Genomic DNA, 61,555 nt, shown 5'->3' with positions numbered 1-61,555 from the left:
AGTGATGTCATGATGGTGCGTCCCGTCTCACTGGAGCCTACTGTTCTTCATGTTTTGGAGAAAATCTGGAGAACGACATGGTACACGTTGTGTTAGTTATGTAGGTATCGTGCATGGTGATACTTATTTAAACCATCTTCTTTCTTCTTTAATAAGTTACTTTAATAAGTAATTTTTGTTCCAAACAATAACCAAACTGTGATCCATTTGTAACGTTAACAATGTGTAAATGTTGCAAAGTCCAAAAGTCATAAAATATATTTATCAATGAGCTTTATTTTGAAAAACCAACTGGATGTAAAACATGTAGAGACTCGTGTACATGCAGCGTCACGTGCTGAAGCACTGACCAAGCTGTGACAGGTCAGAAGACTAACAAAGATAATCTGCTGAACATCCTCTGCCTGTACGTGTCATACAGTGAATGTCAAGATTTGAGTATTTAAAAATATAAACTGTAACCTGATGAGGATCATCGGGGTTCATCTTCTGGGAGCTTTGAATGTCTGCACCATCTGCATGATATGGAGCAAAACAAGCTACATGCTAATAGCTTTGGGCTCCCTTGGCTGCCCATTTTGCATATTTGGTAATCCAACCATGTGAGGGACAGCAGCGTTGCTCAGACATGTTACAGAAACAGTTTGAATCACATGTAAACACTTTAATCATGTTGTCATGCAGCAGTTTTCCTTCCTCTGCGCAGATCATTTGCAGTAACTCGTCTTTGACTTCATCCTACAATCTGTCACTCAGAGACCTTTTCACTTATCACCACTCTGTCGGGTCACAGACGGTTTAAACTGCACATTTAAAATGGATTAAATCCTAACAGGGAATATAAATGGGAAGCCTTTTCAGTCCAGCAACAGACATTTGATTCTCCCGGCTGGAAACAAACACCTCATTTACATCTGTGTTCATACCTTAGATGCTGTTTCATAAAGCAGCTGTTACCAACACGTTAAACATGGGCTGATATTAAGAAAACTTCTCACTCCAGGATCAAAGTTTTTAAAGGCTTTGGGGAAACTTTGTCTGCACAGCTCTGATTGGTGAGAGCATCCATTATTTATAGTTACCGAGTCGCCTTTGAGTCACAGCCCTGAATAAACCATCAACTTCTCACATTCATCTGATGCTGAGTGAAAAGTTTAACATCTCTGCAGTTTTTATCAGGAACATCATGTCGTTTTGGAGCCGAACATTTGGCTGCGACTGAGCTGGCAGAGGAGACGTAAACAGGAAGGGAGCCATAACTCAATCATTCCTCTCGTCAGGGTTTCATATCGCTCCGTGGGAGGACGAATCCTCATTGATCCGTGTGATTTATCCTGCATGATGCACTCTGTGCTAATATTGATTGCATTTCTGTATCTCCCTTTATATCTCTATATGTTGGACAAACAGGGCAGAGCTGCTGCTTCCTCCTCAGCTGTCAGTGAGTCATGTAACTGCGTGTGGGCGTTTTCTCTACAGGTGTCAGTCCTCACCATCTTCAGCAGATCTCTCCATCAGACCCACGGAAGCTTTTTCTCTTAATTGAGATGCAGCCTGAAAGGACGGAGTCACTTCCTGTGGGGCACTCAGCCAATCAGGTGAAGACACATGCGAGGGTCGGTTATATTTAACTGTATCTGGGTCTGAATCCAGGCCTGCACAGGTGAAGTACAGGGTAAGATCAATACGGTTTGTATTTATTTGTTGTGTTTTGTGTTCTTCCTGCTGCCCCAACGGCCAGATTGTTTATTAATGTAGCGCTAAGTAAAATAAATGTGCAGCGCAGAGTACTGTTAGCAAAGTTTCATCCAAATTCAGGCACAATTTCACCAAATTTCTAGAAAACAGGCTCAAGAAGATTGTGTTGTTTACCTGAAGACATGGTCCATTAAGAGCAGGTGGAGCTAATTCAGGGCCGTTAAACATCCATCCATTATCTATACAGCGTAGCCTGTTCATGGTCGCGGGGGGGCTGGAGTCTATCCCAGCTGTCATTGGGCAAGAGGCGGGGTTACACCTGGACAGGTCACCCGTCAATCACAGAGCTGACAAATAAGCTGTGTCCCAATTTAAGGGCTGCATCCTTCGAAGGACGTATCTGAAGGTCGATCGCGCATCGAAGGCTGTCCCAGTTCGAAGGCTCCTTCAGATGCAGCCTCCGTTTCCCGGGCCACGAAGGATCCATCAGGTGCATCCTTCGCAGCCTAACGTATCCCGAGATTCACTGCACGCCAATTCAGACAAGACGACCGACTCTCAAGCGGCCGAGGAATTTCAACTCAATGGAATAGCTGCGACACAAATGTTACAAACAACGAAAGAGCCCTTGAAATAAATTATCTTTAAATAACAGGTTAATCTACCCAACGTTAGTTATAATAGCTAGTTAGCCCGCTAGCTCTTGTTGCGATAGAAGCGACGTTTGGTGATGCCAGGGTAATGGTGGGAACAGCTGGTGATGCAAACAGGAAATCCTCCGTAGACCAGACCGTCTCATTTCAGTTCGGTCTTAGCGTCTACGTGGGCGACAAATGAATGATGCATCCTCTGTAGACCGCTTCCTTCGAGGGATGAAGCACCTGAATTGAGACATAGAGACAGACAACCTTTCACGCTCACACTCACGGCTTCGAGCATTTTAGAGTCACCAGTGAACCTGACGAGCATGTCTTTGGACTGTGGGAGGAAGCTGATGCATGCATGGACGCTTTTGTCCAAAGCGACGTACATCTGAGAGTTAATACAACACAATTATCATCATCATGAAAATCCTAGTCAGCATAAACTACATTCTCGATGTCATCATCATCAATAGCATCAGCATCATTAAGGTCAGAGGTCATAAAGAGCTGGGTCTGTAGCTTCTTCTTGAAGGTCAAAGGGACTCTGCGGACCAAGTGGAGTTTGGTAGCTCATTCCACCACCGGGGGACGACTGAGGAGAAGAGTCTAGTTAGAGACTTGGGGCCCTGTTGTGATTGGAGCACCAGGCGCCTTTCATTGGCAGAGCGTAGTGGGCGGGACGGAGTGTAGACCTGGATGAGGGCGTTCAGGTCGGCAGGAGACGTTTGTGTTGCTGTTTATAAGCGAGTGACAGGGTTTGAATTTGATGCGAGCGTCGACTACTACTAGGCCCGTCCCTACTAGCTGTGAGGCGAGAATGCTAACCACTGCACTGTGCAGCCCCCATTACACTACAGAAGAGGAGAACATGTATTGTTTAAGCAATATCACATGAGACGGAGTGATGTTGTACTGAATACCATCACAGCTGTGATTCGCTCGTAGACACAAGGCCGCGGGCCGAGCGCTGCAGGTAATCACGATGTTGCTTTTATACAACAGTTATACAAGCGGCAAATAGTCGTTAACAGTAACAATCAACAACAGAGTATTTTTTGTTGCAACAACTCAACTAGTTCCAGCACTTAACTGAAACTGGACGTTTGTTGCCTAGCAACACAAACATTCTCCTACACTATGCGTCTCCAGGTGACCACAGATCAGCTGTTTTTTATCATGTACATGTATCTGTGTGTTTTCATTTATCATCAACCAGTGAAATCAGAGTGTGTGTGTGATTCAGAGGCACCAGCCTGATCAGTGTAGACATACACGGTCTGCTGTGAAGTTATTAACAGTATTCAGAACAGGCTGAGGCGGAGTGATACACAACGTGAAAAGTTCCAGTGATGTTGTTCTCTATATCGCCACTGATGGAATGCCTCTTTTCCAATCAGATCCCTTGGTCGGACCTAACTGTTGTATAAATGTGTTTATGTCCTCATAATTCATATATTCATGTATAAGCAACATGCTTCATGTATGATGCATCAGGATTAATCATAAGGTTTGGTTTTATTGCACTTTTTGTATTTTTGTATTTTTCACACATTTTGATTGCAGATATTTCCCGATGATGGACATTAGCTCGCCACTCTTCAGCTAGCTCATGTCCTGCAGAGCTTCATTCATTGGTCGTCTTTGAATCTGTTGCACTCTAAGCGAGGGCGGCAGTGCTGTTATTAGCTGCAGGATCTTCTGTCTGAAAATGATTCTCTGCTCTGTGACGTGACTTTAAACACATCTGTTGTTATTTATATATTTATATAGTCACAGGTTATTGGTGTTGTGTATTTGCAATATTTGTTTTCAATTTAAGTTTTTATCTAATTTTAGAGCACGAGCAACTTGTAACTGAGTAAAGAAAGGTGCTGCACAGAGGGTCACACCTGCTGACACTGATGGTACAGAAGACAAACTATGAGACTGATTAACAGATGCAGTGAAGCCTGAGTCATGTTTGTACTTGTAGCAAATAAAATTATTTCTCAACCACAGTTTTAAAAAGAGTGAAAGTAAAATCAAACAAACAGAGCCAGAGCACAGAAAGAGGTTCATCCTGACACACGCACACACACACACACACACACACACACACACACAAACATCAACACACCATCACAAACACAACTTCCTCTCTTCCTATGACAAATGTCCAGCTCGCTTTCCATCTGTTGTGTGACTGAATACGGAAGAGAGCCAGTAAACACACACACACACACACACACACACACACACACACACACAGACACACAGGCTACATGTAGTTAGGGGGAAGGACGAGTGAACACTTGACTGCACAAACACAGAGCCGCTACAGTTGGTCTCCTCAGCAGCACTCAGTCTTATCTTCATCAGCATCTCGGTTGGTCGACAGTTCACATCCGAACATGTCACACACATGTGTGTCCGTGCTGTGTGTGTGTAAGAACAACGACACAGTAACAAACATAAGTACAGACAGAAGTGTTGTTTTGTGTGTTTTTGCTTATTTAAACGAGCGGACGTTTCTCGTTGTGATTTATCTGTCTGTTTGTGCTGACTGTTTGGTCTCATTTTTCAGGCTCCTCATTTTACATTCAAATCAGCCTGAGCTCAGCTGCTCACCTCGGGCCGTCTCACTTTGACAATGACACTTCAATCTACGAGAGGTGATGAATACAGAGAGTCACTTCCTGTGTCTGTGTCACCACGGTTTCACCACCGCCCCGCCCCTTATTAGGTAAGTATTAAATGGAGCTTTTAACAGAGTCTGGATTCGGGGAATGTTTAATTTGAGATCGATGACATAACGCACTCTGAATGCATCATGAAATTGTAAATGTGATGCTAAAATTAAAACATCAAACTGTGGAACTACTGGAAAAAAATTAGGCCTGGGAGTCATTACTGTATGAAACAAAAATATTCTCCTTTTAAATTAGTTAAAATCGATCAAATCTACAAACACATTATTTTTCATTCACTAAAAACCTTCAAAGCCGTGCTGTTAGCATGTGATGCAGTCCTTACTGTAGGCACTGCTCACGCTCAAAAAATGGACGTTATGACAGCTCCCTAAAAGTGGAGCCAAACCCTCTCTATCGCCCCCTGCTGACTGGCTGCAGTATAGCTCATAAAGCCCGCCTCCTCCATGTTAACAGATGGGACATGAGTCAAACTATGAAATCAAAATACACGAAAAATACATTTTTCTCAAACATGGTTTCTGTCATTATAGTTAGTTCTTATCATGCTGGTTTATGCCCCAGGGTTCATTTTTCTGACAAGTTTACTTTTAATTAGTTATTTGATGCTATAAAAAGGAGGTATGGCCTCATGATTGACAGCTCTGTGGACAAATGGACAAAAGTCGTTTTACAATACCTGTCAACTTTTGTCCTCCCGTCATGTCCGGTTTCATTCACATCTCCTGTCCTCTCACTCAGCTGGTTAACCTCCCTCCTCCTCCTGAGCTGTGTCTGATGAACTCTCCTGCTGCTTCCAGCTCCTCGAGGCCGACCAGGGCCCAGTGTGATGAGCTGTTAGCTCGGATCAGTACCAGGATTTCTCTGATGGACGCCAACTACCGGCGTCTGTCCATCTGTCTCCGCTGACAGTTTCACTGTATCTAGTCTCACATGGGCTGAGATCTGGAAGGACGCTGATATAACCCTAAATTCAAGTCTGATGAAACAACTAAACAACTTGTGTTCTACATGGAGGTACGATCGATACAACCCCGTGGCTCACAGACTTCACATCTTTCGCTCAGGTTGAATTCTTGAATGATTTGAATTATCAGATGTTGTTTCTTTGTGGTGACTTTGCTCGCTTTCTGTCTGAGCTCACATTAAGTTAGCATGTACGCTAACAATTGCTAATTACAACCGAAACTGTGCATCTGAGGCCGACCAACCAGAGACCCACAGAGCTCTGCCTACAGTATTCCTAATGCTCTTTGTTGATATCCATCCATCCACTATCTATACCGCCTGTCCTGTTCAGTCACAGTGTTTTATATCAGGGATATAAAAAACAAAGGCTTAGTGGTTATGAATCCAGGGAAATCTAAATCCAGAAAGGACTAGGTCCAAAATAAAGTCCAACTAAACAGGTGAGAAAAGACAGGAAGCCACGAGGACACGAGGGTCAGGGCTGACGAAGGTTTCATGAAGATAGACGAAGACGAACTGGCACTGCACACTGGAGAGGTGAAGGTAATCAAGCACAGGTGAGACAATCAAGGAGCAGGTGAAAACTGTAATAATCAAACACGCAGGAAACACACAAAGGCAGGAAGTGGATCAACACGAGAGGCAAGGTGACAAAGTAAAACAAAAATAACTCATGACAAGATCTTGGCTTTGCTTAAAAAAAGCATCGCAGGGATCTCTGAGGACGCCTGAGGGTCCTGAATATTTCAATGTATCTTAAAATATTCTTATTAAATAATTAAAATGAAAGAGATTGGCTCTTGGGAATGTTTCAACAGCTCCCTCAGCAAGTCACACAAAACTTCCAAACTGACTTACCTGTCTGAAAGGTGTAAATTAAGTATAATCTTACTTGGATCATGCAAGCCGCCTTCCTAACATGAAGACTGATTTAACAACAACACACAGAAGACGAACAGACAGGGAGGGAAACTGGAGCATGGAGAAGAGGCGTCCAGTGAATGTGAAGAACTCGGAGCCACATGGATGAAAGTGAAGCAGCCAACATGGCCGACGAGCAGCAGCAAGACATTCCCCATCCAACTGATTTACACACGTGAGCAAAGTTAATTATTTTCACTGCATTGTTCTTTGATTTGAAGTTCACATGATTTCTGTTTAATAGTCTCTAAATATGAGGTTAGCATCAGTTAGCTTAGCACAGAAACAGCTGCTAGAAATGTCTTTACTATACACTGTGAGCACATTTCACAGCCTGGACGCTGCCCTCTTAAAGTAACCCAAGTACATCAACTTCATCTTGAGTGAACAGCATGTGTACTTCTGCCCACTCTAAAGACACTCAGCTGTGACAAAGCCCCGTGATGAGTAACATGAAGAAGGACTCTCCTCGAGCTGCTGGATGACCCACTGGGCCTGCTGAAGTACTTTTTCTCTGTGTGACAGCAGCCGCCCCCCGTAGACCTCGCCCCGATAGAAGTCGAGCTCCACCGTCAACTGTGCCAAGACGTGTTCCAGCCGAGCCAGCAGAAGCAGTTTCTGGGTCTTTCTTTGGACCTGTCCGCTCTGATTTCACATCATGCAGTGAGTGCTTGAAGACATTGCTCCACTTTCTCAAGTATAGAGGCACGACTGTGTCAGCGCAGAGCCACGAGTACCTCTGCAAGGTCAGATGCATGAACCAGTGGTGCCCGGGCTGGCAGTGTTACGGCTGCACTGTTGGTCCCTTTCCCCTTCTGTTGTGTTTTCCAGCTCTTTCCAGGTGTTTGCTTAACAAGGTTCACCTGATCGCAGGTGCTTAAAAACCCAGACATGTCATCTGAACAGAGAGGGGCTTCTGGAGCGGGACCTGCTGTTGTTCTGCCTCTCAGCAGGGATTTCGTGTTGTTGTGTTTTGGTTGATTTTTGTTGACCTCAGGTAAATGTTTGGTTGTTTAATTGTCCTTTCATAAATCCATGTGTTTGAGTGTTTAAGGTGTTTCACTTGGTTATTTCTGGGTCAGACTGTGGACAGCTGTTAGCCCCGAAGGGCCGCCCATAAAGTTACATTGTAGGCGTAATGCAGCGTCTGTCTTCATGTCACATCAACTTTAGAGACTCTCCTTCCAAGAAGAATGACTGAATCATCTTGTCAACAAGAACAAGTGATCATGCAGGTTAACCCCTCGATCCCACAGGATCCGTGTCCGGCGCGTTCCGTCTGCGCCGCGGTTCTGGTCCAAGCAGCTGGATTCGCGAGATCACAAGATCGCGGGATTATCGCGTGAGAATTGTGAAATCACGCGATAACATCAACGTTAAGCAACACACAACCAACAGTTCAGTTTGCACCTCCGAGGTTGATTATCTGCTCATTTGGAGATCATTCAGATTTTTGTGCTTCTACCATGGCTGAGGACACTGCTTCATTAAGTGTTCTTTTTTCTAGATCTCAGTGAGTCTGTACATGGTGTTTTATTTTGAAATGACCGGATGCTGTATGCTGCTTTCGTGTGTGACTTCCTGTTTGGAACGATCTGTTCTGTTCAGCTTGACGCGTGCTTGAGTCGGCCGAAAATAGACTCGGCGCGTATCTTTAGTGGAGCAGAGCAGAGAGACGGGCCGCGGCGCGTGCTGTGGAATCACGAGCATTGACTTGAATGGGTGCAAGCAACTCTGGAGGCCACGGTGCACATGGAACGCGCCGGAGACGGATCCTGTGGAATTTGAGGTTAACTCTCACTGAATCACTATTTACAGATTCCACAAAGAAATGTAGAAACTGTTGCCCCAGAGGCTGTATCGTTGTCAGACTGTAGCCGATGGGATCCGAGATCGACCCTCACTTGACTCCTCATGTCTGACACGTCATGTTCAAAGCTCACTCTGCACTGTTCTAAAAAACTATTTATTGCAATAAGACATTTTTGGGTTTGCTTTAATGCGCCATCATCTGGCAACACATTGTTTGGAAAGATGCAGATCCAGTAGAACCTGCACCAGCGGATGTTTTTCAGCTTCTCATGGCAGAAACAAATTGTGAAAAGCACTGACATCACATCTGACTTCATCCTAAGCTTGTGGGAGGCTGCCTGTCAGCAAACAGTTCCTGATGATGGGAGGTCAAATATCACTTTCTCTGAACTCTTTCCATCTAGTTTTAGGATCTCCAGCTTCTGAATGCTCCGTCATGTGAAACCATCTTGTAGCTCACTCTGTCTGTCTGCTGATTGGTGCTGGTGAAGTCATTTAAAGACGGTTGAACTGGATCTTTTCATTTGTGTAGTTTGTAAAAAAGCAATCAAACTGATGGATCTCTGAGTCAAACTGGACCTCCTGGATCTTTTCATCGTCTCAGCAGTACCTGAAGCAACACGCTGAAACTAACTCAAGTTTTAAAAGATTCAAATCTCATTGTTTACCCCAGAAGTGTCTTCGAACTGTCTTCTTACTGCAGAAAAGCAAATCTATTTTTTGTTCTTTAAAAAAAGAGAAAATTCTTGATAGAAAATCAGTAAAAAGCAAAAACCTGTTACCAAGAAGGTTTTTACTGACAATGAAACTGCAATCGAGTGTTTTATTATCGTTAGTCATCAGTCGTGTTCTGCCTGAGATTTGTGGAGCATTGTTCTGCAGCTCTGAGGGTTTTTGAAAGCTGTCTGAACAATCAATGTCACTCCACCGGGCTTCTGTTCGGTACGAATCAATCCGAGCGCAGAGCCCAACCTCAGCTCCTCGCACAGCTCTCTCATCTGTTCAAATAATCATTGCTGTCCCTGAATACCTCGTTCAGACGGGAACGCTGCCCTCGCTGTGACAGCTGCCTTTTTGTAGTGCCGCCACTTGTTCAGCCTGTGACTGACGACGATGAATAAAAGAGCGAATTACAGGAATATAGTGTTCGGCTCCACGGGAGCATTGATCACTCTGAGCTCAGAGCCATTAATTCAGACTGTTAACAGATTTATGGAGTAATGATAACATTCAAGATACATGATGGCAGGTATGATGGTATTTACATCTACAGAGGAATCAGCAGAAGTCAAAGGGGTGCTGAGGAACATCGGACCTTGAAAAAGTGTTCCCTCAATGTTCCAGGGACCGTTTAGGTCGTTCCAGGATGTACAGGAAAAGATCTTACCATGAGAAAAGTCCAGTTTCCAGTAAAACGATCTTTAAGATGGTTCCAGGGATCTTCAAAGTTCTTTGAATTTCCCAGGGGTCTCCTAAGGTTCTTGAAGATCTTCCCTCCTTCCAAGAGTCCTTCCAAGATGTCAAATGGGTCCTCATAGTTCCAAGGATCTTGTAAAGGGTTGCGAATGTCCCGGACTTGCTCGGATTCTTGAGGAAGTTCCAAGATATCTGAGGAGAATCAGTTTGTCTTTAATAAAGGGCATGGATCTTTAATAAAGATCTTGGCTCTAGGTTTTAGACAGGTGCCAGGGAAGTTTGAAAGCGTTCTTGGAGACATTATAAAAACTTGTGTGAAAGATGCAAAAAGAATTTCCTCGCTACAGAGACTCTCGAGGAGATCTTTCCAAGGATTCTTGAAGAGGTTGTGATGATACTTGGGAAAGAACCGAGTACCTTTGGGGAGTCCACGTTACACAATATTTAAAAGATTTAATTCCAAGGACATTAGAATGAACCATCAGTTTTAAAGAATGTGCAGTAACATGGCACCCCAGGCAAGCTCTGGAAATATTTTGTGAGGTTCACTGGATTCTTGAAGAAACTTGAGGGAACGCCCCGGGTCCAAAGGTTCTTGAAGAAGTGTCAGAAATATCCCTGAGAAAGCACCGGGGATAATTGAGGAGCTAATCCTTGAATTAATGGCAGGGATTGTTCAGAGGACACAGTCTGTGAATAATGTGCATGGATCCAGAGGCCTTTGGTTTCTCAATGCTGCCCCAACAGTTAACACCAGCTCTGTGATAAAACAAACACTGTGTCTAATCAATGCTAGTTTTTTCCCGGACAAAGCTCCATAATAAACTGTAACACAGTCAGGACTGTATAGACTGCTGTCCCATCTAAACCTCTCAAAGGTTCCCTTGTGTTCGCTCTGCAGTGCAATGAGGATGGGATGAGGCTTGTTTGTGTGAGTGGTTAAATGATGGCAGCACACTTCTCACAGCTAATACAGTTAGCTTCTGTGCATTCGCCATCAAAAGCATTGACTCAAGGATAGTAGCTGTTTGTTAAGTTTCACTCAGACTGTCCTTTGAATGAGGTTTTATTTACATTACACTAAACAGGATTTCAAAATAAAATGCAGTAGTAGCATCTTAATGCTGCACACACACACACACACACACACACACACACACACACACACACACACACACACACACACACACACACACACACACGCTCAGAAAATGCTCAGCTCTGCCTCCTTTTCCTTTAATCACCTATCAGCTTCAGTCTCTGAGGTGGCTCACCTGTGTCTGCTGGATGTTCCCAAATCTCTCTGTCCAGAAACTTTTAGATGTCGTGTTATTTAACTGCAACTCAACACCAAACCTGAATTCATTCTTGTCTGTTGCTCTTTTTTTATGCTGTTTGTTGATTTAATGATTTTACTGTGAAGCACTGTTCCTGACGAGTAAACTGACCTTCATGTATAAACTTGGTGGAGTGCCCCTTTAATATTCTCCAACAACTGTTCAATGATAATTAAAGATAAGGCGAGAAGTTCAATGCTGCTTCAGTAACATGACAATACAATATTATTAATTAAACGATTCAACATTTATTGATGTCTTTGACGGGGTAAAATGCTCACATGAGTCAGGATGTGGTTAGCATAGCTTAGCATAAAGACTGAAAGCAGGAGGAAGCAGCTAGCCTGGCTTTGTCTGACATGTAAAAAGTACAAGTGATTAACATCTGATATCTCGTTTGTTCAGTTCGTACACAAACAGGAAAAGGGAAAGAGTTTGTGGTTTCAGGAAGTTATCGGGAAATATGCTGCAGCGTCTTCAGCTGCAGTCCTGCTCTCGGTTTTGGTCCCTGAACAGGCACAAAGGTACCAAACATGAAACCTGGAGTCTATTCCAGCTGTCACTGGGCGAGAGGCGGGGTTACACCTGGACAGGTCGCCAGTCAATCCCAGGGCTGACACACAGAGACAGACAACCTTTCACGCTCACACTCACACCTACGGGCAATTTAGAGTCACCAATGAACCTAACGAGCATGTGTTTGGACTGTGGGAGGAAGCCGGAGCGAACTGGGATTCGAGCCAGGGACCTTGTGACTGTGAGGCGACAGAGCAAACCAATCCACCACCGTGCAGCCCCCACACTGCTTTGTCCATTTAAAATTAAGGACATAACACTAAATGTGTGACAGCAAATGTATGCTGTCATAAAGCATGGTAGGGGTGGACTGTAGGGAACCAGAGGGTGGCCGGTTCCAGCACCGATGTTAATTATCATATCTCTGAAAGAGTTTTTGTATATTTAAAAATACATTTGGGTGGTATTTGACTTATTTTTGCATGAAACCAACAACACAAGATGAAGACATCCTTCATTAACCGGTGATAAATTAAAGAACTGTGAGGAAAGATTGGTCTGTTAAATTTCTGCAGATCGATGAGGAGAGGAACGTTCTCTGGGCGAGCGGCTGCTCTGGTATTTTTGCTTCATGTGTTTGGCAGAGTGTGAGCTCCAGATTGCAGCACAGCTCGGTGCGCCCGGCTGGGGGGGCGAGGTGAGAGCAGCGTGGGAGGCAGCAGCAGCAGCAGCACACTCAGTGAGAACACTCATACAAACTGACACAGGCTCCGAGATTAGACGATGGAAATGAAAGATGATGGATTCTCTGGAGAAAGTGGACCGCAGTAGCTCTTAGTTCAAATACCACATGAAGGGAGGATGGGGTGATGTATCAGCTTCCTGAATTATACTTTAGGGCGATAAATGTTGGAAATATGACTCAAGCGGGTGCTTTGTTTATGAAATCATGTCTTTAATTGGTCTTCAGACGAGGATTTCGGTCCCAGGGTGGTTAAAAAGCTTCTCTTTCACAGAATGAAACACCAGGGAGCGTACATTACATCACCACGCAGACACACACACACACACACACACACACACACACACACACACACACACACACACACACAAACACACACACACACACAAACACACACAAACACACTCGCTCAGTGTGTGCAAATGTACAATTTGTCCCTGTGTTATTCTATATTTTTCTCATTGAGGACAAACAATGTTTGTGCGTAGTCTATAAATGAGAACTGGATGTATCCCTCGTTTGCCGACCAACATTTTGAAGTGTGTTTTGGCGTTTTGGCCGTCACCATGTTGGTTTTCTGGAGCCAGGAGGAGCGAGCGGCTGGCAAACGCTAAGTTATAAAAGCAACACAGTCTGATTATCATCCAGCAGCGTCTCAGTTAGTTAATGAAAGTTTTTCTGACAGATTGAGATCATATTTTTGTTGGTGTCTAAACGGAGTTGTTTATCTATGAGATAAAAAAAAAAAGGACATGTGCAACATTGCAAACCTGCAGGCGCTCGCTTGCACACATCTCGTGAGGCAGAGCAACATCAAGTGAGGAAAGTAATCAGGTAACTGAAAAGAACCGGTCTCCTCATCACCACAGCCAGGCTTCATCTGTGCAGAGAAAAGTGACTCCCTGCACAGACCCCCACAAATAAATCAATGTATGAGAAACAAGCTAGCTGCTAATCAGTGCTAACATATAAAGAAAATACTGAGTGTAAAAACAGTGTGTGAGACGTGTTGGACGGTCTGTTCGTCCAACAAAGCGCACACACAGATTATCTGTCTGATATTTACATGAACAAATCTCCAACAGGCTCCAACAGCACAAACACGGCCCAGAGGTTACGTTCAGTGACTGAGTTAGCTGAGGGGACACCTAGCAGAGAGCTAGCAGCTCCCAGCTGTCACTCAAAGAGGCCACGCCCCTAATGCTGCATCACTTTAAGCCCTAATATAATGTAAACAGGTGAGCTGTATAAAGATTCTCCCCGTACAGTTGTCATGAAGAGAGAAATGAGCTATAGAGACCCAAACTGTTTTTTGTACCAGGCTGTAAACATGTTTATTTCTGCTGTAAAGTTTAACATGGGGCTCTATGGGGACTGACTCACTGCTGGAGACAGCCTCAAGTGGACGCCAGAGGAACTGCAGCTTTTGGTGGCTTTAAAATCTTAAAATAAAACACATTTAAAACAAGAGAAACCATCACAGGATGTTTAAACTGCATCTTTATTTCGTCAGAATATAAAAACATTGGTTAAATAGAAGCTCTGTTGCATAATAAGAAGCATTTCTACTGTTTCAAAACATTAATAAAATAGAACCGTTTCCTTTTACAAAAGAAGCTCTCTCTTGTCAATCATTACCCGTGCATGTTTAAAATAAGAGAACCTCAATCTGAGAGCATGTTGGACATGTTTGCATAACAAGAGAACTAACAGCTCTGCTTCTGTATGTCTGCTACACATACTGTGTCTACAGGACGAGTTGTGCTCAGGATATTCAAGTCATTTAAGTTGCATAATATTTCAATGGACACACACTAACGTAGAGCCGGGTTGCATAGGCTTCTCTAAAGGGACACGTGCAGAACAGAAGAGCAGTGCAACAAGCAGCAGCACCATTCAGCCGTATTATTGATTCAGTATAAAACACAACGCGGTATAAACACACGCAACATTACTGAACCTTATCATTACAGTGGTTATATAAGTGTTATACATACTGTTGTGCAGCACATTGGCTGTAACATGTTATAAAGCTACATACTGAATAAATACACGAGGTTATGGCACCGAGTACAGTCGATTAAATGGATGGTTACATAAAAGCTTTAAGGCTGTGAGAAGTTTAAAAATATGATGCTACATGGTGAGTATTTACACGCTAAAATCATCATGAAAATAAGGAAGGACTTTTCATACATAACAGACGGCTCGTTAGGGAAGGTGAGTGCATTTAACTTAATGCACGTCTCTTTTAACGAACGCCTTCTGCATTGTTTTAGTTTTTAGGAACCGCAACGACTAAGGACGTTTTCTTCTGTGGTCATGATATAAAGAGAGACGTGACGCGACACCAGCAAGAGATGCGTCTCTTTAGGAGATGATGTGGTTCTCTAAACAGATGATTCACTGTATAAAGCTGTGTCCACATTATAAATGGAAAATGACTTGTTCAGCGATGAACTGGTGGAGTGAATGGGGATTTATCCCTCTGCTACAGCTGACAGCTAATGCATCTAACCGCTTTGGTTCTTCGGTAACACTTGTCGAGGATAATTAGTCTGTTGTCCTCTGGCTCTCAGAGAAAGCTGCAACAAACAACACGTTGAGCATGAACCCATCTGTGCGTGCTCGTAGCTTTAATTATACTTGTAGCACAAGTTTGTTTAAAGCTTCAGTTGGAGCTTCTTTCACACATGCACAGGATTCATGTGGCAACACGTTGGTCTGAATCTGTTGACTTGGACATTAAAAAAGAAAGATTTTGAGCTGGTAGAATAATGTTCACAAATAACTTCACAGCCTGCAGTTGTATTTCACGTTTTGTGTACATGTGGAAACAGTTCGCATGTAAGTATCTAGATCTGTATATGTGTAAAAATATGTCCCCACTAAATACGTTTTGCACGTGTAGAAACATTTTGTGCACACAGAAAAGATCTGCAGATGTAGTGCCCTGATTGGACAGGTTAGCTTCCTCTGATTGGATGGTCAGCGGACAATGTGGAGGCGAGCTGATTGGCTGGTCTGCTGAGGCGTGAATAAAATTTGTGCTCGTAGCTGATAACTTCAGGTTCACACGTGCTCAAAGGAAATGTGTGCGTCTGTAACTCTCAAAGCCGACCAACATAAACAGTTTGTACAGCTACAAAAATGTTCACGTTTACAAATCTGTTCTAATATTTCTACGAAACTTGTTTACAAATTCACAAACTTGAATGCGTGAGGAAATTTTTTTACACATTCACATATTTAGAAACTTGCATGCAAATTTCTTTTACTATGCACACAAAACGTGAAATACAACGGCAGAGTGTGAACTTTTGACCTTCATCTGACTCCGTACGCAGCAGGTTCCCGCCTGGAGCGTTCTCAGCCAGCGAGTGGGCGAGTTGCGCTGCGTCATGCTCTTTTCTACTTGCTTGTTTATTGTTTTCCAATCTTGGATTGATATCTCTAATATGTCCAAATACATGTCTTTAAGATATCAGTCCCTCGCTTGGAGTTTTTTCAGTATTTGAGAACACGTCTGACACAGTCTCCCTCTTCATGAGCTGCATGTGTGAAGGAAAATGTAAAAACTGTTCAGACCCTGGTCTCTGGATGTGAGGCTGCAGAGACGCAACAACTGCAGGTGGACTGTGTGGGCTGCACCGAAAGATATTTGTGTTCGCTCTTATTGATCGGAATGGAGTAAACCTTGTGATGAACCTTGTGATGAACCTTACATCTCAATGTAGAGGGGGATATATTGCACAGTAAATACAGACGTTTATTTTCTGCCATAATGTGAACACAGCTTGTTTTTCAGCCCCTCCTCCTGTGTCTGGGCTCAGATGGAGGCTGCTCTGTGATGACTTAGTGATGCTGAAATCGAACATCTTTTAAATCATCTCATGTTCTCTCCTTCGCTCTTTAATTGTCAACAAAAAGCTGAATTTAACATTGAGCTGGAAACATTTGCAGGTGTGTGTACAGAGGGCAGAACAGCCGAGACTGGATTTGGTAACCGTTGACCTGACCACACGACCAGTCAATAAAACACACAGCCCCGGCCTAAAAAGGGAAAGTATGTGTGTATGTGAAGGTGTGCGGAGGTGTTGGGAGTATTTTTAGGAGCGTGCGTGGTGAGAAAAGAGCGGCAATGCAGGATAAAAGAGCAATTACAAGCTATTTTAGGTCTGCACAAAGAAGGTGACTGCCAACGTTTGCAGCTCAGGCTTTGGCACCAAACGCACACGGTGGTCCAAGAACATGTCAGGGGGCGTGTTAGACGGCTTTCCAATTGTTTTCACGGGAGGTTTAGACTGAGAAAGAGACCGATGGCAGAGTTTGGGCCAAAATATCTCCTCCAGAGAAGAAACGTGGCCCAACAGCTCTCATGAGATGCTTTTACAGTTAAAACACAGACAGAAAAGCTGACGCACCAGATGCCTGAAGTATGAAAATCACGGACACCTTATTCCTGCATCAATATGAGCGGATTAGCTGCGATGAAATCAGGATAAAAATAAAGGCTCTGTAATACTGAACCAACACGCAGGAACGCAAAACAACTTCACACCATGAAACCTTCTCAGATCAGAGTTTTGGTTCTTCAGAGAACATTCTGCACATATTTAACAAACAGTGAAACCTGTTGAATCCTTCCTGATTATCGTTCAGAGCTTTGGATGTGATTTCTGTGAGGTAATGTGTCAAACTACAGTTCATGAGCGGGAGGGAAAAGAGACACTTCAGTGGGCAGCTGTTGGTTAACAGATTAAGGTTAGTAAACATGTTAAAGCATAAAAGCTGGTAAACATACAGTCATCATGTTCTAAACGTTGTTCATTTAACCGTTTGTTGTCCAATTACAGAGGCTGGTTAATTATTACAATGAGAAGATATTATTTAACTATTTCTTTATAACCCCTGGATCCCACAGGATCCGTGTCCAGCGCGTTCCGTCTGCGCCGCCGTGGTTCTGGTCTGTCAGAGGGTGCGAGCCCTCGCCACAGGAAGCGTGTCTGATCCACAGCGCAGAGCAACCCTGGCCCAAGCACCGGGACTACGAGATCACAAGATCGCGGGAGAACTACATTGTCATGCAAGAATTGCGAAATCACGTCATAACATCGCGTTAAACAGAGCAACACACAAAGTTCAGTTTGCACCTCCAAGGTTGATTATTTTATACTTTAGACTATTTAAGAGATTTTTTTCAAGTTTTTTCCCCAAGATTTCAGTGTTGTTATGAAAACGGAAAAAAACGTGTGTCTGTACCGGTCTGTACGTGGTGTTTTATTTTGAAATGACCGGATGCTGTATGCTGCTTTCTTGTGTGACTTCCTGTTTGGAACGATCTGCTCTGTTCAGCTTGACGCTTGCTTAAATCGGCCTCCGTCAAAAATAGACCCGGCGTGTATCTGTAGCGGAGCCGGAGATGGATCGCGGTGCGTGCTGTGGAATCACAAGCATTAACCTGAATGGGCGCGATCGACTCCGCACACGGAACGCGCCGGAGACGGACCCTGTGGGATTTGAGGGTAATGTGTTTTAAGAACTAAAACTGGCATATTGGCTAAATGCAGTAACTAAAAGAAACATTAAACATTAAAGAAAATGTTAAATGAGACACTGTGCAAAGTTTTTTGTCACGTTGGGCTGCTGTAAACTTTCCTCGAGCATGTTTTTCTCTTGTGGTTTTTATGCTTTGTCTCTGTGATGAACGTCCTGTCTGTCTGTCTCACTCAGGTCCACCTTGAGAATGAGAAAGTGTATCTCACGACTCTTTGCACACCTGAGTGCTGCTGCTGTCAGCTCTTTACATCAGCCCCTTTTACACTGCCAGTTCAAGGCAGGATTATCACACCTCTGTTACGCCTCTTCTTTTATGTAAATCACACAGAGGCTGAATGGTGGGGCGAAGTCTCGCTGCCTCTGAGCCGGCTTCAGAAGCAGTAAGAGGAGAAACGGCGTCAATACATGTGAGCTGGCAGGGTGGAACAGCGTGGTGTGTGTATGAGAAGCACTTTTTGTTTACATGTCACGTCGGGCGGCCTAACGAGGAGTGGCGTGGTCCAATGTCAAAGGCAAAGGTGGTGTAACGTCGGAGCTGTGGCGGGACCGCAGTGTAAAAAGAGCGACAGATTTTATGTTCAAATGGCAAAAACATTAATGTTTGACCTCATTTCATTATAGATTAAGTTCATATTAAGTTTAGACTGAAACTGGAAAATGTTACTCTTGTCTTGTCCGTTACGTATTCTACCGAGACAGACGTTGACACTGTAGTGAAAGGTATGTTATTCCTGGTATTATGCCATTATTACTCTGCACGGTTAAAGGAGGCGAGACCTCTTTATTCTTTAGATTTTTGGCGCCCGAGTCGCGCTGCTCACACGGGCTGTGTGACTGCTCTCACCTGTTAAAATGCTCGCAAAATGTCAGAAGATTATCCATCTAAAATAAAGGTTTCATAAATCAACAGAGGCACTAATTAATGGACCCGGCCTGTCGGTTTGGCCTGAGTTAGTCCTGATTCGATAAAAGCTGACTAACGTATTTAAACATTCAGGAAGACGCTGCACTAAACGATGACTTTGGTGTACAGATGTTAAAGCTTCTACAGTTTGGTTATCGCACTTCGAATCGTCAATGGTCTCATTGATCCTTCATGATAGATATGTATTTTGATATAAAGTTAAAGGATCATGAATTTTAAGGTGCAAAGACTCATGGGATGTGAAGTCCAGTCGCGCTGACGATTGATGACTTAGTCCAGAATACGTAAAAGCTAAATGAAAAGAAGGATGAGGAAATGTGGGATTTGTAGTTTGCAGATGTGTGTGCTTCAAGGTCGTTGTTTCCTTCATTGATTGTGTTGCATCAGAATAAAGATGATCATAAACGTATTAAAATAAGTAATTGATTCACTGGTTTAAGAAAGAAAATCATTGCTTTGAGCGTTTTTTTAAATGGAGTAAAAGATCTGTTGCAAAGGAGCGCGAGTGGTCCTGACGCATGATGATCAGAGGGCAGCGAGAAGTAGGACAAGCGATGGATATGAGACATTATTACTCCATGCTGTGCCGTCCAGAGGGGGTTTCCTATGTGGGTGGGGGTCCGTCATATCGCAGCATGATGTTGAAGGAGCGGGCGAAGTTGTTGGAGAGCGAGCAGCTGCTGCCTTCGTCCATGAGCGGCAGCAGGAAGGCCAGCAGCAGCAGAGCGAGGAGGAGGAGCCACAGAGGGAGAGCCAGACGACACACCCGATGACACAGGCCGGGCTTCTGCAGACACACAGGGTTCAGGAAACACATTAAAGCACACACACATTTATCAGTCTAACACTATTCTATTCTATCAATCAATTCATGTCAACAATCTCCCAGCCAGCAAGATCCAGAAAGATCTTGATGCTTGTATCATGTTACATTCTTCCTCAACATATAGAAATGGCATCAAGTGATCTTCATTCTTTCAGGATTTCTTTAGCAAACCAATTCTAATTCATTATTTGACATAAAACTACAGGGATGAAGGTTTACCATAAAAACTTACTTTTAAGGTCTTAATTTAGAGGAAACAACCTTTATGCGAAACATGGATGTTAATCTTTTCCTGCCAACACCGGAGATATACTTACTTTTTAACTCTGCATTCGCGTACACAACCAGCTGCGTCATGAACGTAATTGTTTACATACTTGTCTCTGCACTACGCGTGTTACTGGAGGATTCCTCTAGGGGGCGCACCAGAGAGCTCAGGCCGTATGCAGCTACCGTGTGTGGGATGTAAACAACAGACATGGAAACAATCGAGGAGGTTTAAATTTGCCAGCTCGGCGACAGATGAGCGGTGGACAGAACACACCGTCTGCACCTTCCCCGCTCCGTCTCTCCAACATGTTCCTCCGTGCATTGTTGTCCCTGCTGCTGTGTTGACCCTGTCACATCCCCTCTGCCTCTACACTGCCCCTACTGTTCATGTGCAGACTGCAGCTTGTGCATGCGTAGCATTAAAGTCGAGCTGAAACAGCATTTGGAGAGTATCTAGCTTCCGTATCGTGACGTATTTCCGAGTGAAACAGGACGTGCAGGCGGGACATATCATTAGAGGGATTTGATTTGATCGTTGAGAAGTGGGCGTAGACAGACGTTCTCCACAGCGCAGCAGCTAGCTAACTGACCGAGCGTTCTTGGTGCTCTGCGGCTAAATGTTGCAGATTGATTGGTTGAAATTGGTTGGTCCTAGCTTATGTAAGCACACGGGATATTTGTTTTACAGGAAGAAAAAATGATTTTGATATAAGAATACGAAGAAATGGATTTTCTGTATATTTTTTGGCCTATATTGTCAAACAGATGCACAATGTTACCGGGGATGTGATCTAAAAGGATTAGAATGACATTTTTAATTGCACCTGGACTTTAATGTTTGAGGATGTGCACAGCCGACGCTCCAAACAGACGCATGTCAGCCATCATGTGTACGCGAACGCCTGGTTGAAAGCAGGTATATCTCTGTTTATATGAACGTTAATTAATCATTTATGTTTGTTCAATAAACAGTAACACTGTTTGGGCCTCAAACTAGAATAAACTAATGACATGTGAATCTAATGGTCACAAATAGAATATGAAGCATGGGGACACGTTTTGTAGGAAACAACAGGAAACATGTCTCACATCATTTTGCCTGTTCGGGTAAAGCAAAGATTAGTTTCTTCTGCAGATTCTCATTTGTTGGCTTTTACACAAGTTGGTTTCTTTTTCTGCATCTCATAACTGAAACTACAAAGACTAACAAGCCCTGAGAAACATTTTGATGCCTTCATTAATGATCTGAAGACCGAGCTCGCTGTGATTTTTCCTTACAGATTAAAGATCCATGTGTGCCTCTACTGGTTCTTTCTGTGAGATTCAGCATGTAAACAACGGTGTGGTGATTTATTTTGAACACAGGAAACATGCTTAAAAAATACACATGTAGTCTGCACACGAACAGAGCTGCAGAGAAACTGTGATGAGACTGTGACAGGATGAAAGCAGGAGCAGCTCGCCCACACAGTCACAAACATCATGTACCAAACTGAACCGATGCAGCTCCGTTCTCTTGTTATTCTGTGAATCATTTTCACTGCCTACGTTTATCTCTCCGACCACTGCCTCACCCAGAGTCATCAGTAATGATCTTATATAAAAGCAGGATTAGCATAAAACACTGACACAACAATAACAGATGTTTAAGTAAAAGATATGGTGTGAATTTCATTTGCTGAAAGTCATTATCATTTTAACAACCTGAATAATCACGTTATTCACATTTTTTAGGTGGGGGAAGAATTCTGTCAAATGTTTGTTGATATTTGAATTTATGAGGTAAAAAAATACACACCTCCCTTTGGTGCTTCATCAGGAGCTCCGCCCCCAAATTCATGGCTGTGCAATGCAGGGAAACGGCTCCACCAGCTAACTCATATCAAGCAGTTTGCTTTGTTCCTCAGTTATGTCTGACTAACCTGGATCTCTGTTTACAACTGTCCGACTGTTTGTTTTTACTGTGTCATCCCGACTGACTTCAGTGATGCAGCTGCTTATTACGGCTGCTTCATCAATAACAGTTTTTCTTTAGTGCATTCAAAATAAACACAGAAGCTTTTGTGCTAAACCTGCACAACTGACACAAAAGACTCCGCCTCATTCTCCAAGCACACACAGTGTGCTGCAGAGCAAACAGCGTCTCTGTGCTGTTTGAGTGTATCTAAACGAGTCATTATGCAGACATTCGGGGCAAATTTGACCCCTTTCTGTGTGAATGAGCCTCGTGGCAAAAAGCTCCTAATTCACCAATTACAGCGCTAACAGCAGCGCGCAGTTAGAGTGAAAATATTACCGCCTGCAGAGAGCTGGAGGTAACTGCGGCGCAGTATCATAAGAGCTGTCAGGCTCTGAGTTTACACTGATCATGACGACATTCCACCCTCTGTGTGATCAAATAATGTGTTTGTCTGTAAAAACAATCTGCAAAAATGTTGTTGTCATCATTATTATTGTCAGGAGATCAATCAATCTGGGGCTGTGCGAGGCTCAACCCCGGCACACAGGCACTCTTTGTCCACATGTGTGGAGCCGGTCTGGAGCCGTTACGCAGGCTGCTGCACGTGGCGGCTGCTGCGCGTAGCTGCTGCGCGTGGCTGTAACGTGCTCGCTCAGTGACAGTGAAACTAGTAAACACCTGTCGAGTCTGGACTTTACAATTAACATTTACAGAGCTGCCCTCTCCACTCCCTGCTCATCATCGATCTGTGGACGGAGCTGAGCTCCGTCAGTGTGGAGCTCAGTTAATGCCTGAGAGCAGAGAGTGGAGAGCAACCGCATGAGCTGCTAAACTTTATGGCCATGTTTGCATCTGATATCATCTGTGCAATTTGCTTTGTGATTTGGACCCTGAGACGGGGCAGATAACGGGGGCAAATTATGCGAAATTTTTGGAGCTTTTAGCAGCCGCAATTCATTCTTAGTGCACTCCCCCTAAGAGACAGCTAATATCCACTCGTTAATATTTGTTTCTTTATCACTTTCTTTATTTATAAGTTTCAGTAAAAATTACATTTATAAAAATAAGTTACCTATCAGTGTCCACACAGAAGTTGTACTTTTAAGCGCACAGTGCCCCACAATAACAGCTGTGCTGACAATAAGAGTAAAACCAGGAAAATAAGAGTAGAATTATTACTTATTCAGTTTCTCTTTGATTGTGTGTTTGTGTTAAATTTAGCTGCATGGTTCCAGGAGACGTTTTAACCGAGTCAAACAGGCTCTGATGAACGCGGAGCTTCAGATCCATTCAGCCATTTATTAAGACCAAACCCAATTATTGGTGACCACACGTCAAAGCAGGGAGGAGCATGGAGCTACAGGACGGAAACATGAACACAAACAATGTTTCCCAACAGAGTCTGTTTTTGTGGACAGAAGGGGAGGAGACGGAGAGAGACATGCAGAGTGTGTGTGTGTGTGTGTGTGTGTGTGTGTGTAAGGGTTAATGATTGATTGAGGAGGAAGCGAAACTAGCTAATCATACCTCCACATGACAAACACTCACTGGGCAAAGGTATGCAGGTGTTTCTGACCATCAGCTCAAACTACCTCAGCTTACTGTGAGAGAGTGAACATGACAGAAACATTTATGAAGTATAAGAGAGGTGTTCATCACTCTGCAGGTTCTTTTTTTCAACCTAACTTTAAAATACTGTCTGCAAAATGTTTCCAGGTCACTGTGACTACTGTCAATAAAACTTTAGATTTACTGAGGAGTTATTGTTACACGTTAATTTACCTGAAATGAATTGATTTTGGGAGGCTGAAAATGATGGTAGCGGATTGGTGCATTGACTGGCTTACTTGAATACTGCAGTTAAGACAGTATCCACGGTCAATGTTGACACTGTGCTTGGTATCACAACAACTCTAATTTCATTTATTAACCAAGATATATATATAAAAAAACTACAGGATTAGGGCTCATCAATAGTAACAACCAGGCCCCTCTCCTGGAGATGAAGTCTGGTAAAAGCAGCAGCAGCGGCCTCAGCCTGAAAAGACCGTGTGAAAGGACTGAGGAATGTCTGCAGGGCTGCTTCAGCTGAGGCGTCTGAAGGGTCAACAGGGTGGTCAGGGGGGCGGGGAGGGGGCATTCTTTAATCTGCTAACCACCCACTGCTCACTAAATGAATGCTGAGGTGGGGGCTGGGGGTTTATATGCGTGACTTCATGCCAGTCCTGGGTGGTCAGGTGTTCGGCTCTTCATAATGTCAGTACGTCCGATAAATGAAGGCAGGAGAGCACTTTGTTCAGAGGTTTGTTTGAATATGAGCGAGTAAATTTCCCTCATGACAAAAAAATCTTTTCTAGTTTATGTGAAAGAAATAGAAGAAGTGGGAGTTTAGAATTAATGAAGCGCTTCAAGGTAAAAGAAAGAGCACCATCTGCATCGTGTTTAATCTGCGACGAATGCATCGCCAGATAAATAAAACTGAAGATAAACAGCAGGGGGAGCGTCGAGCAACACGGCAACCCTCGAAAAGATCTGAGCAACAAAAAGGCATCCTCAAAGAGGGCACGTCAGTCTGAGGTAATTATCTGGTCAAACACTCTCTGGTCACAGCTTCTCTCTTTCATATTAAAGTTAAGTCTCCATCCGATGTCAGCATCTCTGCAGGCACTTTGGCTCCTGCTGTCAGCAACACGTTACACGCTAGTCGCTGCACTCGCGACCGAGCAACTGTCAGTCTAGAACATGCTAATTGAGGTTAGCAAGCTACCGCGGACTAGTACAATGTTTTTAAAACCCCCTACTCCTGATCAGACGACAGGAAAAAGGGCAACAGTTGGAAAAGAAAGCAGGGTGCACTGGACAATACCAAAAAGAGGAAGAGATGGGGGTGGGTGGTACACCGGTTTCACTCCTGTCACCGGTGTCACGTTCTGCCACAACATGGATTTGACAATACTGTCATTACCAGGATACACACACGTTTTACTTTCCATACACACGCGAGGGAGATTTACTTCCCCCAACGCTGATCACCCACGTAACACCCCCAGCAGTGTTTCCCACACGTAGACCAACAGGAACCGTCCGTCTGATATCACATAAGTGCAGCTTTTGTGTGGACTGACTTAAGGTGGCTGTGAGTGTGTGTATTCCCGTTATCAGCGGCACCTCGTGTCAGTGCACGATAACGCTGTGGCTACATAAAAGGACCGCTCACCGAGTGTTTACCTTTAACGGTTACACCTGCAGCGCACACACAGCGTGAGGTTGTGTGTGTGCAGACAGAACAGCTGTTTTAACACCTGTAAAGCAGGAGACACACCTATATTTTACACTGTATGTGAACCTGAATAATCAAACCAGGGAAATCATTGGAAGGATCTCCTGCTGTTCTCAAATACAAGAGCCACATGCTACTGCATTGAACACTACCTGTACACGGTTTTTAATGCAACGTCTAAGGTAAGCTGGTGTTTGCAATATTTGATGAATGAATACAAGAACTTTTTTTTACAACTTAATCATGTCACAAAATATATTTAAGTCTATAGATGCATTTCTTAAAGTGAGGAAAGACCTGTGAGGATGACTATTAATTGCTTTTCTCCAACATTGTGTGATTTCATCTCCGTTTTGAGCTAAAAAAACAGATAAATAAAAGAGTAAGCTTTTACCTTCTGCACCTTTGCAGCGACCTCCGGCTCTTGTTTGGCTTGGAGCCTCTGCAGAGAAAGAAAATATTTAAATCAAATGTGCACTGAATTATTTTACTCAATTCAAACCACGTTGGAGTTCTTCAGAATACTCACACATGAAAGACCAAACTGTTTTCAGTAACTCTGTGAACACATTTGTTTTCATGTGTTCTCTCTGAAAACAATGTGCACCCAGTCGACTGAACAGCTCTACTTTCAAGTGTGTGACAGGATCTCTTCATCGTTAAAGTGTTGCCCTAAATAATGCAGCACTGCCACCTTGTGGTGAAAGAACAACACTGCACCTGAAGGAGAAATGCCTTGACAACACGTCACAGTGAAGAGAAAATTAGATGGTGGACCATGTCACACGAAAGCAACTGTTTATAACTATTCTTTTCTTTGTTTTTCTCTTCAGCAATTTTAGACAGCTTCCAGAATCAAGTGCAATAAGGTTTGAGTTATTATCTATGTTCCTGTGCCAGTGTTAGCAAGCAAGCAGAAACCCCTCTATTATTACCAATAACAGAGCTTCTTAACTCTTCTATTTTGGAACCCAAGCTATGAATGCATGATTTACCACTTAAATATCAAAGTCTTTGCTAACAAAGGCAAAAAGTCTTATTTTAAATTGACATAAGGGGAGAAACGGCAGAAGAGACTGAAGCTTGGAACTAAAGGTGAGACCTCCAGAGAGAGGCAGTGATCAGAGAGTTGATTGTTTTAGCTACATTATGCAGTCAGTTTAGACTCTACCATAGTCCACCTTCAGCTCTCCTCTCACCTTAGCACTGGTCCTGGCCCTGACGTCTCCCATGTCCTTCAGTTTGGACTTGTGGAGCATCCAGCGGTAGCGAAGTTCCTCCAGACTCACGTCCTCTGCAGGTCCTGGACCAGCCTCGCTGCCCTGACTATCCTGCAGCAACAGCTGGAACTGCTCCTGACCCCAGACCACGCCTGCCCTCAGAGCCTGCATCGGGACACAGCAGAGGGTTTCAGGTACACTGACCCAGAGCGGGAGGTTCTGCTGTCTGTTATTTTTGTTCTGTTCTTATCAGTTCAGAAATACAAAGCAAACCAGAACTGTCCAAAACCAACAACGCATCATCAATATTTATTCCAGCTATAAAGCCAGCTAAACATCGTCCAAGGAGCAGTCAGGTTGTTGTGTTTGGCATTCAGAAACAGATGAAGCTGTTTTGTGGACTTCACAGCAAAGAGGATGATTGTTACAGTGTGATGCTCCCTTTATGAGCCCACAAGGACAAAACAAACATCCGGGACACTACTTGTTATTTTGAATATGTATCATAAGCTCCTTTTTCAGTGTAGCTCTTTGCAGTCACCATTAGGTGGTGCTAAAGGACATACAAAAGAAACCAACACACTGATTTCAATGCACCCACACTGTCCGGTGTAATGTGAAGTCTCATGCTGCTGGTGTAACTGCAGACCAGTGGCTGCTTTGTAGGAGAACAATGTGGAAAACTAACAAACTCTGTGAAGCAACTCTGCAGGTCAAAGTGGTTCCTAGTCAGGGGGAAACGACACGCAAAAACTGTACAACAACACATCCAAAAAAATGGGACCAGGCATCTTCCAGTAAAAACAACCTGACTGTGATCCATCTGCTGGTAGCTAAAGATTAAACTTACGAGCATTTTGGACAGACTTAGCACTCCTGAAAGTCCCTGAGCTGACTGTTTGAAAAGAAACTGACCTTGAGCGTGTCCTGTCTGATCTTGAGTTCTTTGGCGCGGAGTGATGCTGCTTTGGTGCTGAGGATCCCTGAGAGGAGATCACTCTCTCTGGACAGCCAGGCCTCGAACTCTCTCCTCCTGGAACCGTACTGTCCCGATCCATCCTGCAACACACCAAACAGCTCATAAACCTCTTGCTCAGCACACACAAGCGCTACTCTGCAGTCACTGTGTGTCCTCTTTGAGTTTGGAGTAGGGACACTTGGCCGAATCAATCAGTGAGAAAAGTCACAGCTGTCAACAAAAGGACCACAAAGTTTACAGGTTATTTTTGTTTCAATGCTCAAATGCTTTTCAGAACTATTTAATTGTAGAGCATGCATTCTGGATTGATTTGAATAGGTTAAATGTACTTGGAGTGTGCACTGTGCGGCTGTACTGTCTAGAAAAACAGGTAAATCAGGGTTTGGAGTAGAAAGAAATCAATCAGGACATCCCATCAGAAACTAAACCCACTTCGATTTGGGAAGATGCACCTTAGGAGCTGAAAGGGTATAAAGCACTTAACATTTCCATCGATCTTCAGCTTGTAGCAGGCAGAGATGCTGCAGGCAACGCCACTATTTTAACCCACAACTAACTTTAAGATTGGCTGCGTTTCTCACATAAAGCTGTCGTTTGAATCTGAGGTTGTTGTGGCTGGGGCTTGTGATCGCGATTAGCCTGAAAGATCACTTATCTAGCAGTTGGATGGTTTTAATAGATTCCTGATAGGTCAAATGTCTTTCAGTGGCTGCTGTCAAAAGATCTGCAGTTAACTCTAAGCAACATGTAAATAATTAATTACTTCTGTAGTATTAAAGTAAGCTCAACAGTAGTCTGCATTGAGACTGTGCTGTGATGCAATGAAAGCTGAACTTGGCAGCAAAGCAGACGAGAGTGACACTCTCTCTCTTCAGCCATCTGTGGCTCCGTGTTTCCTTCTTTACTTCTGCTGTGTGTTCTTGCAATGAGGGAAGCTGCTTTTCTTTTCTTAATGTTGTTGTCAGCACTTCGACTGTCGGCTGCAACACTCTCAGGCTGTCAGACTTAAATTCTCCCACATGTAGATGACGAGCTGGGAGGGTGGTGGGCAGCTCTTTTTGACTTAATTGTCCAGACAGCCCAACAATGCTTTTAATACTTTAAGCAGCTTATTTTAGTGACCTTGTGTATTCAGAATCAGTTTGGGGAAACTCTCTCATTTAGACGTGTGTGTTTCTGTGTGCAGGAGTTCATAGGAGTAAACTTAAAGTTCCTGAAACACTGACTGGTTTGAGTTTGCTCCTCTACAAAGGGGCTCAAAGTGTGAACACTTGTTTACAGTAAACACTGCACAATGATACCATTGTTTGCTGTGTTGGTGGTGTTGATGATTTCTTGGCTTGGTCCCTTCTGAACCGTATGAACGCTCCTCCCCCTCCTCCTCCTCCTCCTGGGCTCAGGCCTTCTCCTGCCTCCATGCTGCTGCTTCCTCTGGAGCTCGTTCTCCCTCCTTCACCACAGCTGACCCTTGTGTTGAACGATGCTCCCCCTCCTTCTACGGCAAATATGCTGCTGTCGCCCCCTGCTGATTGGTCGCTGTCATGGCTGCCATCAGCCGAAAAAACGTTCTGTCTTGTGGTGTGAAGTCTCCAAGCAGAAGAATCGACTTCATCTCCTGTAAGGACGGATCCACTATCCTTGCCTGTCCTTGATGGGCTTAGTTGTTCACTGCTCTCTCCAGCCTGTAGGAGGCGACCTTCACCTTGACCCTGAATCCACACACCCTGCCCCATCAGCGCCCCCTCTCCACCATCTCCCTCCAGGCCTCCTCCTCTCCCAGGCCCTGAGCTAGCCAAGGCTCCGAACACCTCTGCTGGACTGTCTTGTAGTTGGACTCTCTGGATCCTGGAGCCTCCTGTCATGACCTGGCCGCCCCCCTCCCCCAGACTCAGCTCTGATTTTAGTGATGCGCTGTTTACAGACGGGCCTCCGACCCCCCGTGAGTCAGACTCTGCTTGATATGTGGAGCCTTTCAGCAGCCTGGGAGAGAAGGAAAGAGTGTTTTTATAACTCACCACCTCTAATGCATCACAATCACAAGACAAGCAGAGCAACAGAGAAGCAACGTTACTCTAATTTATCTTCCCACCATGCAGCTTCCTCCTGACATAAAACTTTGAGCATCAATAAACCTGCAGTCAGACAGGCACTTATTATCTTTTTGTTGTTTTGTTTATATGCATGCATTTATATTCTGCACCACAACCGCTCCGAACGCTGCAGTGACTCAGCCCCAAAGTTGAGAGACAAAACTTTTGGAGAAAATTTTCAGAGAGAATCTGCATTCCATTAAAACTTCAGCTGCTGTTTATCAAAGCACATTTGGTTGTTTGGGAGGCAAAAAAAAACAAGTCACTGAGGGTCAGACACAACTCTGACTGATGGTTAAGAACAGATCTGATATATGCCACGAGTATAGTTCCATAAAATCTCTGTGCTTGGTCCTTCATACATTCCTTACCATGTCTTATGTCATGCATTTTAATGCTCTGAGTAATGTGTAATCAGTCTATGATGACGTTATATTTGGATATCTTTTACTGGATAAGAAGAAACAGAACCGATCCTAAAAAGTATTTTAATCTATTAATCTAATCTTTGTCTTAACCTGCAGATTAAAGCTCCAGCTCAGCCTGACTGTAACTTCACACAGAGATAAATCTGTTTGTTTATGGAGACACTCTGATGCACTAAGACGGAATTGCGGCTGCTGATAGCTCCATGAATTGCGCATAATTTGCCTCTGCTATCTGCTCCGTCTCAAGGTCTGATTCACAAAGCAAATTGCACTGATGATATTCAAGCAGCCCTACTGCAAGCTTTGCAGATGTGTGCAGTTTGCTCTTATTTTGTGTCTGATTGTGGAGAGAAGCTGTCTGCACCTCTACTCTCTGCACCTCCACTCTCTGCACCTCCACTCTCTGCACCTCCACTCTCTGCTCTCAGGCATTAACTGAGCTGCACACTGAGGGCGCTTTCACACCCAGTGAAGTCCTCTTGTTTGATCCAAATGAAAGACCAAATTGTTACAATGTTGCACTTTTCCTAAAGTTTGGTTTGTGTTCACACGGCAGCTTTTTCCAGCGGACCAAAAGTTTGGGTGCGCGAGGAAACTGCTCTCTGATTGGTCAGAATCCCTGCAGTAAACAGATAGAGAGAGAGCACACTCCTCAATCACACTCAACTTGATGGTGGACTTTAATGTTTGTTGTCGGAGATTTTTTGACTTTAAACTGACAGTGTTCCACTGTCCTTTAGTTTTTGAACAGCACCTCTGGTCAGCCCATATTTCTATTTCCTTGTCGCTCCCCCACGTCTGTCCTCTGCGTGTCTGTGTCTGCAAGTGTCAGCTCCCGTTCACAACACACTGTGCACCGTTTTTTTGGATCGCTTTCTCACCTGCAGTGAACCAAATTCTGGTCCACTTGGAAGTGAACTGAGAGCCCCATTTTCAGGCAGATTTTGTTTGTTTGGTCCGCACCAGAGTTCGAGATTGCTTTCACACCACCCCGAACTGAACGGACTGTGCGGCTAAACGCACCAGGCTTCGGTTCAAACGGAAACAAACAGCTCAGGTGTGAAAGCACCCTAACAGAGCTCGACTCCACAGATTGATGATGAGCAGGGAGAGGAGGGGGCAGCTCTTTAACACTCTATTGTAAAATCCAGACTTGACAGATGTTTACTAGTTTAACTGTCTGAAACGCAGCTTCATTTATTAAACAAGCGCAGAACAGCAGCACGTCCATATAATAATCCCCGTCCTGCATAACGCCAGACCGTCTCCACACATGTGGACAAAGTGTTCCTGTGTGCCGGGGCGGAGCCTCGCACAGCCCCAGACTGACTGATCTCCCGATTAGAATATCAATTAAATATATTATTAACAGATTGTTTTTACAGACAAATACATTTTTTGATCACATAAAAGGTGGAATTGTCGTCTTGATCAGTGTAAACTCACAGCCCTTATAATACTGTGCTGCAGTTACCTCCAGCTCTCTGCAGAGCATAATATTTTCACTCTAACTGCGCGGTGCTGTACGAGGCTCATTTGCATAAAGGGGCCAAGTTTGCCCTGCATGTCTGCATAATGACTTAAGTAGTCACAAACAGCACCGGAGAACAGAGACGCTGTTTGCTCTGCAGAGCGCTTTGGGGTACATTCAACCCTCTGCGTGTGCTTTGAGAATGAGGCGGACTCTTTTTGTGTCATTTGCGCAGGTTTATGGGGCGCAAAAGCTGTTCTTCCTTTCGTGAATTCCCCCTTCGATTTTTGCTTTTTATAACTTTACTGCTGCACGGCTGCAACCGAGACAGACTTCCTGCAGATTTTCAAATCCACTCTCACCCTGACTATCAGAACGTTACACTGGACAACTGAATGGAGCTGAAATATTTTGACATTTAGATAGACAAATGATATCCAACAACAAAAATCTACTCAGATGTGGTTTTGGTTTCGGACAACAGGTGACAAAGCGGCCTACTTTTTGAGCGAGAAACACCGTGTTTTTAGGAAGTCCGCTGAGCTGAAGAGAAAGATTATGCCAGTTATTTCAGGTACCTGTCAAGATTGTCACTCATGTTGTACAGGGCCATCCACGACTCTCGTAGGCGCCTCATGTCTCGAATGATGTGGACCTGTCCCTCCTCTGAAGTCCTCTTCAAAACCCCCTGACCCTGGACCTCCATCTGCTGCAGCTGGAGCTCCTTCTCTGGAAACTCTCCCAGAGCTCTCTGTGGACAACAGTGGGGTTAAAGGGTTAACAGATACTTCAGGTAACACGCTGTCACCTTCATGTTTAACACTGACTCAGCTCTGAGGCTTTGGAGCAAGAGAACAAGAGGAGAAAAGGTCAGAGGTTGTTGAACGCAGCTTTGCTTGCTGCAGCATAACAAAAGTTTGTATTTGTCTTTAAGACTTCAATAAATCACTTCCTGTCTGTGGTGAAGCGCACATGTTCCTCTGATTGTTTAATGCAGTGGTTCTCAAGTGGGACCCCGAGGGGTCCGCGAACCATAGCCTGGGGATCCGCGAAATAACAATATTAAAGTATTAAAAAAGTATTAGCATGATTCAAATTGAAATGTTTTTCTGTTTATCGTTTCTTTGTGTAACGTGCGTCGATGCGTCTCAAAAACATGAGGGCTGAGTTCAGAGCTGGAGCGCAGTAACATTATGCACGCAGAAATGGATCCCGTCACTCATCGCTGGCGGTCTCCCAGGGCGTCACGTTCTGGGGAGCGCTGGCTTGAGCCTCAACGTTTTGAATAAAGCCCCGGTACGATGTTCGGTATCAGCCTGTCTCTCTGCTCCGCTTGTGTTTACTGTCACTCTGCCGCTCTCTCTCGCGTGCTTGCTCGACCAATGCGCACTCCACAACACAAGTTACAGCGAGAGGAGAGGGGGGATGCGTTTAAGTCCAGTTGGGAAAACTCAAACTAAGAAGTAGACCTCTGAAGCAGCCTACCTTCTAAATAGTTGTTGATGTATGTTTAGAAGTAGCCCCGTACGTCCTGTTGTTTCATTAGCTCACCCTGCTCGTCTCAAATCAGTACTTAAGTAAAAAAAGTGATTCTCCAGTTCAATGAAAGAGATGCTTTGAAAGTGATTACATTCATCTGTGCGTCATAGCAATCCTTTTGAATTTGACTTCCAGTAATTTTTAAAATATTATTATTACTTTTTTTGTTTATTATTATAAATAATAATAATTTATACATACATTTTTTCAGTCTTAATATCATCACACAGTGACGTAGAAAATGGAGACTAAAAAAAGTAATCTTAAAAAAGTAATCTTTAGAATAATTGATAAATAAGTCGTTACTAATCTAAAAAATAAACATTAGATTAACACTAGATTAAAGCCCTAACATGGTAGTAAGCATGTGCTTAATCAGTGTTACAATCATGAGGGGGTCCCTGGCCCCACAAAGTCTGAGAACCTCTGGTTGAATGTGTGCAAACACACTGAACCAGGACTGGACGTCTCCTCTCTGGTGCTCCTGGTGGGTTTTTTTTCGGCCTAAAATATTGTTATTTATAAAACAAAACATGACTAATTTGTTTCTGCACACTGCTACTTGTTTTTGAGATCCATTCTATAGTTCAGCAGAGAACTATATGAAGCGCTACATTTTAAAGTGAAGTTTAAATGTCAATGAAATGCAGAAGAGAAGAATCTCCTCCCTGGTGGTAATGAGATCGGCTGGTAGGTCGGTGTTATAATGATCACTGTAATTACAAAGAGTGTCTCGGTAGTCCCATTAAAATTCATGTCTGGAGGCATCACTTAAGGTCACAGCGAGCCTTACAGAGCCGGCTGATGGAACAATACTTTAGTGATATGAAATCAAGAGAAGAGGAAGTGGATTTAATGAATTGATTAGTTTATCCATCATGAGCAAAGACCCCCGCAGGTCCAAACTCCCTAAATTAAAGTCGAGTCACAGACTTAATGCATCATAATGAAACTCTCATCTGCACTGGCTTAAAGTTGCTTAATGTGACAGTTTGAATGTGTTAACAGGAGCAGGATAATCTGTGAAGCGTCTTGTTTGTCATCTCCATTCCTGAAGCAAAGCACTGAAGACAGAGCTTCTGCATTCAGCTACAGCACGGGGTGGCATTCAGAAGCTGATGTTTGAAACTCAACAGGGAATAGAAGCTCATTTTGGACATAAAAGTCATAACTTTGATGCTTTGTTGTGGTGGAAAAAGTTTTAGCTTCATGCCCAAATCCTAATGCGCTCTAATGTTCATCCAAACCCTTTATTAAATAAGAACAAGGTGGTGAGCACAATGAGATGCACAGAGGTGCAGAACACACCTGAGCCTCGTGCTGGCGCCCCTCGATGCTCCAGCCTCCTGACGGGCTGTTAAAGGACTCCAGCTTCTGCTTCATGATCATCAGCCACTTCTCGATGTTCAGCAGACTGTCGTGGAAGCTCTCGTGGTCTGCGATGCTCTCCTCGCTCTCGTGCAACTTCCCCTGCAAACAAAAGGAAAACATCACCTGGACAGTCGGTAACAAAGACTGCAAAAGCTGACAAGTAAGAAAATATATTACATTTTTCGATTTAAAGTTTAAAAACATCATTCACACCTTGACTGCCTGGTGCAGATGTTTCCAGTCGGCACAGAGACGATCAAACTGAGTCCTGTTGCTCGGACTGGACAGGACCAGAGTCTCCAGCGCTGTGATGTGGGCGTCACAGTCGTCCAGGTCCTTCAGGATCACCTGAGGACGCACATGACACACAGTTTGACGGTGTAACATAAGAAATAAGACAACAACACACAAATCTGGACTTTGTGAAAACTTTCAGTTCATGTGGTCAAACACATCACAACACTACTTGTAAACTACTCATGTAGATAATCTGTTGGACACACAGCTCGTGTGTTCCAGCAGACAGTTGGTCTCTGGCTCGGCTTGGCCCAGGTCCGACCTGGGATCAGACTCACCCTGAACTGGTCTGACTGGCTTTTCTTGGCCAGGATGTCAGGCTGGAGTCCGTCTGCTGCCATCAGTCGGTCCCGGAGGCCGGTCAGCTTGGAGTGAATCAGCTCGTAGGCGTCACCAAAGTCCTTGGTCCTTGAGATTAAGGCCTGAGTGAGGGAAACATGTCATTAGGTGTGTTGGTATACAGCCAGTCATGTTTAGAAAACATCCACACTAATACATTTTCATTTTGGCACACAGTTCTTTCTCCTGTCCACACTTCTCTGGCGTGTTGGAGCCCCTTAATGAGTGTTTTGGAAAGTTTGAAACTTTGTGTTTGTGTCACTTGTGTTTTCGTGTGTACTGGCAGAAACTGAGGTTTTTGGAAACAATGATGGCGACCCTATTCACTCGCTGGTTAAGTGCCCGTTCATTATTCATCAAGTCTGCATCAATTGACCCCTTTCAAGAAAGAAAAACAAACATCAGCCGTGAAGAGACGCGGTTAACACAGCAGAAACCTCTGAAGAAAACTGTTTCATGATGCCGTTACAGCCAGTGGGGCTCCGCCACTCTTACTCTTGTGTTTTAAATGGTTAGTTCAGTGCCATCACAACATTTTCAATTAAAACAAAACAACACAAACAAACTAACCAGCAGCAAGTAGTAGAAATGCAGCTCCCATGTTCTCCAAGGCATAATTAGCTTTTTGTCAATTGAGTGTGAAGTTTGGTAGAAAGAGATATGACGTCTGTTTCTGGTTAAAATCATCTTCCTCTGGTCTCTCTCTGTAGGCATCCTTTCTGGGAGGTTATCAGACACTTACAATAACAATCTGAGCCTGGTCCTAATTTGAGAAATTCCTTTTTTTCTATTTGCCAAAGATAAAGTTCAGTTTTCAGCATGGTTTCAATAGTTCACATTCAAGTTTAAGATGCAGACACATAGATAGATAGAAGAAGATAAAGACACACTGATACCTGTAATCTGCTCTTCCTCTGCTGCAGCTGATTGTGCAGCAGCTCTCTGTTCCTGACTGCAGCAGTCAGCTCGTCCTGCAGACCATCAGCCCTCTCAGGACCGAACACTGAGTCCAGCAGGTCCCCCTTCACCTGCAGCAGACTGAAGCGCTCCTGCAGCTGGACGCTGTCCTTCAGCAGACGCTGACATACAGGACGGAAAGAAAGGACACATGAAGTCTGTTGTTTTCAATCTGACCAGTCTCATGCAGACCACAAATAATAGTATTCATCATATTCATGAACCAAATCTGTCATTTTCATAAAGATCAAACTCCAGAAAATATCTCTGTACAGAATTTCAAACAGAATTTTTACGGTACAACAATGACGCAACTCTTACACAAACTTACTTTGAAATGTATTTTACTGTATGCTTGAAATCGAGCGTAATACATGTTTCTGATCTTTTTTTAAACAGGATCAGTTACTTTTTCTTTAGTTGGGCGACACTTGGGTCCAATTATGAAGATCCCATATCCAGATGACCTGTGAGGTCCAGGTGCAGTTTGAACTGAGAACGTGGAACCATTATCTGAGCTAATCAATTCCTTATGTAAGTCAGAACATTGGCACAATATTATCACCTTTAAGTTACAACAAAGACAGTGCTGTTCGTTTGTTTTTATTAGTTTATGTATTTTCAGGGATTCTTTAGTTGGTTTTTATGATGCACAGATTTGTCATTTATATAAAGTAAGTAAAGTTTTACTGCAACATTTTACAATGTTAAAATTTCATGGAGCAGACGCTTTTGTCCAAAGCGACGTTCATCTGAGAGTTAACACAACACGAGCACCGATCAGGACAGGAGGGAACGAAGTCAGTGAGAGCCAACAAACAGCTTCAGGTGCGCCTGGACACTGGTGCTGACAGGAAGTGTGTTTGCATTTTAGATGCATTTTAAGATTGCAGTGCATTTTAGATTTGAATGTATCAGAGATGCAGGATGCATTCCATAATACCATAGCAACATCACTGCAAGTTAGCAAATATTTGCTCATTTACACATCCAGCAGGTACAGAGCAACATGATCTTTCATGTGAGGCCACGCCCGTGTCCACGTGGTTGATGTTAGTCCAGATTCACTCTCTTTAAGACCTTTTACTTTGGTCTCATCAACGCCTAAAGTTTCTGTGTCTTTAGCTTCTAAATGCTTCACTATGATCACAACAGAGTCTCTTACTGTGTCTGTCTGCACAGTTAGTGTAGAGTGGCTTTATGTGAGCTTTTTCTCTGACAGTGACGGTGAGCCCTAACTGCAAAGTTGCAGCTGAATAGCTAAACAACGAGCTGAAACCTGCTATAACATAAAACCAAGGGGAGCTGCAGATTCAGGTGAGAAGTCTTATTATTCAAAAAAATAAATATACACAGAAGAGACATATGTGTGTGTTTTACCTCTATGTTCTGGACCAACATGGCGATGTGCGAGAAGTCAGAAACCTCAGCAGACGCTTCCAGAACCTGAGAGACCATGTGGCTCCACTGGGTGTAGACCAGCAGAGGGTCCTGCAGGATGTGTCTGAGCCCGGACTCTGACTCCGAACACAGCCTCGTCGCTCTGCACTTCACGCTGCAACATGAACACACAGAACTGTTTCAGGCAGGAAACTCTTTGTAGAGAACAATTACGAGAGAATTACAAGCTGAGATCAAGGTGGTAATTATCAAATATGTGAATAAAAAGGGGGCCAAACATACAGTGAAACAGTCGGGGCATTAAGTCAATGTCTTTAGGTAAGCTAAGAAATAATCTGAACCTTTGAGGACCCAGAAACATTTCAAAACAATCTCCTAATTATGATACGACAATGAAGAGAAAATCTCAGATTCAGAATCAGTTTAAGGTGAGCAGGTTTAGAAATACACTAAACGAGTCTCGGTGTTTTAGCTGTAAAACAATGACAAAGAACAGACAAAGAATTATAAAGCACAGAGCCTCTAAACATCAGCCCTATAACAGCCAAACAAAACTAAATAACAGAATTAAAAACAGAATAATCCACCAAAGACATGAAAGAATATAAAATATGTAGATTTGATCTATTTTTAAAGGACATTCAAAGAGCTGTAGGAATGTGCAGGAATGATTCAGATCTTTCCAGAGGGACTATGCAAAAGTTCAACTTCAATACAGAGAGAATAATTAATGTTGAGAAATAATGATGCAGGTGAGTCAGATGTGGAGGCTCTATATTAATGTACATTTCTATAAACAAATGTATGAATATAAATGCAGAACCTGTAAGTGAAGGACGAGATCTTTGGTGTCAGAAACGTTTGTAGTCAGAGCAGCACAGACAGCTTTGGTTGGATGCAGAAGAACAGTTCAGGTGGTATTGGCTATCATTTAACAACAGATTAGCTTCTATTAATATAAGATATAAAGATATAACTGCTAATAACAATCTTGTCTTTGACGTCCTCTCTCAGCTCCACCTGTAACCTGAAAGACCAGCAGACAGCAGCGGGAGTCTTGGCCATCTGAAGTCCGGCCCGCTCTGGTCCAATCCCAATCTCCACCCTAAAGCCTAAACACTGAACCCGCACAGAGTTTAATGGCGTCAGACGTGCAGCGCGTGAGTCTGTGAGGGTTTGATAACTTCATAACAATGAGGAATGGGACACACTGTCATGGCATCACACGTTGCCTGGAAACCAGATGGGTCATTAAATCTCATACCAGCATGTCACTGTGTGTCTTACAGTGTTTACGTATTTTAACAAACTATCTAAAGTCAGAAAAACAATATTGTGAATCATTTGTGAACATTTAATTTTGTTAAAACTTTATTGAATACTACTTCAATGTATGAACATTTGTTTACATTTAGTGGGAGGGCTGAACAATCACGTTTGTGTCACCAAGTTCGCTATGAACTCTGGGTAATTCCCTCAGGCAAGGTCTGCAGAAATGCGGACTTATGGAGAGTCCGTATAAAGGGCTCAGAAAGCCTGCGAGAGAGAGAGCCCTCATGCGCTGACAGTGGGACAGCCCTAAGCCCTCGCAGACTAAGCAGGAACGCGCCTCAAAGTCTGTGAGTGCGTGAGTGTGGACATCCAGATTGGGCCTCTGTCTGTTCTCTGTTTGGCAGTTTGACTTCCCTGTTCAGGGGCCAATGGGCAGAGTCAGGAAGGGCATCAGGAAACTGCCTGCAGCTGAGGTAATTGGTCCTCAGCTCATTTAAGTGGCTTCCACTGTAACCTCCCTGTCTCTCGTCTGCCCAGGCCTCCACCGGCTGGTTTGGTTGCTTCTGTGTTTTGTTTGCATGTAACACATTCATCCATACTCTGACCTTTCTAACTTACAGTCACCACAATTATGGTTATTTTATCTTTAGTAATACAATAAGTGTAACTGTTGAACATGGTGTTCTATGTGTGAATCCCTTCTTTGAGCCAGATCGTGACAGCCAGGATATCTAATTTCACTTTTCCTGAAACACCGGAAGCCGAAAAATGTTGTCCTTTGTTCCCAAAGGTGAAATAATCGTCAGACAATAATCAGTGGTTTATGAGAATGGCAATAACATGTCGATGGGGCCGCATGACGGAAGTAGAACCAAGGCTGAATTGTTGAGACCAGCAGCAGGTGGAAAAACGCTTATTACTGCCCGGGGTTTGGATCCCAATGGGCGGCAGTATTCTGCTGGAGGACAGAGTCTTGTAGAGTTTGTGTCCAGGATGATCGGGGGGGCGGCAACAATCTCAAATTGTCATTCTAAGCAAAGACGGGCTTGCTGAGCGTGAAATCATGTCTAGTCGAGCATTCATCAAATATTTCTGAGGGGACAGAGCATTGAACTCTAAAACACTTTGAAGAAATTGGCTCGGTTGTATTCAAAGCACAATGAGGCAGACCTAAAGTGACCACACCATCAGAATGCCGATACATCAAGCCGAGTTCCTCCGCAGACACCTGACCTCAGCCCCACCGAACGTTTACAGCGGCACTTTAAGACTGAGGAAGCCAAGCATGACAAGAAGCTCAAATCATGCTGGGATAACATGGGTCATAAGGTCCTGCACAAACTCTGGAGTCAATACCGGCTCGAGTGCACGCTGCCAGCGGAGCAGCATGATAGATTTAATGGTAGCATCACACCCACGCCAAGTGTAACTTTCACTTTGATACACAGGGCCCAGTTTTTCCAGAGGGAAAGACTAAATCCAGCTGGTGGTTTGCAGTTATATTGATGGTTATGTTTCTTATTCTGGTTCTCTGAATGCTCATGTGGATGTGAACGATCAGTGGTTCTGTTCTGCTATTCATACAAACAAAAGGAAAGAAAGGTAGAGGAGGTAGTATGCAGGAGAAAGACCCTGAGGAGCGGCGTACTTCAGTCGAATGTAGATAATTACAATATATTAAAATCCAAAGTTTGAATTTTCCATTCTTGAGTTGTTTTTTTCTCGGTCTCAGTAGGCTCAGAGAGCAGATTGTCAGAACTGCAGAAACTCTAAGATGCAGAAAATTCACTTCCTTATCCATGCTTAAAAATCCGCCTCTTATTACGGCCAGAGTCCTGAAGGAAACACGTTGTGCTGGTTAACAATGGAGGAGCTCAGCCAGCTCCCATTGCTTTGATCTGCAGACTACCTAACTTGAGCTTTTGATGTTAGGCCCCATTACAGTAGAAGGGCTGGCAATGCTGGTTTCAGTGGGTTTTTTTGAACAATGCTGTCTGCCCACAGCGGCTCAGCAGGGTTCAGATCAGGTGACTCTCCATTGTAGACAAAATACCAGTCGCCTTCTTCTTCCCTTAAACAGCTCCTGCAGTTTGGAGTTTTGCTTTGGCTTTCTGTCCTGTTGAAACTAAGTGCCATCCACTTCACTTCCTCTTCTGCTCACCTTAATCTGTCCCTTTATTGGCCGGGCTCACATATGGCTTTTTCTTTGCTCCTCTGAATAACAGGCCAAGGAGACGCCTCTTCACTGTTGATGTTTCGCAGGTACCATTTAATGAAGCTGCCAGTTGAGGACCTGTGAGGCGTTTATTTCTCATACTCGAGACTTTGATAAACTTGTCTTCTTGCTCAGTTGTGCTGGTGTCAGTCCTGCTTCTTATTCTTTGCTTGCTTCTAACAGTCGTTTTGCGTTGTTTTTCGAGGGTACTCGTACTTCACACGGATGTATGACAGCTTTATGTTTGTGGGAACTTCTTGCGTGTAATATCCCTCATTTCCCTGAACAAGAACAGAATAATAAGCCTCAGTAGAAAGTTCTTTTATCCTGGCCATATTGAGACTACAATGGATTTGACAAATGCTGATGCTCCAGATACTCAACTCAGGGTTTTTCCTGCATAGAAGAATTTTTGACGCACCCCAATGAGGTTTAAGCCAGAGTCAACCTGCGGCAGGGCGCTGAGGAGCGCTTCATCCCCGCGTTCTGTTTTTTCATTAAAGCTCCTGTGAGGAGTTTTTCACTGCTTATGAAAGAGAAAAGCAAACTACAAAAGCAAACCAGACCATCAGCAACAAGATCGATTATTTCAATAAAGATATTTTTAATGCCTGAAACTGCTGTCGGGGGGGTAGGTGTCAGATGAAGTGATTAACTGCACGCTGCCTTTGTTCACATTTTCCAGGGCAAAAAAGTGAGCGATACAAATGACTGTTTAAGAAAGCAGGATGAGATGTTGTGTTAAAAACCACCACTTAAGCACGCACAGGACACAATCAGCAAAGAGATAAGAGGTACGGCTTTGTCCACAGGGGGCGCCAAAATCAACACAACACACGGAAGTTCCTCACAGGAGCTTTAACAGTTTCTTTCTTTGACAATAATATCACAACAGGTCACCACTCAAACTGCTGCTGCACAGAAACGTCAGCGACAGCGCCACCAGTTAATTATCAATATATTATGTTATATAGTTGACTAATTGTTTCAGCTTTACCTGTGGATTTTCTGTGTGAAAATCTTAATTTGTAGAGTTACTAGTACCTCATTTTATCAATGTAGTAAAAAGTAATATACCTCCCTGTGACGGTGAAGCAGGAAGTCTCTTGTATAAAATAAAAAATGATCAGAAATAACAGAAAAATGCAAACATTTCTGTCAAATAAGGAAACACAGACTTACTGCCTTTATTGTACGCAGATCGATGCTGTGAAAACCCTGCAGCTGCCCTACATTAAGCCAGTACAACAGTTGTGCTAACATAATTCAAAAGGGTTTTCTAACGACCAATGATCCTTTAAACACAGTAAACTTAATGTCTGCAAGTAAAACTGTATATGTAAGCGGCTGCACCACTGCTCACATGCTTTCCTGCATTCTTGTATCATCAAAAGTATTTCCACTAGGTGGCAGTTAAGGACCAAACTACCCCTCGCTGATACTCAACGGTCCTCTTATTAAACACAAGGTGCAGAAAACACAAAGTACACAGACAGAGCTGATACAGGTGTAAATGTCACTGTCGAAGAAGCAGCAGCAGTGAGAAACTGTCTTAACTTCTGTTAAAGAACTTTCCATCGTCTTTGTCCTGGGTTGTTCTGAGTCTGCTGCTGACCTTACTTCACATCCTGATTCACTGCCCTCACTGTTCATGGCCATGATTACATCTTACTGATGAATAATGTTCATTTCTGGGGAAGCAGGTTTATTAGTTCTGTCAAAAAGCATGGCCGATTTTATTAACGGTTTTGTAAAAAATTTCTGCAATCAGCCTTTTTATCCCTTATATCCACAAATCATGAAAAGAATGTGCCTCCTACACTCGACAGTTAAGACAAGTAGACAAGACAACCTTGAACAAACGTGCATTTGAAATCCTTCTGCTGCCTTACTATTTTATATATTTATATTTATATTCTGCTAACATTTTTTATTTATTTATTTATTTGACTGTGTGACATCAAACCTTCTGCAGTCAAAACTCTACTGTCAGGAAAACTGAGATGGTTAATCCTATTCTGAACGACGTGTAGGAGCCATAATGTGCTGTGTGTCGCTTATTTGTTTGCTCCTTGTATGGTTTCATCACTTTCGGTGATTGGCACCTGGGTGTGGTTTTACCTTTTTTACCTGTTTAGTTTCGGACAAAGAGGTTGAGTCGGGCTCTGATACATCTTTGCTGACCGTCACGCTGCCTTACATTTTGCTTTTTTGTATTAAAATGTTTTGTCAGTTTTAAGTTAAAGTTATAATCTCGAAGATCTCAGTTTCGTTCTCTTTGGCGGCACCTGTGGCGAGAAACGGTAATTGCAGGAGCACACTTCAGATATCCACACAGTGCTGCATGTGTGACGTCCACGGTCGGCTCCGGTTGTAACTCTTGATTTTCCTGGCTGACGGTCGCTTTCCTTTTCAGACTGTTTGCTTCATCTGAGCGTCGAGTTTGTTTCTTCTTCTTTGGATTTTCACTTCTTGTTGAAGTTGTATCTGTAGTCATCCATCTTTCCTTTGTTTGTTCAGCCATAGTAGATTACTGTTTACGTGCAACACCTTAGCTCCGCCTACCCTCTCTGGCAGACCAACTGCTGCTGGCTCATGGAAAACGCGTCACTTACTGGGTGCCGCTTGTGATTTTTTATATACTGCAAATGCAAAGGCTTTCATCAGTGGGCCGTAGGCTCAGTCAGCATTACCTCATTCAGAGATAGTTAGAGACTTAACAGACATTCATTTACATGACAATCTTCGAGATTATTACTTTAATAAACAGTTAAACCCATCTGGATTTTGAAAAGTTGTTTACGGATGCGTCACAGTATAGTGCCCACTTAGTCTCTTAGCAGCATTTACCATCATCGCTACAACAGGGACGGTTTTGTGTTGATGGCTAATTACACATATCCGAGTGTACTAAGATGACATTTGAATTCCCACAAGGCTGAGCTCTCAGGCCTTTTCTGTGCAACATCTACATGCTCTCACTAGTGCAAACTATAGAAAACAACAGGTCTTGACATAATTATTGATGCAAAAACCTTAAATTTAGATCCTGATCTCACCAGGTGACAAATATCACACACGAGCACAGAGTACGTGCATGTAACAGGCAATGATTGGAGGCGCCAAAATCCTCTAAGTAAATCCTCGAACAAACTAAACAAAATAAAACTGAAATAATTATGTTCGGACTTGGAGCCTGGGTTGGCAATTTATCCAGAAGCCACTCACATTTTTTGTTGTGTTTGTTGACATTCTTTTCATAACCCTGCAGCAATCAATAAATCAAATGCTCTGACGAAAAAATAAGAAAACACTCTGCTATTGTCGGCTGTCTCAGGCCTGTAATAAGCCTGTCCAATTACCTCTGTAAACTCCCTCTGTCCCTACCTTACCTTAAGCTGCTGCATCCCCTGCACACTGCAGATCAAGCTACAACATGTGTTTATAGAAACCTGTACACTGTTCAGACTAAACCTCGACCCCTGGAGAACCAAAGCCTGCATTCTGGACCCCTTACCAATGCATGTTCTCCTTTTTTCCTCAGATTCAGACTCTGTCTGCCAAAGGGGTAAGCAACAAGTAACCACCCAATGATGCTAATCCAAAATCTTTTACCCCAATCTGCCCAATAAAAACCTGGCTGCGATGGCTGGCAGCAGATCTACAGACCGGGCTCCCTGGAGAAGCAGAGGAGGTAGCCCAGAAGTCCTCTACACTGCAGTAAAATAACACTTTTCCCTGCGTACTGATGGCCACGACCCAGAAAAATAAATGTGAGACTTTAGCTGATGTAAATGCCATCATGAAAATTTGGTGTACTTCTCATGTAGGCATTGAACCAAGCAACAACACCTATGAAAACCTACTCAAAACCATGATCAGAGGATTCTGCACAGACCTCGAGCCTGCAGGAGTTTCCACCTGCTTAAGGAACTGGACACCTGGAGACAGTGTGGGTGCTAGTTGTTCATGCTAAAAGACGGCGTCTCTCCCCCTCGTCGGTTCAGGTCCTGTGTTAAAACTTAAATGCAGTCTCCTCAGGGAATAAACACAGACAGGATCTGTCTGTGTTTCCGTGCACACTCCGCTCTAATGCATAAACTACGTTTACACATGCTGGAGTGACATGAGAAATAAATAAAAATAAGATTTTCACGAGACACAGCAGAAAAATGTTAAATGAGACAGGAATGAGAGGTGAGTGGTCTCCCGTATCCACGTGATCGTTGCCGTGGATACAGAGAGTGTGGGAGGTGTGCTTAATGTGGCCCAGGACACGTGCATACACATTGCCGTATGTGGATAAAAGCGTCCCAGACCACCTCCGTATGCGGCCTGAGTGATCAGAGCTGAATGTTCCTCAATCCGTCCTGGGTGTGTTCACACCTGTAGTTAAGGCTGTTAGTTATACTTTCACACCTCGTGTTCGATAGTTCGACAAACATACGTTTTGACTTTAACGGTTATTAAACAGTGTTGGGCTTCCTGTCACATACCTCTGATGTTCTTTGACAACAGCCAGGACATCATCAGAAAGGTGTCGTGAGTCCTCTGAGAACCTGAAGAGCTCCTTCAGCTGAGCTTTTAGAAGTTCCACTTGGGACTCTTCTCCTGCCAGAGCGTTCCTCACACCCTGCAGGACACAAACAGGAAACACAGGCAGAGTCAGATCAAGCCACAACAGCAGCAAACCAAAGGGTTACATTTTTACTTTGACCTTTGACTTTTGTTTGTTAATGACGACAAACTGATGTTCTGTGAGCTATCTGGAGGCATGACACTACCAAACATCATTCAGCTTATGCAGCTACTCCATGTTTGTTGAATCTGCATTAGGAGGTAATAACCCTTTTCCATGGTGCACACTTTGACTCGCCGAGGCCAGAGCATTAAAGTGGCACCTAATAACAGCAATGATGGCTCTGTCCCATTAAGCCAGTCAACCAGCCCGCACACTACCACAGCCCTGGAGTGACTCATGCAAATGGAGAGCTGACATTACAGTGACACTGCTGCAGATGGTAAACAATGAGTACACACTGTGTTATTATGAGAATCATTGAGAGTGGATGTTAATTGGGAAACTAAATGATGCATACCCACAATTAGTTTTATCAGCTGCAGCTGTGATTACCCTGCTTTGATACATCAGTGCTGCACTAAAGGGAAAACTCCATTTACAAATCTAAGTATAGGTACAGCCAGTGCACTTCATCTGTTTAGACTTTAACACGACTCTCCAATTAACTCAGTATGTTGGTCAGTTATTATTAAGGAAGGGCAATAAGTGCACTGCAACTGCACAACGTCACAGTTCAGTCCAGTCCAATGTGCCTCAGCTCAGTGACTCATCACTGTCAGAGTTCATTGAATAAATAACCCAAACCTAATTCACTGTGCAGCTCAGTGACTCATCACAAACTGAGAGACACACCCAGACTTCTTTAAAGGAGCTGATTCAGAGAAAGAAAAAGTGACAATATAATGTAGCTGTTGTCATGGAAATGCTTCCTGCTTCCTCTTTACAAGGTTTCCACATGCAGACTTTATGATGCATCAGAAAGTATACCACACTCTATTCTTACACTCAAGACGTTAATTCTTTTAAAGATTATTTTTGGGGCATTGTTGCCAATATTTAAAGAAGAGCTGAAGAGAGAGAGTAGAGGACGACATGCAGCAAAGGACCGAGGGCGGGAGTCGAACCTGCGGGGCCGCTGCATCGAGGACTGCAGCCTCTGGGGGTGCCTGCTCCATCGACTGAACTACACCAGCGGCCCATGCAGTCAAGACTTTTTTGAATCAGTACAGTCAGATTAAACTTTCAGTCACTGCAAACTGTTTTTCAGAAAAAATAAATAATAATGTAACATTCACTTCCTTAAAAGGAGAGGAAGGAGTGTAAAGAACCAATAACAAGCTCAACAACTCTACTGCATGTCAAAGACGACACAGGACAGAGAAAAGTTATAATTCCTGATGTGGAATTTAAAAATGAGCACACACTCATTTGAAGGTTCACTGTCTATTCTTGACAGTTAAACTTTAAATATATATGTGACCTACATACAATAGGCAGACCCCGTCTGAACCTGGACTGAATTATGGAAAAAAATTCAAATGCAACGCGACCCGAAACCGCTCTCTACTGACATGTGACAATCATGCAGCCTCGTCTGTTTAACATCAAACATGAGCAGGAGAAGTTGGTGAAACTGGAGTCAGATTTACAGCTTGGGTTGAAACATGCATATTCAGAATTAGTCAATGCAAATTAAAGAAAGACTTACAGTGAAACAGTGAGCTTCAGCACGAGTGGAATTACAAGTTTATCCAAGCGAACACAATGAAGCAGGGCTGCCAACGAATATTATAAATTTGAATATATAACTGATATATATTTTTTTAATAAAAAACGGATATTCGATTATTAGAATTAATATTCCATGTGAAAAAGTCAGTACCACCGCGGCTGTCTCGCAAGCTCTCGCGTGTTCGCGTATGTCCTCGCGTGCACTCTCTTGCTTACGGAGCATCTTTGAATGCACAAAACGTCACTTAATACTATGACACGTTAATAATTACATTTGGTCGAGCTGAAACGAGCGAATACAACAACCGTGTGGCGTGTGGTCATGATGGCGGACAAATTAAATCCCAGCCCAACCAGAGAGAGAGGGAGAGAGAGAGAGAGGGAGAGAGAAAGAGGGAGAGAGGGAGAGAGAAAGAGGGAGAGAGAGATTCTCACCCCCAGCACAACAGACAGGTGTAGGTATGTAGATTTTTTTTCAATGGCATATTTATGTTTAAATGAATATAGCTGTCACAGCACAGCGCGCTCGGAGCGCTGAACGTCCGCTCTATTGTAACCGAGTTATTGCTTATTTAGCAGGTGTAGGAAGCCTTTGTTGATCTTTTGAAAAGCATGTTTATGTTTAAATCAATATATCTTTAGTTTGTCTCTCGTTGTCTTGGTATGCCCTCTTGTCAACACAGCGCAAAAATAGATATTCGATATCTGGCCAATTTTGACAGCAGTAAATCAAGTGTTCTTAATTTGGAATTAAACAAGTGAGCAGGTCAAATGTGCTTCAAAACCAGAGACAAGAGTTGTTTATCTTGTCATTTTGTCCTTGGAGCCACTTTTAGTGTTACCAGCATGATGATAGTAAAATCAATGACAGTGATAGCAAGAAACGGACTCACCATCTTCAACTCAGGATTACAGCTGCACAGTTAAAACAACTGTTATTAAAACTGACATCTGGCCAGCTGAAGAATCCACATCTCAGAGCCATTTTTAATGAAGCAAAAATGTGTGACAAAGCAGCGTTATAATAAAGTACTGCAGTGATTGAAGGAAGCCCTCGTCTAAGAATCTGGTTCTCAAGATGTAACAACTCCCCGGCTCATCGTGATTTTAAGGGTTTCTGCAAAAACTGCTGCTCATCATGAATTATATTAATTGTTTTATCCGTCATAAAACTGCATTTTTTAAATCTGAATATAGCTCACGTTTAAAGGACTTAAAGGACTTGGTGAGATAATGAATGTTTCACTTCTTTCTTTAAGGCCGAAATGCTTTTTTGTACATTGTTATTACACATCGGTCTCTAAGTCTTTCCTTTCTGGTGGAGCACCGTCATCATTGCTTCTACCTTTCTCAGCCTTAGCTGGTGGCTGCCTCGGTTAATGCACAATGAATGCAAGAGCAGAGTGCACGCAGGTCGGTACATAGAAGGGCAGGTAAGCCATTGAATGTGTTAATTTGGTGCAAATGAAATGATTGGACCAAGTCATTACAGTCCTGCTTTTTCCATTGATTTTCTGATTCCTAACAAAAAGTTCTGCTGAAATAAATGAGCCACCCCTGACTTAAAAAGAGCACCGTGTATTTTCTTTAATGTCAGGGCCATTAGTGGAGCCTGTTCCAGCATTGTTTGGCATTTCTTTCCATGTCCCCGATGCATACTCTGGGTGGTAAAACATTTCAGCTACATATTTGCAATGTAGATAAAGTGAAGTTGTTTACAATCCAGCTGAAAGTGGAAACAGACTGAGTCACAGGGAGGTGACAGTCTGTCGAGATTGCAGCAGATGACAGATAGATAAGTCCACTGCAGCGTTTAGCATTCCAGTCACGCCCTGCAGAAGCAGCTCTGCAGGTCCTCAGGTACAGAACTCTTCCTCTGAACAGTCTCCTGCTGGTTCTGTCCTTCATCTGTCACATGTATATAAAAATATATGAAAGCTAAATTCTATGGAGGGAGAGCTTGTCACGTTTATTCCCACTTTCCCACTACAAGGGGGTGCTTATCAATCTTCATCCAGAGCCAGACAGAGAGGATGATAGACCCGGTATGTGTGACAGTGTGAGGCACCCAGATTGAAGTAATACTCTGGCTGTGACCACACCTCTCTGAGGCATTCAGGAGAGCCACTAAAGTAATAAAGCAGCTTCACAGACAGGGCTGCAGGATTGTGTTTCCAGGGTGCCAGGTATGTGAGATAGAGAGGTTGTAAAATGTACTCTGATGGAGATAAAGAATCCCGTCTTCATGTCAGAGCACGCAGACTTTATCACCTCTGAGAGGGACGACAGGAGGACTGATGATTGCGTATGACTAAAGGTATCAGAATGACAAAAACAATAACAAAACAAAATGAAGGTGTGCAACCACGCCGAAGAGCAGATAATAGAAAGAAAGATAGGGGAATAAAGACGAGGGAAAATGTTGTTGTTTACATTACACTGAAACGTGTCTGTAGTTGTGATGCAGGGATCAGCTCTGTTGTTACCCAAAACTATGTGTAAGCATTAATCAAACAACTGCTGCCAACATGATCAAAGCATTTCATTTAAAGACCCACACCTGAACTTTAATTTATGTCCACACCTGGAGCTTTCCAGGTGTTTCTTGAATGATTGAGAGAGGCTGATGTTAGTTGTAGATGTCTCAATGCTAAAGTAACGTCACTGTGACAGATACTGGATTTAAAATAAATATTCGATGTGAAAAAATTAGCACTACCGCAGAGTGAACGCTGCTGAGGAACATTCCAGAAGAAGGAAATGATGCTCATAATTCCCACACACTCTCAGTATTGAGGTCATAATTTCCTGAACTGTCACAGCTGATATGTTTAAAGAAAACTCACCGTGTATTTCCTCCACTGGCCCTCTATCTGCTCCTCTGTGTGGTCTGTGCGGTCTCCAGCCTCGCGGCCATCCACCAGCTCCTGGTCAAGCCCCAGTAGCATCACCCTGAGGCGGCCGATGTCTTCTCCCAGCCGCTGGCACCGCGTCATGTACTGACTGTGGGAGTCCAGGCTGGAGCGCAGGCCGTCCTCCACCTCACACAGACCCTGCCTCAGCCTCTGCCAGCCCAGCCTCAGCTCCTCGGCCTCCTCTACCACCACCTCCGCCCCCGCGGGAGAGGTGTTACCCCTCACCCCCTCTGCCAGGCCCTCGATATGCTGCAGGGTCTTCTCCTCGCCGGCCACGCTGTCATCCAGGGCCTGACGCAGAAGAAGAAACATAGTAATGTGCTGGCTCAGATAACAAATCAAGTATTAACATATAAGCTCTCTTGGATCAGCTCAGCTTTGTTTGATGGCTTGTGATCATCCAGCGTCCTCTTAATCACATTCAGGAGGCTTAAATGGGGTTCAGATCTGGATTGGGCAGGCCGTGACATGTAGAGAGAGATGCTGATTTAAGGAACGTTTGGAGTGGTCTCTTATTTTTTGCAGAGCTGTATATCCATTTCTTTGTGTGCCACATAGTCTCCACACATGTATCCATCTATGCATCATGGTTAGCCATAAGGGTATTTGAATTAACTTTCCATTTTTGGGTACTTTGAGTTCAGAAGATACACAGCCGAGAATATTTACTCTAACCCCGAACAGAATTCTCTCACTTCTCCTCGGCTGAAAATAACAAAAACAAAGTTCTGAGACTACAAACATGGCGACAACAAACATCAGCATCCTGATTCTGTTCCTCACTTGTAAGGCTTTGAGCTTGTTCTCGGCTGAATCCTCCCTCTCCATCAGATCAGTCAGCTCCTTGGTCTTTGACAGCAGCCAGGACTGGAACCTCTGAACGCAGCCTTGGTAAGTCTGGTGCTCCTCAGCGATCTTCTGAAGCAGCGACAGACGCTCCTAGCAAAGAGGGAGACACACCTCGTGGTAATTTTTAGCAGTGATGAAGATCTTTCAGCACATATCAGAGGCTTCATATTTGGCTATCTGAGAGTAGAGAATGTACATTTGTATTCCCCTGTAAGACTCTTTGCTGTTTGCTACTTCCACACAGAGACGACCAAACAAGGGCCGGTTTAAAGGTAGGAGGTGTCCATAAAACACAGCATTATTTGAATGACCACTTCCCAGTCTGGATTCAAATGTACAGCTCTGCCAGCAGCCTGGTGTGCTTTAGTGAATGCATGATGTAGGTAAAGACAGACCTAGGTGTGTGGTTAAATCTGACTGACACTTGAAAGAGCCGTCTGAAAAGGGAAGAGGAAGAGCAGTTTCATTGTGCAGCTCACAGAGGAGAAAAGCAGCCAGCGTGTTTCTGTTCATGTCGACTAATCTGACAGCATCTTTACTCTGAATGTAAATTATTCACGTCTGAAATTCAGAAAGGAGTAGACTGCTGTTGTCTCCCTTTGTCTGGATCCTATTATAGATGCATAGAATAAACATCAGCATACTTTTCATTAACTTCATGTTGATGCACAGCTGTGTGGCTGAAAGATTTACCAAAAAAAAAAGGTACAAAGTAAACAGGAATTTGACTTTGAAATCCTTGCTGCTAGTGTAAATTAAGAACAAAAGCAATGTAACACCAACACACTCGCAGATACAGCCAAGCAGTCATCTAAACAGGCTCAGATCAAAGTTGTTTCTTACTTTTGTTTTAAAAAACCAAAAGCACCTTTTTCAGAGTGAAACTATGATGATGTAAGTTATATGCATGCAACTTCAGCTCTTCTGAAAAAATGATGCAAGCATCTGTACAAAGCTGCAACTTAGGGGCTGAAAACGTAAGCAAGTGTAGAAGTGCAAAAAGCTGCAGTTCCTCTGCTGACCACTTGAGGCTGTCTCCAGCAGCGAGTCAGTCCCCATAGAGCCCCATGTTAAAACTTCACAGCGGAAATAAACATGTTTACAGCCTGGTACATATTAAACTTTTGTGACTTAATTAAAGAGACTGCTGATGAAGACAGTCAACAAAGCAGACAGAGAGACAGACAGAAAGAGGGGGCGGGGCCAGCAGCTGTGCAGAGAGCTGAGGTGCAGGTGTGTTGGGCGGACTGAAGCCTTGAAGCAAGAGGCCACCCAGCCCAAGGTTCACAGGCTCTGTTTGCTTCTTTCATCTAAAAAACTCCCGTCAGCTAACTACACAAACAGGGACTGATTCTGTGGTAAACAAAACAGTAAGCTAGCTCATTTGCCAGCGAATAAATTAGCCACAGGTGTAGACGGGTCCTCTCCAGCGCCTACTGTCCAAATATGGTCATTACTAGCTCCAGAAAACGGACAAAGTGACCGTAAAAACACTTCTAAGCTGAAATCTACCAACCAATGGGTGAATTCACAGTAGCTACATACAATATTTATACAGTCAATGGTTGTACACATCACTGTACTCATTCAATGGACTTTACTGCGTTTAAAGAGTCAAACCTGTGTGTTCATTTTTATTGGAAAAGTTTTACTGCAGTGTATATGCAGTTCACCGACATATCAATCCAGTAGCTACAACACACACCAAAGAAAATCCTCTTCATGATCCTACCACCCAGATAGATCTGTGTAAGTCTGCTTTTTCCTTTAAGCCCTGCAGGCTCGGTGTGAGCTGCAGGGCAGACTTCAGTTAGATTCTTAACCGTCTCTTGAAAAGTACAAAGTATTTTAAAATCACTTTTTCAACAACCTTGTTGCTCTTAACAGGTCCTGTTATTTACCATGTTTCTTTTTAGCCCCTGATTCTTTGCATGCTTTGTGTCTGTCTGTTGTATTTTGGTATGTTTTTGTGATGTTATATGTTCCTGTGTTTACCCTTTTAAATGAAACCCTTTCCTGTCATCATCATTTCCTCAGTGTAACATTTCATCAGCCTTTTGACAACATGACCAACGTTCCTGTTTGTTTTAATTCTCGACAAAGCATTCTCTTAATCAACACCTTGTCCTGATGTGTAGGTTTATATAAATACACTTGTGTGTGGTGGAGACCCAAAGGATGAGAGCACAACAGAAGTTTCCATTTTAAGCCTCCATCACTGCATCTGTTTGTCGGGTCCCAAGAAGCCGTTTCTTCTTCTTACAAAGGAACTCTCTTTTGTTTTGCTCAAGAGGATTAACGTGTTTTCATTTCATGCTTCAATTTCACTTTGCTTCTTTGACTGTTTGTTTAGTTTTTTCATTTCCTTTCTTCTCCCCTCATAGTATTATTCTACACACATTCTGCATAATTCTTATTTATGTACACTTTAAATAAACCACAAGCCCATGTTCTATTTGCATAGAAAATAAAAGCTTGTTCATGTGTTTATTTCCAGCAGTAGAGACTATTGTATTGGTGTCCTCACGTCTTAGTGAAAACCTTAAATCACTGCACTGGCTTCTTGTCAAAAATTAGATTCTAAATTCCTGACTATAAATCACTGAATGGTTTTGGGCCTAAAAACGTATCTGCCTTACTTCCATCCATCATCCAGACTCCTCAGGTGATATGAGACAGGTATACAAGTTCCCAGGATCAAACAAGGTGCAGCAGCTTTTACTTCTGTTGAACTAGCTTCCTGAACACCTGAGATCTGATAAAACTGTCAGTTCATTCAAATCATTATTCTTTACTGCAGCTTTCCAATAGCTTCAGATATATAACGTCTTTTTTTCACTTTTGTTTTGTTGTCATTATTGTTTTATTGCCTTTAAAGTGCAATTTAATGTGTTCTTAACGTCTTCTCTTTAATGTATCTCGGTGCCCCTGTAAAGCACTTTGAAGTGCTTTACAAGGTGCTGTGTGTCTATACAAATAAAGGTGCTATACAAATAAACCTGCCTTGCTTTGCCTATTCATTCGTTGGGTTAACAGAAGAGCCGGACGAAAGGCTTTGTCCAAACTCTTTGCAAGACCTCGATCATCGACAAACTGAAGCAGCACTTCATGCAGCAGTTTATGTCAGATAAGTACACTTGTAAAGTAGCATGATACCGTACATTAATTACCTACATAGACATCTTTCTAACTTGCAAACACTCACTGCGTGCACACTGTACAATAAGACTTTTCATAAACAATGTGAAGACATGGACAAAATAATCTTTTATGCTCTTCTTGCTTGCAGCAGGTAGAGTAAACAAAAAACAATACAAATAAAGCAATCAAGTTACAGCGTTGTCCGTCTCCACCTGTCAGCAGCGCCACACCTGATTAGGCAGCTGCCTTCAACCAATCACCAGCACCTGCAGGGTCGTGCAGAGGCGTGTGCGTTATAATTTGTGATTTAAGAAGTTAATGATGTGGAATAATTCGAAGAATAACAACTTCTCTGCCTTGTTATTACTAACGCTGCTCCCCTCTCTTCATTCACTCTCTAAAATCACTCTACCACCTCTGCTCACATTCTGTCGCTGAGCCCGAGAGGTGGGACGCACTTTGAACGGAGCGTTCACAAACAACAAATCCTACTCATTATTCCCTAATATAAAATAAAAATGATGTCACCTGCAGCCTTATTGAGTTTTATGAGCCTGGATGGATTCAAAGAATATGAAAAAGAATGTACAAATCCAGAGCAGTGAAGAGCTTTTGTTTTCCTGCTTAACTCAGATTCTGACTCATGCACCAGCGACCACTGTGACGTTGCCAGAATGAACTACAGGCAGGAAGCACAGAATTATATGACCTTGATTATGCTTAATAAAGTCCACAGGCTGGAAATCCCTTTATTAGAGTGAGTCATGACTGAAAAACAAAACAAAGTGTATTTGTTCAGCCACATCTCTTATGAAAATACAGGAAATAACACGAGATAAATATGTTGTGTTCTTCATGTTCAGATATACAATACAAAAATGTACTTCTAACAAAACAAACTCCTTCACCTACTTTAACCACGCTCTGCCAGGGACGGACACCCCCATGCTCAAGTGTAGAGAGACAGCAGATTTAGAGACAACAGCTGGAACGACTCACTTACACTGTACAAAGGATACGTTGACTCAGCATGACCAACCGTGTGACAGTAACTTTTAGAAAGGAAAGTTCATCTTGTTGTTCTTCCTGTGAGGCATCCCAACACATCGCACTGTACCTCCTCTCATCAAACAGACTGCATATTCATCCACTGCGTTATCAGTACCGGGATGAATTGCTGCTGATCACATGAATGCACTCAAAAGCCACCATGTGTAGCTGAACTCCTGCCTCGAGCATGCAGTGGACATTATCTGTGACAGCAGCAGAACATGTGCATGTTTAACAGGCAGGTGATATAGACTCTGCATGCGTAGCAATCAGTTCTCTGTATGCTCTGTTGAAGGGCTGCAAGAGGACTACGAGGGGGCTGGAGCCAATACCAGCTGTCATCGGGCGAGCGGCTGTGTACCTTGGACAGGTCGCCAGTCAATCACATGGCTGACAAAGAAACACAAAAAACCACACGTCCTCGCACTCATACCAACGGGCAATTAAGAGAGTCACCTAGAACCTAACTTGTTTGGACGGTGGGAGGAAGCCGGAGAGAACCCACGCATGCACGGGCAGCATGAGGTGTTTCAGTTCATTTGTTTGACAATGCACATCCTGCGATGTCACTATTGCACATGCCAGCACTGGGATCGTAAACAATATCTCTTGCAGCCCTATCATACACACACCTCGTGTCACCTGACCTTACCTCAGCTCTGTCTCTGACGTCGTTGTAGCTCTCCTGCAGCCTCTCCTGAGCCTGGGGCTCCACACTGGGGTCCTGGGTTCTGTTGTGCAGCGCAGCAGCCTCGTCCAGCAGCCGCTCCAGGAGCACCGCCTGACCGTGGATGTCACTGACCACCACCCTTTGCTGGTCCACCTGCCAGAGCTTCTCCTTCGTCCCCAGCTGCAGCTCCACCCCGACATCCAGACTGCGCTGCTGCTTTGTCAGCCACAGCTCAAACTCCTCGTAGGCCTTCAGGTACTCGCTCCAGTGCAGCCACACCCACTCGATGCGACTGGGTGTGAGGGGAAACAGGAAGAAAGTTAGAATGAGCTGCCTGGGTCTGGATAAATAAAGACTACATATGTTTTAGCTGTGTTTCTACTAGAAGTGAATGGTGGGCCGGGAGACAAATGATTTGGATACGGGAGGGTAAAAAAAAATCAATAATGAAGATAAACTTTGGACATCTTATTTTCTCTTTCATTACCTGCAGCCTGGCTTTAAGGAACCTTACAGCACATTACCTGTGACAGTGGATGATGTAGGTGCAGGTCTCCTCCCACAGACTCTTCAGGTCTTTGAGCTTCGCGTGGGTTTGGTTCCTCAGCTCTTCATCTTCACTGCGTAAAAGGTTCTCTGCTGCCACCAGCGCCATGTCCATCTTCACCCGACCTTCATGCTCCGACTGATGGATTTTCTACACATACAGAGGGAACAAGAAGGAGCATTTAGGTTCATTTAAAATGTAAATGTGGTTTATTTGTAGATTAAATAATAAATTATAATAATTGTAACTGTAAACTTCTTAGAATTTAAATGATTTATTCAATTGTTTGTGTATCTTCTAAAGTGTAATTCAATTAGGATCTTTAGAAAAGACTCCACAGAAACAGGATCCTGTTCAAAGAGCGGACACTGCAGCTGTCTCCTCTCTGGAGTCTGACGACTGAGTATTAAAGTAGCAGCAGGGGTCAGAGGTTAGAGGTCAGAGGTGAAGCCAATGGTCAGGGTGGTATCTCACCTCTGTCTCCCTGAGTCGGGCCTCCAGAGCATCACGGGGCCCCTGGGTGTTGTCGTTGGCCTTCAGTCTCTCCTGGATGGCCCGCATCCATGAGAGGGCCGCCTCCAGGCTCTCCATGAACTCCTGCTGCTCCTGCTGCGTCATGACCAGACCCCGGCCTGAAGGAGGAGCAGCAGCTCTGGGTCAGCAGGTTGTTCACAGTAAATTCAATTCAATTAAACAAAAAGCCCGTGTTACAAACTGCGAGCATGACGTTTTTAAAGGCATGGACGTGGGCAGCGTCTAACAAGGCACTGATGCACGATGGGAAATGTAGGATCTAATGTTTTGGTGCTTCATCCTCATTTTAGTACATTTCTTTTAAGTCACCATCTTTCTCTAAATGAGGAAACACATGGCTGATTTTTCTTATGGCCCGCTGATAGAAGTCCTTTGCATTGCAGCCGAGCTAATGCAACAAACTCGCACTTTAACTGGCTCATGTGTGAAGGGGCATACTGTTTCTCCAATCACATGCACCAGCGATAATTGCTCATCACCACAGGTGCTGCCAAAGACATCGAAAAAGAGACCTAAGATACTTCTTTCAGGGTCGTCAGATGAATCTCACACGGACATATTATCAACACTTAATGGTAATGGAGACAAAGATCCTACCCAGTTGGTCCAATAAAAATTGCTCATCTTGCACGTACACCATAAAGTTTTTTAGCTCCTAGGTTTAGTTGCGGTGTGTGCAGCCCACTGAATATGTGCAGTAGTGTTTCACCTGCTGTGAGTTCCTCAGGCTCAGCCTATAGACTTGGACAGATTTCAGGACTAGAAAAGGTTTACAAATATAAAACCTACAAGGATCAAAATCTCATTATAATAAGAGACATATATGACTTTGTTTGCAATTGGAGGTTTCCTGTCAACAGCTTCCAGACATCTCTTTAATAATAGTGCCCTACAGGAGAAATGTTTTTTAGCCCGCAGCTGCAAAACTCTTAAATATACATTAATGATCTCAGGGGTCACTAGAGGAAAACTACAAAAGAATTGTTGAACAGAGATTTTTTTATTGTTAAGGCTACTGAACTGCTCAAATGTCCCAGACATTCAGCCTCTGATGAGAACTGCAGAAACTGCTGCTGTATGCAAGGGTCACAAGCGCCAACACAAGGTGTTTTTATCTCAATGGGACCCTCATGGCATCAACAGAAACTGTATATATTTATTTGTTTGTATTTGTGTGTGGAATTAATTTAAATATGTTGTTTTATGTGTCTCCTTATGTGCGTTTCAAGAACATGATGATGGCACAATCCCAGGAATTCCTGACCATTAAATTGCACAGATACAGTCTAAATATACATTCTATGCATAACATTGTAAGGCATTGTGCAGAGGCTCAGTGTGCCCTCAGGAGATGCAGCTGGAGAGAAAATCCTTGAGAGAACCTAACTGACGGAAGTAGTAAAAAAAGGAGGGGGTGTTCTTGGCACTGAAGAGGCACAAAGAGGCACCACATTATTTCTTTGAGGGAAAATAAAACCCAGACGCATGGGCCATTTTCCTGAATGACTCATTTCTCCCCACCACAACATTCCTTCAATCCAACATGTGCTTGTTTTGCCTCAGACTCTTCAATCTCAGCAACGCTCCCTGTGCTCAGTGGAAACCAATAAAAAACATTTGATTTTATCCTTATGACCACCAAAATGGAAATGTATCATGCTACTGCTAAAACGGCTTGACTGCATTTGTTTTCAATTTAAGAAACGTTTGTTATTTTAAAAACAAATTTTGTGTTTACTGATAACATTAAATATGTTGACTTGATGTGCTGGAAAATATTTTTTTATTTAGATTGCCATTAACTGTTTCAAAGCAAGTTCACAGCCACTCTTCCTGGGCTCTATGTTAAAAACATAATGTATACATATGTTTCAATTATTTAGAGGCCACAATGCACATTAATCATAAGTGACTTTTCAAAAGTATACATGTGCACCTGTAGCAATAATAACCTAGATATAACTTGTATTTTGCTTTCACCCATCTACATGCTATGGGCTACTTTTCCTAAAATCAGATCACTGCTTTAACATGGAAAAGTAAATTAACAATTTGATAAAAGTTACTTTAAATTTAAATTAGAGAAGCTGCTTTTTACTGTTTTCTTGATTTAATCTTGATCTTTAATAATAGATATATTATACTTATTTTCTTGTATTTCTTTTAATCACTTGATGCTCACCTTCACGTCAGTAAAGCATGTAGAATTGAATGGAATGGACAGTGAAGCCACGCCCCCCTCCGTTTGACAGCTCGTGCACTAAACTCGTTAACTTTAATCCCTTTCACTCGCATGTGCCACTACCGGCTGTAACATTCTTTTCTGTTTGCCTGTCAAGCTAACTGCCGTTACCGTGCTCGTTTTTAATTCAAGGTCGCTTGTGACTCTTTACACACAGTGTCCATGTAACTTCAGTATGCGCTAAGCTAACTTTAGGGAAGGATTAAACGTAATAACCGTACTGGTTTACGGTAATATCCCGGGCTAAAAAAGACAAAGCCGTAGTTTAAACGCAGATCTCGGCAGCTCATTAGAGTACAGTAATCTACAGCAGAGCTGCTGTCAGAACCACAGACAGTTTCCGTGTTTGTAGCTAAAGCTAGGCCTGTTATCATTAAGCTAGCCAAACAGCGGAACAGCTTTACTGCAAACAAGTCTTCATATGAATAAAAACACTCACAGCTCTGTGTTCATCAGGTGTTTGTAGCCGCTGCTGTATGAACGCTGTCTAACTGTTGTGTTATGAACAGAGAAGTTATGGCAGCAGGCAGGAAGTTGAGCTGAGGCCGCCGGGGGCTGGACCCAACGTAAAGCCTGTCATGCTGCATTCACTGACTCCGCGTAAACTACATTACTATCCGACGATTCAACAGGAATACAAGTTAAGAGGACCAGAATTAGCTTCATTGGCCAAATGTGTTTCATATTGCGGTAATTGTATAAGAAATATGATCATCAGATGTAACTCTACAATTAATCTACAGGTTCAGCAGTACAGGTGCAGAAATGCAAATAGGCAAACAGGGAATTAAAAACTTTTTTTCATATTTATTCTCTTGAGTGTTCTTTAATATAGTAAGATGTTCATGTTGTAAATTATGGTAATTTAGAGGGGGCATCCTTTAGTGCGTAACTACCTGTAAATGACAAGTCGCTATAATGGTAATTGGAAACATGTCTTACTGTTAATCAACGTTCGGCTCTACCAACACACAGTCTGTGGGAGTACACTGATAATTTGGGATGTGTACATTTTCGTTTTAAGGCTGTGCACCTTGCTAACAAAACTAACATGAGCGATTGGTCATAACTTAGCTTTTGCTTATCCCGTGCTCCTCTTCAGCTCCAGTCTCTTAAACAGTTATGGCCACTCCTGGCTCCAAAAACAAAGATGGCGACGGCCAAAGTACCAAACTCGAGGATTCAAAACAGTAGTCAACAAACCAATGGGTGACATCACGGTGGCATCTGCTCCTTATATACTGTATATGAAGAAAAAGTATAAGTATATTGTCCAACTTATGTAATTAAGATAAGATCATTCTTTATTGATAATAAGGTTAATTAAAAATAATAAAATAAATACTTATAAATTTTATTGTTATATCCAGGAATTATCGGCTACTGTAGGACTTGTAGTATTTCCAACTATATCAGTGTGGAATGCATGATATAGCCTACGTAGCGTCAATAAATTATCGACTAGTATTAGCTTACCTTACTATAGAAATATATTTTGTTGGGTTACATGTTTTGCGATATGTAACTACATGATGATTTTAATTATTTATACACCATGTGGCCATAAATATACGTGAGTTAATAACAAATAAGGCCTCAGATAACTTGAAGAGGAATCTGACTACATTGTGTAGCTGTGGACAACACCTCAGCGATTAAGACTTTCTTACCCTCAGATATACGTAAAAATCCACATAATGAACTTCTATTCAAAGCCTCCTCAGTTTAAGCGATGAGAGGCAGGTTTCGGTATCAGTATCGACTTCAGAAAATTTAGACTAAACGTGTACTTTACATGTTCAATCCCAAGATATTGGTTATTACGAATTTTTAAATAGATAAGCATGATTTATATTTTCATGTCAGTTGTAAATATATTCCTTTAAAACCACACTAGTTCAGTAAGCTTTATCCTAAAACAAACTTCAGGATGAGCAGTTATTTAAAGATGTAAACAAACAGAAGAAAATGAGGACGTTTCTTTGTGAACATTTTAATTCATGTCATTGCATAAAATAAATCAACATTACATATATATATATACATATATATAAAAACTCAAGGATACAACACACTCTTTTAACAGGAGAGTCAGTCTTGTTATGAGACCCCAGAGGCTTTCAGTGTGGTAATCAAAAGCATGCATAACGGCT

The 61,555-nt window shown here is 43.1% G+C and overlaps 1 protein-coding gene across 2 annotated transcripts; it reads right to left on the bottom strand.

Moving 5' to 3' along the window:
* Positions 1 to 14,234: 14,234 nt before the first annotated feature.
* Positions 14,235 to 59,921, bottom strand: syne3 (spectrin repeat containing, nuclear envelope family member 3). 2 transcript variants are annotated; one of them, XM_069661881.1, is made up of 18 exons: positions 59,842 to 59,921; positions 57,101 to 57,258; positions 56,604 to 56,776; positions 56,062 to 56,371; positions 51,153 to 51,308; positions 50,301 to 50,660; positions 45,638 to 45,774; positions 37,634 to 37,808; positions 36,193 to 36,375; positions 35,236 to 35,379; positions 34,874 to 35,008; positions 34,598 to 34,759; positions 32,329 to 32,501; positions 29,063 to 29,741; positions 27,698 to 27,841; positions 26,762 to 26,947; positions 25,957 to 26,004; positions 14,235 to 20,013 (listed from the first exon to the last, which is right to left on the bottom strand). In XM_069661881.1, the coding sequence occupies exons 2-18, from the start codon at positions 57,242 to 57,244 to the stop codon at positions 19,831 to 19,833; spliced, it is 3,492 nt and encodes a 1,163-aa protein (XP_069517982.1). In that variant the 5' UTR covers positions 57,245 to 57,258; positions 59,842 to 59,921; the 3' UTR covers positions 14,235 to 19,830. The 2 variants fall into 2 exon arrangements, with proteins under 2 accessions (XP_069517982.1, XP_069517981.1); XM_069661880.1 differs by having other exon boundaries at positions 57,101 to 57,278; positions 59,842 to 59,910.
* Between the last annotated feature and the right edge of the window lie 1,634 nt (positions 59,922 to 61,555).

Source organism: Semicossyphus pulcher, unplaced genomic scaffold (genome assembly GCF_022749685.1).
Source record: "Semicossyphus pulcher isolate SPU_LCO1_2020_fin unplaced genomic scaffold, fSemPul1.0.p SCAF_14, whole genome shotgun sequence".
NCBI lineage: Eukaryota > Metazoa > Chordata > Actinopteri > Labriformes > Labridae > Semicossyphus > Semicossyphus pulcher.
This window is presented reverse-complemented; position numbering and strand designations above follow the sequence as displayed.

What these genes read in the sequence shown, in the direction of transcription:
- syne3 (XM_069661880.1), bottom strand. An exon ending in CCCGACTCAGGGAGACAGAG is followed by an intron (nt 56,777 to 57,100) that starts GTGAGATACCAC and finishes CTGTATGTGTAG; the next exon opens with AAAATCCATCAGTCGGAGCA. An exon ending in GGGCCAGGACCAGTGCTAAG is followed by an intron (nt 26,005 to 26,761) that starts GTGAGAGGAGAG and finishes CTTTCTCTGCAG; the next exon opens with AGGCTCCAAGCCAAACAAGA.